At 41.0% G+C, this 71,688-nt stretch overlaps 4 protein-coding genes across 4 annotated transcripts in view; 1 reads left to right on the top strand and 3 right to left on the bottom strand.

Moving 5' to 3' along the window:
- LOC100013439 (keratin, type I cytoskeletal 9) overlaps window positions 1-4,575 on the bottom strand; it is a 6,635-nt gene extending 2,060 nt beyond the window's left edge. The window contains exons 1-5 of the mRNA XM_056814826.1: window positions 3,907-4,575; window positions 2,473-2,555; window positions 1,757-1,913; window positions 1,154-1,315; window positions 143-268 (exon numbers count right to left, since the gene is read on the bottom strand). Coding sequence (XP_056670804.1) covers window positions 143-268; window positions 1,154-1,315; window positions 1,757-1,913; window positions 2,473-2,555; window positions 3,907-4,575 — 1,197 coding nt within the window. The remainder of the gene's footprint in view (window positions 1-142; window positions 269-1,153; window positions 1,316-1,756; window positions 1,914-2,472; window positions 2,556-3,906) is intronic.
- Window positions 4,576-37,910: 33,335 nt separating this feature from the next.
- LOC100619636 (small integral membrane protein 1-like) lies at window positions 37,911-38,268 on the top strand. Its single transcript, XM_016430470.2, has one exon. It carries the CDS (start codon window positions 37,911-37,913, stop codon window positions 38,136-38,138), a length of 228 nt encoding a protein of 75 aa, XP_016285956.2. The 3' UTR covers window positions 38,139-38,268.
- Window positions 38,269-43,182: 4,914 nt separating this feature from the next.
- KRT14 (keratin 14) lies at window positions 43,183-50,404 on the bottom strand. The gene is made up of 8 exons (XM_003340247.3): window positions 49,768-50,404; window positions 48,195-48,277; window positions 46,670-46,826; window positions 45,799-45,960; window positions 45,052-45,177; window positions 44,718-44,938; window positions 44,550-44,593; window positions 43,183-43,464 (listed from the first exon to the last, which is right to left on the bottom strand). Exons 1-8 carry the CDS (start codon window positions 50,302-50,304, stop codon window positions 43,367-43,369), a joined length of 1,428 nt encoding a protein of 475 aa, XP_003340295.1. The 5' UTR covers window positions 50,305-50,404; the 3' UTR covers window positions 43,183-43,366.
- Window positions 50,405-70,815: 20,411 nt separating this feature from the next.
- KRT16 (keratin 16) overlaps window positions 70,816-71,688 on the bottom strand; it is a 4,905-nt gene continuing 4,032 nt past the window's right edge. The window contains exon 8 of the mRNA XM_007482213.3: window positions 70,816-71,133. Within this exon, the coding sequence (XP_007482275.1) occupies window positions 71,048-71,133 (86 nt within the window). The 3' untranslated portion in view covers window positions 70,816-71,047. The remainder of the gene's footprint in view (window positions 71,134-71,688) is intronic.

The raw sequence follows: 71,688 nt of genomic DNA, 5'->3' as shown, positions 1-71,688 counted from the left end.
ACAAAAAACCAAGAGTTGAAGGTGCTATTGATGGACAGTTTGAGGATGAAGGTTCTTAGCCACTTCTCCTGATATCTAGGTATTGGAATGGACATACCTCCTTCCTTAGTTCCCCAAGATTATTGAGCTGAAAACCACCTACCAAGCTGAGTTGGGACTGTAGTTCTATCTCCAGGTTCTGGACATTGTGCCGGGTCTCAGTTAACTCCTTGTTGCTGGTCTCTATCTGTTGGCTGCTGGTTGTCACCTCTTGGCTTATTTGAGTCATCTGTAAAAACCCAAAGCTTAATGGAGATAAGATTGCCAGTCACTGATTTCAGGGCCAGGGCTGTGCCAAGGGCTAAGACCAGCCTGGGAGGCTACTGAAGGGAGAAAAGGAGTGAGGGTCTCACCTGAGCCCTGAGTTGCCTGATTAAAATATTTGAGATGCTATAAGAAGGAAGCATAGCAGAGAGAGGGAAAGTCCAAAAGATCTGGGGATGTCTCTCCTCTAACACATATAATTAGCTAAATGACCCTGAGCAAGCTACTTAGCATTTCAGAGTCCAAGGAAAGTATTTAAGGCAAATTTTAGAATAATAATAGTTTATATAGGGTGTCCTAAAAGTTTTAGTTCGGTTTGAAGCTAGTTGTAAAGCTAGTAAAGGCTTTTGGGAAACCCTATAGAACACTTTTTTTTACAAAGCATTTATATATTAATTGCCTTTGATACTAATAAGAACTTTAATAGCTAAGGACTATAATAATTATTATCCCCATTTTACAAATGGGTATAATACCATTTATGGTTATCTCCATTAGACAAACTGAGGCTGAGAGAGGTTAAATGATTAAGTATCAAGTGTTCAAAGGTAGTAAATTTCAGAGGCAAAATACAAACTTGCTATCTCTTTATAATTTACAGAGGAATTGCCTATCTGGTTGGTGGAGAGAGTTTCCATCCAAAGGAATTCCTACACTATTGAAATAACAGGTTGGGGAAACTCCTCCACTTCAGCAAAAAGTCCCTGGAGTATTGCAAAATGTTTAGGGGAAGAGATAATTGGGGATCAAGAATTCTGTCCCCCTACAGCCTCAGGAATGCCCAAGCCCAATCCTGCCCAGCTTTCTCAGGCTAGACTTCTCATTTTTCCATCATGGACCATTTATTTACCTGAGACTCATATTGATCCTCAAGTTTCTTGCGGTTCTGTTCAACAACACGCTCATACTGTTCCCGCATTTCATTTAGGGTCTGGGTCAGATCCACACCGGGTGCAGCATTCATCTCCACACTGACATCACCACCGTTCTGTCCAGTTAATCCATTCATCTCCTATCGGGAAAGAAACAGGGAAATGATCAGGATGCAGTTTGGAGAGTTTGAAAAGAACAGAGACACAAATCACCTTTCTTGTTACTTTCCCCATTTTTGAGCACTGGAAACAAAAAAAAGTCTTAGATCTGGAGAGCTAGTTGCCAGCCTTGTGCTAGGGCCAATCTGAGGAAGCTACGTTGTGCTACTAGAGTAAAGGCCACATTTGCAGGCCACTGAAGAGAGAGATGGAGTCTTTTCTGAGCCTTGATTTGCCTGATACACCGACCTAGAAATACACCCACTTTTTCCAACAGCTCTACCTGGGAGGAGAAAAATAATGAAGCCTCATGGTCTTAGGTCTGTTGAATCCTTCTTAGGTCACCCTCTATGTACTCTTCTTTCCTCTTCCCAGTAAATCCTATTAGCTCAGCTCACACTGCTGAGAACTGGAGATCCTACCTCTTCATGGTTCTTCTGGAGGGATTGCAGTTCATCCTGTAGAGTCTCAAGTTGCATCTCAAGATCAGACTTTTGCAAGGTGAGATCATCCAGAACAGCTCTCATTCCATTGCTATCTGTTTCCACTCCTTGTCTTAGACCCAGTTCCATCTCATATCTACAGTACAGGTAAGGAAGATGGGTAAAACAAGGTTTGAGTAGGTTAGAGCTGGGAAAGAAGGATAGAGACCTCCACTCCAAAGATCAAGAGAAAAGATTTCAAGACAAGGAGAGTCTGCCTGCTTCCTGATGCCCTTTCCCTTCCCAAATCATCTCTTTTTTTTCTCTTTAAAGAGACATCCCAGAGGAAAATAGATCATGGTGGGAGGAGTATAAAGAAAGGCAAAGGAGAGAGAGGAGGAAGAACAAAGAGGAAGGGGGAGAAGAAAAAGAAGAAGAGGAGGAGGCACAACTAGAACTTACATAGTCCTGTAAGTTTTACAAAACACCTTATATATGTTTTTTCTTTAGTTCCTCTCAAGAACCTTGGGAGGTAGGTACTATTATTATCCCCATTTTACAGATGAGGAAATTGGGGCTAAAACAGGTAAATGATTTGCCCAGGGTCATGCAGTTAGAAACTGAGGTAGGATTTGAACTTGGGTATTCTTCTCATCTCCAAATCCAAAACTCTATCCCATCTGACTCCCTGATTGTAGAAAGGTAAATATTCTCACTTCATCCTGAAGTCCTCAAGTGTCATGCGAGTATTGTCAAGATCCAGCATGGTTTTGTTGTTATCCATTGTTTCATCGAGAATCTGAGAAAGAGAGAGGAGCAAATTTTGAGTCCTCTCTTCCTCCCTTCACCCACTATCTGTGAAATAAATGGAACCCTACCAGATATGTAGACTAGGAGTCAAAAAAGTCCAACAGCCTACACTTTTCCCACTGCTTTCATAGGAAAAGCTCAAAGTAATCAAAACCACCAGCTTCCTGGGTTTTGTCCCAGCATTCTTCTCATCTGCAACTGTTCCACTCTTGTCCCCCATACTAAGAAAGCCATTGAATAATTCTGAAACTGCTCATTCAACAAAGGACAGAAAAAGTCCTTTGGGATCTAGAGATACATGTGGAAGGGAATTGATGCTGGAATTCTCCCTTGCCAGGAGATTATAAACAAAAATGGAATAGGAAGAGAGAAATGTGCATGTTACACTCCTACCCAGCTTCTCTAGGCTGTATATTCCAAGTGTGGTTTCAAGTACAGCTCCTTCTTGGATCACACCTATAAATCCACCAAATTCTTCAGATTGGGCTTCTCTCTTCTTTTACATTGAATGGAAGAGGTGAGGCAATGAGGAGGAAGGACAAACTCTAGTTTTTTTCTGATAAAATTCAAGTTTTCTGACAGATTGGCTTCCATATGATGGTGAATACAGTCATTGTCCAAACCATGGAGTCCAATTTCCCACCCTTCTCCTGTGCTCCAAGTAAAAAGGAGAGTGATAGTCAGTCATGGAGCTTGAGAGCCTAGATCTAGATTTGGAAGGGAATTGGGAGTCTAATTAGTCCAACCCCTTTGTTTTATATGTGAGGAAACTGAAGCTCAGGGAGGGTTAGCTGCAACACTCTCCTTTCCATTTCTGTACTTGACATTTGCTCTTTACCATACCTGGAAGACCCTCACTCCCTCACTTCGGCCTTTTTGTTTCCTTCAAAAACTCTTCTCAAGCATTATCAACATGAAGCTCTCTCTCATATTCTCAGCTGCTATGCTATAGCCTTCAAAATTTCCCTTTTAACTTTGTAATCTACTTGCATGTATTTATGTATAGTCTCCTCTAATAGAATATAAGCTCCTTGAGGAGAGAAACAGCTTCCTTCTTGTCTTTGGATCTCTAATGCCTAATGGAGTGTGACTCATACTAGATGTTGAGTAAATGCTTATTGATTAATTACGAAGCATGCCTGAAAAATCCTACCTTTTCTCTATATTTTCTGGAAATATAATTCTCATAGAATCCTTTGTCCTTCTAGTGACCAACTTTCCACAAAATTACTATGGCAGCTGCCTAATGCAGCCTTCAACTCTATAGCTCTTAGTCTCCTTCTTTCCCCAAAATGGGACATGTGAGTATAAGGAAGGAGAGGAGATATCACCCCACTTACCTGGTCCTTTAGGTCCTTGATGGTCTTGTAGTAATGACCATAATCCTTTCTGAATGCTTGAGGACCATGGGTGTCATACCAATTCCAAATCTTTTCCTCCAGATCTGCATTGCTATCCTCCAGGGAACGCACCTTTTCCATGTAGGAAGCCAGTCTATCATTGAGGTTTTGCATAGTAGCCTTCTCTCCACCTCCATTCCAGAGGCTACTATCACCACCTCCCATGCCACCACCATAGCCCCCCATACCACTGCCTCCCATGCCACCACCATAGCTCCCCATGCCACTGCCTCCCATGCCACCTCCAAAGCCACCACTAGAGCCACTGCTAAAGCCCCCAGAACCACCACCAAAGCCCTTGGACATACCATAGCCACTACTTGAGTGACTTCCAAAGCTGGAGCCTCCTACACCACCACCACCATAGCCTCCCCCAAAACTGGAGCTGCCTCCACTACGCATGACACAAGATCCCCCACTGCTGCCACCACTCCTGCCATAACTGCTGCCTGAAGAAAATCTTCCTCCTCCTCCCATGCCACCAGATCCAAATCGGCTGGTTGAAGAGGACCTCATGCTATAGCTCCCCCCTCCAGAACCTTTCAGGCTTCCTCCTCCCCCACTGCTGCGGGTTTGAGAGAAGTAGGATGAACTTTGTCTACAGCTCATGGTGATGCCTTTGGAATGCAATCAGTGCTGTTTCTAGAGTGGAGATATAGAGCAGCAATCCCCCTGGCTCCTTACTTATACCAACAACAGTGGGTGGCACCAGAGGGTGTTTTCCCTTCCCAAGTCTGCCCTACTGTCCCTGCCAAAAACACTCAATCACAGCAAAAGAAATTTGGGATCAGGGAGCCGGCCAGAGCCCCAGGGGCAGAGCGTCCTATGTCAGCCCAGGCCCCCGGCTCAACCTACTCTATCCCATTGTGTGGGGTAAGCTGACAGATAGGCTGTCAAGGGAACCATAAATCATATATAATGTCAAGGAGAAATGGGGGGGGGTGAAGAAGAAGAGGAGAAGTGGCATAGCTCCTGGGACTCCCCTTCACCCTGCTACTGGAACCTAATGCACTTGAGATTCATGATCTTGGATAAGAATTTTCACAGTCCTAAGAACATCTCCCTGGGTTCATCACTTTGTTGCCATTTCAATTACCCTTTGTACCAGACATTTCACCTCATTGTCCTGTCTTAAATTGTCCTCTGAAGGTTGTGCATTAAATTAGGCAGGATGAGAATTTTCAAGGAAGGAAGGGAAGGGAAGGAGGTTCCTTGACTTCAGGAAGTTCCCACTTTGATGGAGGAAATCATAATCTCTGTGCTTGTGGAATTCTGAATTCTCATGAGGGTGACCCAGTTACAATCTTCTGTGAATTTCCAGGGCAAGAGAAAAAATTCAGGCACTGCTCTTGAGGAGCTCCCAGTCTGATAGGGGAAATATATTCTTTTTCCTTGTCTATTTCCCAGTATGATTATGGAAACACAGTTCCTGTCCTCAGAAAACTACCAAATTCTTGGGAAAGAAACTGTGCCTTTCCAATAAAAAGTCCAATCTTTGCCATCCCCTGTCCTTTCCCTCAGGAAGTTCATGTTTTGACAGGAGAGCCACAGTCTTTGCCCTTGAAGAGATCCTAGTTTGAAGATGAGACAGAGATTAGGTCACTTTCTCTATTACTTTTGAGGGTACTTTCATCATACCAATCACACAACCATATCCAAATAATTTCTAATTCCTGTCATTTCTTTCTTTGTAACCCCACCTCTCCCATGAAACTTTCTTTCCCAGTGCAGGCTCTTAACATATCACACCTGGACTGTTGCAATAGCCTCCTGGTGGGCTGCCCTGCCACAAGTGTCTCCCCACTCCAGTCCATCCTCCTCTCAGTTTCCAAGGTAGTCTTCCTACAGCACACATTTGATAATGTTACCTGGCTATTCAGTGAACTGCAGTGGCTCCCTATTTTCTCCAGAATCAAATATGAAATTGTCTCTTTGATTTTTAAAGCCTTTTATAACCTCACCCCTTCCTACCTCTCAAATCTTCTTACATCCTTCCACATACCCAACAATTCAGTGACACTGGCCTCTTTGTTATTCCTTGAACAGGACTCATCTCCTGAGTCCAGACATTTTCCCTGGTGACCCCCCCAAGCCTGGCATTCTGTCTCCTCCTCATCTCTGCCTTCTGGCTTCCTCAGGTCCCAGCTAAAATCCTACTCCAGCAAGAAGCCTTTCTCCATCCCCCTTCATGTTAGTACCTTCCCTCTATCAGTTATCTCCCATTTATCTTCTCTGTATCCTTTTTGTACATAGTTGTTTGCATGCTGTCTCCCTCCTTAGCCTGAGCTCCTTAAAGGCAGGAACTGTTTTTTGCCTTTCTTTGTACCCTTAATTAGTACTTAACACAGTGCCTGGCACATGGGGTATAAAAGAGAAGAATTAACAAATTCTTGTTCATTGATTCGACTTGAAAATGCTGGTGAATAGTTGGAGAGGAACACACAAAGCTCTACATAGGACCCAGAAGGAATGAAATGAGGTATCCATTTGGACTTCAGCAAAGCTGAATGTTGGAAAGACCAAAAGACCAAAGAATGGAAATATAAAGGGTACACCACTTTTCAGTTATAAAAGAAGCACTCCATAGAAAGGGTATGAAGCTATAACATGACCTCATCAATATTAATTAGCAATTATCACTATCAACCCTATACAACAATGAGCAGAGAAAGGAATTTGCCCTGAAAACACAGCCTGCCTCCATACTTTTTTTTAAACCCTTACCTTCCATCTTAGAATCAGTACTGTGTATTGGTCCTAAGACAGGAGAGAGGTAAGGGCTAAGCAATGGGGATGAAGTGACTTGCCTAGGATCAAACAGCTAGGAAGTATTTGAGATCAGATTTGAATCCAGGACCTCCCATATCTGAGCCTAACTCTCAGTCCACTGAGTCACCCAGCTGTCCCCTTGCCTCCATACTTTTGTTCCAAATTGTTCACCTAGTTGTTATCTGCTGTATTCCAAGAGGACCAAAATCACATCAGTGCTAATATGACTACATAAATTGGATAAAAGTCAGGCTGAGTTGCACAAAGTCATCAGCCTCACACTCTATCCCAGATTTCATTGAAGTCTAGTGGCAAGACAAAAGTCAAGATGATTGGGGATGTCTGGGTATGCAATGAATAACCTTGGTTTCTTCTATGTCTGACCAAGTTCTAAGGCCTGGACAGTACCTGCTTCTCTTGCCTTTATGGTCAGTGGAACAAATTATTCTCATTCAGTCCTTCTGCCAAGAAAAGTCTTCACGTGTTTGGGTAGATAGACCTCCAATCCACTGATGGGTTTGAGGACCATCAGTCACCCTCTACCTGGTTCTGCGCATACTACAGCTTCCTGGTGTCATAAGCAAGAGCTAGGTGGCAGGTATATCTCAAAGGAGGAAACTAGCCCTGGAAAGGACTCAGCAAACCCTCACACCAAAGCTACTCATCTTCCCTGAACATAAGACCCCAGTAAGATTCTGGGAAGCATAACTAAGTGATCGCCATAAGTAAGGATGAGGTTCTCCACTGAGGGAAGTCACCTCTGGACCAGGAAGACTTTTTTTTTTTTACAGGAAAGGCTAGACATCTCAGACCTACTTTCTAGAAGTGGCAAATCTCAGAAATGCCATAGGCAAGTTTAGAGGTGATGGGATCTTGAAGCGGACTGGTTATGGTGTGAATATAGAGTAAAGGATATAATATAGAAGATGCTGAGAAGATCAGGAAGACTTTACAACTGATTGGATATTGGAGTCTGGGGGAGAAAAGAGTCAGGAATGACTCCTTAATTGTGAACCTGAGAAACTGAGAAAATCCCAGTGCCCTCAACACAAATAAGGAGGAGGGGATAATGTAGAGAGAGAGATGAGTCTTGTTTTCCTTTATTTACGTATAATAATCACATGTAATATATAATAATAAAAACTTTGTATAATAATCATAATAGTTATCATGTACATCTTATTTGTATATTAAATATGTGTTTATATAGGAATAGATATTTGTATGTTATAACATATTAATAGCACAGTGCCAAGTACTGTGCTAAATGGTTTACGAGTATTATCTCATTCAATCCTCATAATTATTATCCTCATTTTACAGACAAGGAAGGGACAATTAGATGTCTCAGTGAAGAGAACACAGGACCTAGAGTCAGGAAGACCTGAATTCAAATCTGACTCCAGATATGTATTATCTAGGCAAATCACTTAGCTCTGTTTGCCTCAGTTTTCTCATTTGTAAAATGAACTGGAAAAAAGAAACTTTTGCTTAAGGTAAAAATTACTCCAGTGTCTTTGCCAAGAAAACCCCAAATAGGTTTTCTGAAATGACTGAACATCAACACAGATAAGAAAACCAAGGCAGGTAGAGGTTGCCTTGTCCAACATCACACTGCTCTATACACTGTGCCACCTATCTTCCCTGGAAACAGATAAAAAAAGAGAGCTCAGGAAAGAGATAAAAACTGGATTTGTAAATTCAAGATTCATCTATATAGAGATGATAGTTGAGTACAAGGGAACTGACAGGTTCACTAAGAAAGAAAGTTTTTTAATACATTTTTTTTATTTTATTTTTAATTTTTTTCCATGGTTACATGATTCTTGTTGTCTCCTTCCCCTCTTCCCTGTCCCCTCCCAGAGTTGACAAGCAATTCCCTGGGTTATACATATATTATCACTTAAATCCTATTTCCATATTATTATTCATTTTTGTAAAAGAATAATCCTTTAACACCAAAACCCCAAATCACATACCCATATAAGCAAGTGATGGATCATATGTTTTCTTCTGGATTTTTACTGCCATAGTTCTTTTTACAGATGTGGATAGCATTCTTTTTCATAAGTCTCTCAGGATTGTCCTGGGTCATTGCATTGCTATTAGTAGCAAAGTCTATTACATTTGATCATCCCATAATGTTTCAGGTACCATGTATAATCTCCTACTGCTTCTGCTCATTTCACTCTGCATCAGTTCATGGAGGTCTTTCCAGTTCTTATCAATTCATCATTCCTTAGAGCACAATAATATTCCATCACCATCTTATACCGTAATTTGTTCAGCCATTCCCCAATCAAGGGACACCCCCTCATTTTCCAGTTTTTTTGGCACCACAAAAAGCACAGCTATATTTTTGTACAAATAGAACCTTTCCCATTTTTTTTTATCTCTTTGGGATATTAACCCAGTAGTCATATTGCTAGATCAAAGGACATGCATTCTTTTAAAATCCTTTGGACATGGGGGCAGCTGGGTAGCTCAGTAGATTGAGAGCCAGGTCTAGAGACGGGAGGTTCTAGGTTCAAATCTGACCTCAGACACTTCCTAGCTGGGTGACCCTGGACAAGTCACTTAATCCCCATTGCCTAGCCCTTACCACTCTTCTGCCTTGGAACCAATACAAAGTATTGATTCCAAGATGGAAGATATGGGTTTAAAAACAAAAAACCCTTTGGACGTAATTCCAAATTACCCTTCAGAATGGTCAGATCAATTCACAACTCCACTGTTATTACTGTTCCAATTTTGCCACATCCTCTCCAACATTTATTATTTCCCTTTACTGTCATATTGGCCACTCTTCTAGGTGTAAGGTAGCACATCAGAGTTGTTTTGATTTGCATTTCTCTAATCAGGAGGGATTTAGAACATTTTTTCATGTGCTTATAGTTTTGATTTCTTCATCTGAAAGCTACCTGTGCATATCCCTTGATCATTTGTCAATTGGAGAATGATTTGATTTCTTATAAATCTGACTTAGTTCTTTATATATTTGAGAAATTGGACCTCTGTCAGAGAGTTTTGTTATACATTTTTTTCTGTTTGTTGCTTCCCTTCTAATTGTGGTTGCATTGGTTTTGTTTGTACAAAAACTTTCTAATTTAATATAATCAAAATTATTCATTTTGCATCATGTAATGTTCTCTATCTCTTGCTTGGTCTTAAATTCTTTCCTTCCAGAAAGAAAGTTTAGAGAGAGAAGAGAGTTAGGAAAACCCAAGGAGGAGAGATATCATCTAACCCAGCTTTACATTAGAGATGGTAGGCTGATATTAATAGTAAAAATTACTAAGGCTAATATTCTATATTCATCCTTGCCCTGTCTACTCCATTGTATTGTTGTAATAAGTTCTGTCCCAATATTACGTAACACCTGATTTGGAAACAGAAAATCTGGGTTTGAATCCTGGTTTGGCCACTTACTCCTGTATGACCTTAAACAAGACACTCCCTCTCCCTAAGCATCAATTTTCTTGACTGTAAAATTATATAACAATAATCATATTAATAGCTAGCATTTATGTGTGTAAAGTACATTACAAATATGATCTTCTTTGAACCTCGCAACTACCCTGGGAGGTAGACGCTGTTATAATATCATCATTTTACAAATGAGGCAAACAGAAGATAAATTACATGTCCAGAGTCACACAGCTAGTAAGTGTATAATCCTGGGTTTGAGCTGAATTCTTCCTGATTTCAGGTCCAACATTTTCTCCAATGTGAACCTTTAATGAGAAGTCTAGGCTAGATGATCTTTAGGTCCTTTCCAGTTCTTAATCCTATGGTGCTATGAAATATTATTAGTCTTGCAAACATTTTGTAAGAGATAATAGGGGCAGCACAGTGACTCAGTGGATAAAGAGCCAGGCCTGGAGATGGGAGGCCATGGGTTCAAACCTGACCTTAGATACTTCCTAGCTGTGTGACCCTGGGCTAGTCACCTAATTCTAATTGCCTAGCCTCTTCTGCCTTGGAATGAGTATTTTAACATATTTAGACAGAAGGTAAGAGATAAAAAATAAAATAAGAAATAATGAATATGTGCACATGGATAGAAGGAAATCTGATTTTTTGGACCAGATCTATAACATTGATGTTGGGAATTCCCTCACCAATTCACATTGGCTACTGCCTGGTAATTTATAGTCTTAGAGTTCTCTAGAGGCACTGTCGGATTAAGTGATGTACCCAGAGTCATGTAGCCAATGTCCTGTCAAAGGGGGCAATTGAAGTCTTCTTGACTCCAAAGCTAGCTCTCAATTTACTGCCTCTATCATTGTTATTATATACAAATAATATTATTATAGTTTTTATTACACTATATCCTATCATATTATGCAGTATGTAATATAATATTACATGGTTCGTATGAAGAAGGAAAGGGCAGCTGAGTAGCACAGTGGATAAAGCATGGGATCTGGAATCAGGAAGACCTGAATTAAAATATAGTCTCAGATACTTACCAGCTGAGTGACCCTGAGCAAGTCAGATAACCCAGTTGGCCTCAGTTTTCTCATCTCAAAAGAGCTAGAGAAGGAAATGGCAAGCCACTCCAGTATCTTTTGCCAGGAAAACTCAAATATGGTCATGAAGAGTCAGACAACTGAAACACAACTGAGCAACAGCAAATCCAGGAAGAGTAGGTAGTCAAAAGTGCCAGTTGCTGCGAGAGGTCAAGAAAGACCAAGGGAAATTCCATTGGATCGAGCAATAAAGAGATAAACGATTACTTTATGGAGAGCAGTTTCTGTGAGTGGTGGGACAGAAGTCAATTTGTAAGAGTTGAGAAATGAGTGAAAGGCAAGAAAGTGGAGGCAATGAGTTTGTGAAAAGGAGAAGAGATGTAGATGATAGCTTCAGAGATCAAGTAAAGGTGTTTTTAAGGGTGGAGTAGATCCCTGGCACTTTTATAGTCAGCATGAAAGGAGCCTAGGGATAAGGAGAGAGATATATAGCTACCTAGAGAGGCATAGATCAAAGCTGCAAGCTGTTGAGGAGAAGGGAGGGAATGGGATCCAGAGAAAAGGGAAAGGGAGAAGGGAAGGAGAAGCAGAACAGGTGGGGACAGTTTTGAAAATAAAGTTTGTGTATTTATATATACATATATATATATATGTATATATACATATATATAAAATACATATAAAAATATATGTATTTTTAAATAAGCCATATGAAATGGACATTCCTGATTTCATAGAGAATTTTCTCCCTGTTTTCTGCCATGTGTATGGAAATCTAAGATCTTTGTGTCTCTAATATTCTATGGTTGTATTATCGCTCCCATCTTGTCAAAAATAGCAGCATTGTATATGCATCTTAAAGACCCCCAGTCTTGGATCCAAAAGACTTGATCTGGAACTGAGGTCCCAGTCTTTACTATCATTTGACTATGGGCAAGTGACTTCATCTCCCTGAGACTTTGTTACTTTATCTGTAAAACAGGGAATCATGAGAGTGCTTTATAAACTACAAAATACCAGCCATTATTCTAAATTTTCATAGTAAACATTTTTGTAGCCATTCAGTTGTTTTGGACGCTCTGTGACCCCATTTTGGCATTTTCTTGGCAAAGATACTGGAATGGTTTGCCATTTCCTTCTCCAGCTCAATTTGTAGATCAGGAAATTAAGGCAAATATGATTAAGTAACTTGCCCATGCTCACTCAGCTGAGTGTCTAAAGCCAAATTTAAACTCATGCAGGTTGGCCTTAAAAAAAAAAAAAAACCTTACCTTCCATCTGAGAATCATTCTAAGGCAGAAGAGCAATAAGAGTTAGACAATGAGGATTAAGTGGCTTGAAAGTATCTGAGACCAGTTTTGAATTCAGAACCTCCCATCTCCAGGTCTGGCTCTCAATCTACTGAGCTTCTCTCAGGGTGATTCTTCTTGATTGTTAGCCCAATGCTCTATCCACTGTGCAACCTAGCTGCCCCCAAAACATTTATTATGCCCCTCTATGTGCAACAAAACACATGGTGCAAGGTGACAGGAGGATAAATGAGTTATGGTCTATGGCAGTAATGGCAAACCTTTTAGAGACCAAGTGCCCAAATTACATCCTCATGCTGCATGTGAGCCTCCCCCACCCCCTGCTTACCCCAGACAGAGGTGAGAGGAAGCACTCTCCTCAGACTTCTGGGCAGAGGGGCAGGTGATATGAAAAAATGTCCCCAGGCATGGTGGAGGGGGAAAGGAGCAGCCCCCTTCATCATGTGTGCCATAGGTTCACCAACATGGGTCTAAGGTCTGTGCCCTCATGAATCTGACATTCTAGTGATAAGCTAAGTAATGTCTAAAGATAAAGATAATATTTATTATATAACGAAAAGTACATGAGAGGGCAGCTAGATAGTATAGTAGTTAAAGCACGAGGTATGGAGTCAGGAAGACTTAGCTTCATGAGTTCAAATGTGGCCTCAGACACTTACTAGCTATATGATCCTGGGCAAGTTATTTAATCCAGCTCACCTCAGTTTCCTTATCTGTAAAATGTACTGGAAGAGAAAATGACAAACCACTCCAGTATCTCTGCCAAGAAAAACCCAAATAGGGCCACCAATAGTCATGAAAGACTGAACAAGTACATGAGAAGAGTACAACGTGCCAGGAGAGGTGATAAAGAAGAAATCATTGTCAGTTGGGGAGATCAGGGAAGGTCTTAAGGAGAAGGTTTATTAAAATATAGAGAAGAAGGGAGAAGTGCGCAAAGTGCAGAAGCTTGTTTTTGCAATCTAGGTTGGCTCATACAGCTCATGAATGGAATACAAGGACAATATTCCAAAGAATGGCATGAATTTTTATAAGAAAGACCAGTGTACTGGATGAGGCTCTTTGGTTCCTGTCTTTCTGGAGCTGAGAGAAAGTTCACACCCTGTCAGAAGGGATTAACTGATTTTCTGTAGGGAGCCATTGAACCTTGCTTCTGAGATGCCTCTCAACTCATCATTTGGTCTACAAGAAAAATTCTATTCACCGGATTATATCTGTTGCTGACTCCTGTGTTCCTGATTCCAGTTTCAAATTTATAACTGAATTACTGAAAAGAAGCCAACCTGAGAAGTTACCAACTGTCTGTTATCAAGGGAAACCTTCAGCCTCTGGGATGAGGCCCTGAGGGTGACTTTGCCATTCTGTCACCATCCTATCAAAGCATCTTTAACTATATTTCTCTACCAAACTATTTTGGAGAAGCCTGTGAATCTTAAAATTTCTCAGACTTGTGAATCTTAAAAATTCTCAGACTCTACCTTAGAACATTTGGTTAAGACCATTCCCCATTTTAAACAATGAAGGTACTTGGTCAGGAATGTGGGAACTCTAACATTACTCCACCCATACTTAGGCATACTTTAAGGGAAGATAAAGTTGTAAACTCCTTATTGAACAATGAAAAGGTATCCAGCTCATACTTAAAGTAAAGCTAAAACCCTTAAGCTGGGTCTATTTTTAGATCTAATACAAAAAGGTGCTAAGTACCTATGAAGATCAAATTAATCACTAAAAGGTCAGGCAACTTGCAAACTTGCAAGGGACAAGCTTAACAAAAAGGGTGCGAAGTTTTAGTCTACTCAGGTGTGAATTACTCAAAAGTTTTAGTCTACTCAGGTGTGAATTAAGAATGGTCAGTCCTGTGAAAATGTCTACTGTGACTGGTAGATGTGAAAACTTAGGGGAGGTGACATAGGAGAAAATTTTCTTTAAAAGGAAGAGGTTTAGGCCTCTGAAGCAGTTGAGCTTGCCAAAGCTGAATTGGAGGGCTCAGTGGCTGAACTTAATTCAGCTATGGAGCTGAATTGAAGGCTGGTCTCTGTCTCGGTGGCTGAAAGGGAATTCAGCCTTGGAAGCTGAAGTGGAGCTTCCTGAGCTATACTGGAGGATCTCTCTGAACACTAGAGTTTTGCTTGGAAGGATCTTGTGGTGAGTTGATAAAATACTGACTGATTTCTCTCTTAAGGCTTAAGCCTAGGCTGGCCTGGGCTGGCCTAGCCCTTTTCTCATTATTTCCTCTTACACTCTCTCTCCCTTTCATTAATTCCTTAATTTGTATTAATTAAAACCTCCATAAAAACCCAGCTGACTTGGGTATTTAATATTTGGGAATTTTCCCATGGCGGCCACTTTATATTTGATTTAACTCAAGACACTGTCTTGAAACCATATTTTCGTGGTCACAGTTTATGGCAACCACTCTTTTATCTGTAACAAGCCATAGACAGGAAAGCTAGGTAGGAATATTGGGGTTCGGAGACAGACAAGAGTAGAGATAGGCAGCTTGAAGAACAAAAGGGAGTCCTGTGAGGGATTCATAGTATTTTGGGGAGGAGATCTAGTGAAATACAGTTTAGGGAATTTCCTTTAGCCCTCCTTCCCTTCCTTGTTTCAGTCCTTTCAAAATAAACCCTTTTGTTATATTGAAACCAAGTCAGATTGCGTTTATCTCTTAAGTCAGGTCTGAGGCCTTTCAGTCTGGCCTACCAGCCTGACCCAGACAGACAATTGAGTTAACAACTTAACATCTTTATAAGTGAAACAAATCACTTTTTTTCAGGTTGCATTTGATCTTGACATGGACATTAAGTGCAATGTTTAATGTATAGAAGTATAATGGTAACCCCATCATATTTGGAGTGAAAGAATTACAGTCATATAGATCTGTGGGAAAGGAAGGAATTTAAGACCAAGCAAGAGATAGAGAATATTGAAAAAAAAATTAATGACTTTAATCAAATTAAAGAGGTTTTGTACAAACAAAACCAATGCAACCAAAATTAGAAGGAAAGCAATAAACTGGGAGGACATTTTTACAACAAAACTCCCTGACAAAGGTTTAATTTCCCAAATATATAAAGAACTAAGTCAAATTTACAAAAAAATAAAGCCATTTGCCAATTGACAAATGAGCATGTGCAGTTTGGGCACTCTGTCTCTAAAAGATTTGCCATTGCTCATTTATTCCCCCCAATACCTTGCACTATGTTTTTTGTTGTACATAGAGGGGCATGATAAATATTTTGGGGGCAGCTAGGTGGCACAGTGGATAGAGCATTGGGTTTACAATAAAGAAGAATCACCCTGAGAGAAGCTCAGTGGATTGAGAGCCAGACCTAAAGACATGAATAGGCAGTTTTCACACCATGAAATAAAACTATCAATTAAGCACATGAAAAAGTATTCTGAATCCTTCCTGATTAGAGAAATGCAAATTAAAACAACTCTGAGGTACCACCTTACACCTAGCAACCTGGCCAATATGGCAGCAAAGGAAAGTGATAAATGTTGGCGGGGATGTGGCAAAATTGGGACACTAATGCACTGCTGGTGGGTTTATGGCACAATCGAATATAATAGTCTTTTCTACTAGCAGCAATGTAATGACCCAGGACAATCCAGAGGAACTTTGGAGAAAGAATGCTATCCACATTGTGAATTTTAGATTATTCAACAAAATCAGGAGTCTAACAAAATCAGGAATGTCTTGTGAACTTTAGATTACTCCACCCTACTTAGATTTTACTTTATGGTGAAGATAAAATTGTAATCTCCTGATTGAACAATGAAGGTACTTAGTTCTTACTTTATAGTGAAGCTAGAACTTCAAGCTAAGTCTATTTTTAGATCTTGATACAAAAAGGTATTAAGTAACTAGAAAGGGTAAATTAATCACAAAAATGTTAAGTAACTAACAAAAGGCGAGCTTAAAGAAGTGTTAAGTAACTCAAAAGATATAATCTAAGCAAAGATGAGAACTAAAGAATGGGCAGTCCTGGAGAAAAGCCTCTGCTGTGCTTGGTAGACATGAAAATTTAGAGGAGGGGACACAAGATTAAAAGGTCTATATATTTTGCATCACTTCCTCTCTCCAGTACCTTTGGCAGCAGAGAGGTAGCTGGTGGCAGTGTGCTGAGCCTTTCAGCATCTTGGCATGGCTACAGCTATTGTCCAATTCGGTAGTGAGTTTCTGGCTGAGTTTTTCCTCCTTTACTTCCAAACTTTAACCTCTTAGAAACTTCTAATCTCCTTCAGAGACCTAGCAGAGGAGATCTTGAACTCCCCCTGGCTCAGGCCAGGTGGGAGAAATCCTATACCCTCTTCCCTCTTCACTTTAAATCCTTCCCTCTATATTAATTAAAATTACCATACATTTCCAGACTGACTTGGGATTTTTTTCCTTGGTGACCAGTTAATTTGGATTTTAAGTCACAACCCTAAAATTATCTTTACAACATCCAGAGAAAGAACTGTGGAAATGGAAATGCATTAGAAAAATATGTGATCAATCATATGGTGCGATAGGAATATGATTAGAGTTTTGATGTTAAAGGATCGCTCTACTGTGGTTATGAAATAGGTTTTGAACAATGATATATATATAAAACCCAGTGGAACTACTTGTCAGCTTTGGGAGGGGGAAAGAAAGAGTGGGGGGAAGGGGAAAGATCATGAATCATGTAACCATAGGAAAATATTATAAAGTTTTTTAAAAAGGAAAAAAAAAAGAATTGCAGACATAGGGACCAATATGAACAAAGACACATGGTGTACACCAAGGGACTGGCCAGTGACAAAGTTTGGTTAGGTTGTTGAGAACAGGAGATAAGGCTTGAAAGGTCTATGGGCTCAGGGGCCAAAAGGCTAGAAGTATAAAGGACCTCAGAGTGGACCTTGTCCTATTGCCTTGTTTTATAGTCAGAGAAAATGAAGCTCAATAAGGGTGAGTGGCTTGCTCAAGTCAATCAATTTAAATGCAAATAAGCACCAGAGGCAAAATTTGAACTGAGGCCCTCTGACTTCCCTGTACCATACTTGCACTCCAAGGCAGACAGAAGTAATTTTGTCATTTCTACCTCCACAACATCTCTCTCATCCAAAGGGGTCCTTTTCTGAATTCCCATGGTCACCTCCCTTAGGTCCTAACCATCTCTCATTTGAACCACTGTACGCTGAATTAGTCTTACAGCCTCAAAAATCTCTCCCTCTCCTATTTCTGTTCTCTACAAACTATCCAACTGATTTTCCTAAACTCAAAGTCTGTGTCACTCTCTGGATCAAGCCACAATGTTTCCTGTTTCCCAATGGGATCAAATATAAACTTTTCTATTCCATATTTCAAGCCCTTTGTAACATGTCTCAACCCATTTTTAGATTTATTATGCCCAACTCCCTCCACAAACAATGTGGTCCAAGCAAATCAGCCTTCTTACTGTTCTTCATACATAATACACCATCTCCCATTTCCATGATCCTATTTGCACTGGGTGTCCTCTATCCCTAGATACCCCTTCCTTATCCCTGCCTCTCAGAATCTCTTGTCTTCTTCAAGGCTCAACTCAAGCACCACCTTCCAGATTAGACCTTTCCTAGTTCCCCCAGCAATTGATGACTTTCCCTTAAAGTCTCTCTTTTGTATAAATCGCATGTTGTTCTCTCCCCATTCCCCAACCTTCTCCCCTAGAGCATAAGCTCCCTGAAGTCAAGGGTAATTTTTACTTTTACCTTTGTATCTCCAGAGCCTAACACACTGCCTGACACATTTGGGTACTTAATAAATGCATGTCAAGTATTAATAAAAACTAGTTAATTGATTAGAAGTCTTTGAATGCCATACTAAGTTTGGTCTTTATATGGTAAGTAACAGGGAGCTGTAGATGGCTCATGAACAATGGAGTAACATGATCATAGTGTCCGCCACAAAGACCTATCTAAGCCTATGACTAATTGGCAGTGAGAGAAACCATACTGGAGGTGGGGGGAGATTCCTGCACCACTCCATCAATCCTCCTTCCTCCACTCAGCTCCAAATGTGATTTTCCTGACGATTGATTCAGGACAGAAATAACATAATTCACTTCTGTCTTTTTATCTTCAATACCTCTAACAGTATCTGGCACATAGTAGATGCCTAATAAAAACTTGTTGGTTGACTAATGGATTGGGTCAAAGATAACTACAAAAATTACTCTGATTATGTACGCCACTGAAAACTATCAGAATGTCAGAATACAGAACAAGTTTTGAGAGTGGGAGATGGAACAATTTATATTGAGGTGCCCTGTTGGAGAGACAGACTGGTCCTGCCAGAGATGTACGAGAGCTAGCTGCGGCCTGCTCAGGAAATACTTGTTCAATTTTTAGTGTGAGCACTTATACCTTGCAGATTGGCCTTGGTGCTTGCTAATATGGAATGTTTTGCATGACTTTCCATATATAATAGGGATCATATTGCTTGCCTTCTCAGTGAGTAGGAGAAGCACTGGAAAGAGGGAGAGGCTCTGAAACTCAAAATTTAAAAATAACTGCTAAAAGTTTAAAAAAAAATACAAAAGGAAATTGGCCTTAGTACTCACAGCTCATCAGTCCCCTTAATGCCCTCTGCTACTTTGGTTGAAGTATTGGAGGGTTGAGCAAAGAACTTTCCAACATCTCCATTTAATGATGTATTCCAGGTCAACCATTTCTTCATTTTTGTGGCTGCTGCCCTCCTTTGGATTGTACTCCATCATGTCTCCAGGCTGGATATCTACCTCCCCTACTCTGCCCTGTCCCATCCCCTGCCTGCCTTTTAGCTTTTTTCTGTGTGTTTGCTTTCTCCCATTAGATTGTAAGCTCCTTGAAGCAAGAACTGTCTCTTTTTCAATTTGTATCCATAGCACTTAGCACAATGCCTACGACACAATAGTTGCTTAATAAATGTTTACTGACTCACTTCCACACCCTGTAATGTAACCAAAATGGTCTTCTCTTTGTTCTTCAGCTACAGTATCTCCCATCTCCATGCCTTTGTACTTTCCAACCCCTTTGCCTAGAATGTGCTTCCTTCTTACCTCTGCCTCATAGAATCCCCCTCTTCCTTTAAGATAAAGTTACACAAAGCCATTTCCTGATCCCCACCCACCCCAGTATTGGTGTCCTCCCTCCCCAACTAACTTGTATTTTTTACTTTGAATAAGTAAGTCATTTAACCTCTCTATGCCTGTTTCCTAACGCTATACAATGAGGGGGTTAATTATATTCTAGTCAGGTTTGAGGTTCCAAGGAGCATAGATATTCATGTATTATCCAGGGGAATTGTTTGTCAGCTCTGGGAGTGAGGAGGGAAGAGGGGAAAGAGACAACATGAATCATGGAACCTTGGAAAAAATGTTTTAATATTTAAATAAAAACAAGGAACATAGATATAGCCTCATATTGTCAGTCTAGCCACAGTTTATTGTATCCTTTACAAGCCACATGGATGTACTAACCCATATATGAAGGGTACAGAAAGACATGTGCACCCCTGCCCCATCACCCTCTGAGTCTCCAATCTAACCTCTTAGAAGTGCAAAGAAGTGCAGTTACATACCCACGTGTAGAAGAATCACAGAAAACAAGGTCAGTTCAAGGCAAACAGCTAATTCTAGACAGCACTCAATTGCTAGATCCTGGGGGGGGGGGGGGGGTTGTTATACTGGGATAGACAAAGGGTGCTAGATACCGGTCTACATACAGCAGGGATCTTTTATCTGGGAAAAATGAACTTGATTTTTTTTAAACCAACTTATTCCTTTCTTTATCTTTTCAATTACATGTAGAACCAATTTTTTAACAATTGATTTCTCATCTTTTGCAATCAAATTCTCTCCTCTTTCCTTTCCTTCTCCCCTACCCAGGCAGCAAATGATCTAAAATAGGTTATTCCAGTGTTAACATGCAATACAAATATCCCTATTCCTCATGTTGTGAAAAGATAAATATCGTACATGTAAGAAAAAACTCATGAAGGAAATAAGACCAGAAATAGCACAGTTCAATCTGCATTCCTACTCTGACAGTTCCTTCTATGCTATAACAGATAGCACTTTTCATCATCAGACCATTGGGGTTGTTTTGAGTCCTTGCATTGCTGAGAATAGTTTAGTCCTTCACAGATGATCATTGTAAACTATTTCCATTGCTGTATATACATTGTTCTCCTAGTCCTGCTCACTTCATTTTGCATTAGTTCATGCACATCTTTGCAAGTTTTTTTCTGAAATCATCCCATTCATCATTTCTTATAGTAGAATAGTATTCCATTACATTCCCCCACTGATGTGGACTTCCATTTCAGTTTCAAACTTTTTGCCACCACAAAGAGAGCCGCTATAAATATTTTTGTACATGTTGGTCTTTTGCCCTTTCTTATGATCTCTTTGGGATATTGCTGGATCAAAGAATATGCACGGTTTCATAGCCTTTTGGGCATAGCTCCAACTTATTCTCCAGAATTACTGTATCAGTTCATAACTCCATTAATAGCATACAGCATGCAATTTTCCCACATCCTCTCGAGCATTTATCATTTTCCCTTTTTGGACAGATTTTCATTTTTTTTAGTTTTTTAGTCAATTTAGAACATTATTCCTTGGTTACAAGAATCATATTCTAACCCTCCCTCTCCTACCCCTACCCTTCCCGTAGCCCACGCACAATTACACTGGGTATTATATGTGTCCTTGATCAGAACCCATTTCCATATTGTTGATGTTTGCATTAGGATGTTCCTTTAGAGTCTACATCCCCAATCATATCCCTCTCAACCCATGTAGTTGTTTTTCTTTGTTGTTTCTACTCCCACAGTTCTTCCTCTGAATGTGGATAGTGTTCTTTCTCATATATCCCTCTGGGTTGTTCAAGATCAATGCATTACCACTAATGGAGGAGTCATTACATTCGATTGTACCACAGTGTATCAGTCTCTGTGTACAATGTTCTCCTGGTTCTGCTCCTTTCGCTCTGCATCAGTTCCTGGAGGTTGTTCCAGTCTCCATGGAATTCCTCCACTTTATTATTCCTTTGAGCACAATAGTATTCCATCACCAACAGATACCACAATTTGTTCAGCCATTCCCCAATTGAAGGGCATCCTCTCATTTTCCAATTTTTTGCCACCACAAAGAGCACAGCTATGAATATTCTTGTACATGTATTTTTCCTTATTATCTCTTTGGGGTACAAACCCAGAAGTGCTATGGCTGGATCAAAGGGCAGACAATCTTTTAGTGTCCTTTGGGCATAGTTCCAAATTGCCCTCCAGAATGGTTGGATCAATTCACAACTTAATGTCCCAACTTTGCCACATCCCCTCCAGCATTCATTACTTTCCTTTGCTGTGTCATGTTAGCCAATCTGCTAGGTGTGATACCTCAGAGTTGTTTTGATTTGCATCTCTCTGATTATAAGAGATTTAGAACACTTTTTCATGTGCTTATTAATAGTTTTGATTTCTTTAACTGAAAATTGCCTATTCATGTCCCTTGCCCATTTATCAATTGGAGAATGGCTTGATTTTTTGTTCAATTGATTTAGCTTTTTATAAATTTGAGTAATTAGACCTTTTTCAGAGGTTGTTGTTATCAAGATTATTTCCCAATTTGTTGCTTCCCTTCTAATTTTGGTTGCATTGGTTTTGTTTGTACAAAAACTTTTTAACTTGATGTAATCAAAATTATTTATTTTACATTTTGTGATTTTTTTCTAACTCTTGCTTGGTCTTAAAAATCTTTCCTTTCCCAAAGATCTGACATGTATACTATTCTGTGTTCACCTAATTTGCTTATAATTTCCTTCTTTATATTCAAGTCATTCATCCATTCTGAGTATATCTTGGTATAGGGTGTGAGATGCTGATCCAAACCTACTCTCTCCCATACTGTCTTCCAATTTTCCCAGCAATTTTTATCAAATAGTGGATTTTAGTCCCAAAAGCTGGGATCTTTGGGCTTATCATAAACTGTCTTGCTGAGGTCACTTACCCCAAGTCTATTCCACTGATCCTCCTTTCTGTCTCCTAGCCAGTACTAAATTGTTTTGATGACCACTGCTTTATAGTATAGTTTGAGATCTGGGACTGCAAGGCCACCTTCCTTTGCATTTTTTTTTTCATTATTTCCCTGGATATCCTTGATCTTTTGATTTTTTGTTTTTCCAAATGAACTTTGTTACGGTTTTATTCTAATTCATTAAAAAAAAATTTTGGTAGTTCAATTCGTATGGCACTAAATAAGTAAATTAATTTGGATAGGATTGTCATTTTTATTATGTTAGCTCATCCTACCCATGAGCAAACAATGTTTTTCCAATTGTTTAGATCTAGTTTTAATTGTGTGGAGAGTGTTTTGTAGTTGTGTTCATATAGTTCCTGTGTTTGTCTTTGCAGATAGATTACTAAGTATTTTATATTGTCCAGAGTGATTTTAAATGGAATTTCTCTTTCTAATTCTTGCTGCTGAGATGGGTTGAAGATATATAGAAATGGTGATGAGTGTGGGTTTATTTTGTATCCTGCAACTTTGCTAAATTTTTTTGACATATTTTGACATTTTGGTATCTGAGTAGTTTTAATTCACACTTTTCTAATTAATAGTGATTTGGAAAATTTTTACATATGACTACAGATATTTTTTATTTCTTCATCTGAGAACTACCTGTTCATATCTTTTGACCACTTATTGACTGAGAAATGACTTGCCTTCTTATAAATTTGCTTCATTTCTCTATAGATTTGAGAAAGGCCATTATCAGAAATACTTGCTATAAAAAAAATTTTCCCAGCTATTTCTTTCCCTTCTAATCTTGTCTGCATTGGCTTTGTTTATAGAAAAGCTTTTTAATTTAAGGTAATCAAAATTATCTATTTTACTTCTTGTTATATTCTCTATGTGCTGTTTGGTCATTAATTCTTTCCTTATCCATAGGTCTGACAGGTAAACTATTCTGTGTTCCCCTGATTTATTTATGATTTATTTATTTATGGTATCACTCTTGATTTCAAATCATGTATCCATTCTGATGCATCTCAGTATACGGTACAAAATGTTGTTCTATGCCTAATTTCTGCCGTACCATTTTCTGGTTTTTCCAGCAATTTTTGTCAGACAGTAAGTTCTTTTCCCAAACGCTTGGGTCATTTGGTTTATCTAATACTAGATTAGGATGACCATTTACTACTGTGTGGTGATTACCTAACCTATTCCAGTGGTCTACTACTCTATTTCTTAGACAATACCAGATTGTTTTGGTGATTATTGCTTTATAGTACAGCTTGATATCTGGTACAGCTAGATCTCTGTCCTTCGCATTTTTTTCCATTAAATCCTTCATGTTCTTGATCTTTTATTCTTCTAGATGAATTTTTTAATTATTTTTTTCTTGCTCTATGAAAGGATTTATTTAATTAGTATGACACGGAATAGGTAAATTAATTTAAGCAGAATTGCCATTTTTATTATATTGTCTTGGCCTACCCATGAGCAATTAATATTTTCCAATTGGTTGTCTGACTTTATTTGTGTATAAAAGGTTTTGTAATTGTATTTTTTTATTTAAAAATTTTTACTACAAAAAGTACTACTATTTTCTTTCCTTTTTTTCTTTTTTTTTAATTTTTCCATGGTTACATGATTCATATTTTCTCCCTCCCCTCATCCCTCCCCCCTCCTGGAGTTGACAAGCAATTCCATTGGGAGATAGATAGATAGATAGATAGATAGATAGATGGATGGATAGATAGATAATGTATTATCACTTGAATGCATTTCCATATTATTCATTTTTGTAAAAGAGTAATCCTTTAACACCAAAATCCCAAATCATATACTCTTATGATTAAAATTAGTTTCTCTGCTAAAAGTATTATATTTTTATGAGGTTTATTAAAGATTAAGAAATAAAGAAAATACAAAATAAGAAAGCAAGCATCTAGGAGGGCAAAAAGGCCCATTCTATTTCACTTACTACATCTCGAGAGACGCATGTGCTTGGAAGCGGAAACAGAGAGAGAGAGCCTGAAGTAGGCGGAGTCAGTTTAAATACAAATTGTGTTCTCACACTCAGGTGAAGACTCGGTGAGATTATAGGGCAATCTGGGAACTAGCAAGGACTTCTGGGGATTGAAGTCTGGGGTTCAAATCTCCATTTTTACAATACCCATATAAACAAGTGATAAATCACATGTTTTCTTCTGGATTTTTACTGCCATAGTTCTTTTTACAGATGTGGATAGCATTCTTTTTCATAAGTCTCTCAGGATTGTCCTGGGTCATTGCATTGCTATTAGTAGCAAAGTCTATTACATTTGATCATCCCATAATGTTTCATTTACTGTGTATAATGTTCTACTGCTTCTGCTCATTTCACTCTGTATCAGTTCATAGAGGTCTTTCCAGTTCTTATCAATTCATCATTCCTTAGAGCACAATAGTATTCTATCACCATCTTATACCACAATTTGTTCAGCCATTCCCCAGTCAAGGGACACCCCCTCATTTTCCAGTTTTTTTGCCACCACAAAAAGCACAGCTATATTTTTGTACAAACAGAACCTTTATCATTTCTTTTTATCTCTTTGGGATATGAACCTAGTAGTCATATTGCTGGATCAAAGAACATGCATTCTTTTAAAGCCCTTTGGACGTAATTCCCAACTGTTCTTCAGAATGGTCAAATCAATTTACAACCCCACCAGTAATGAATTAGTGTTCCAACTTTGCCACCTCCTCTCCAACATTTATTATTTTCCTTTACTGTCATACTGGTCACTCTGCTAGGTATAAGGTGGCACCTCAGAGTTGTTTTGATCTGCATTTCTCTAATCAGAAGGGATTTAAAACATTTTTTTCATATGATTATTGATAGTTTTGATTTCTTCATCTGAAAGTTACCTATGCATATCCCTTGGCAATTGGGGAATGATTTTATTTCTTATAAATTTGACTTGGTTCTTTGTATATTTGAGAAATTAGACCTTTGTCAGAGAATTTTGTTATACATTTTTTTCTGTTTGTTGCTTCCCTTTTAATTGTGGTTGCATTAGTTTTGTTTGCACAAAAACCTTCTAATTTAATATAATCTAAATTTTTCATTTTATATCTTGTAATGTTCTCTGTCTCTTACTTGGTGCTAAATTCTTTCCTTTCCCATAGATCTGATAGGTATACTATTCCATGTTCACCTAATTTACTTATAATATTACTCTTTATATTTAAATCACATACCCATTTTGAAGTTAACTTGGTATAGGTTGTGAGATATTGATCTGAACCTAACTTTTGCTATACTGTTTTCCAATTTTCCCAGCAGGTTTTGTCAAATAGCAGGTTCTTAGCTCAAAAGCTGGAATCTTTGGGTTTATCGAACACAAGGTTGCTGAGGTTATTTACCCCTATTCTCTTCCACTGATCCACCCTTCTATCTCTTAACCCATACCAGATTATTTTAATGATCACTGCTTTATAGTACAATTTAAGATCTGGTACTGCTAGGCCCTCATCCTTCACACTTTTTTCATTCGTACCCTTAATATTCTTGATCTTTTGTTCTTCCAGATGAACTTTGTTATTTTTTCTAATTCCATAAAAAAGTTTTTTGGTAGTTTGATTGGTATGGCACTGAATAAGTAAGCTAATTTAGGTAGGATTGTCATTTTTATTATATTAGCTCATCCTACCCATGAGCAATTAACATTTTTCCCATTGTTTAGATCTTGTTTTATCTGGGGGAAAGTGTTTTGTAGTTGTGTTTGTATAATTCCTGTGTTTGTCCTGGCAAAAAGATTTCCAAATATTTTATTTTGCCTAGAGTGATTTTAAATGGAGTTTCTCTTTTTTAACCCTTGCTGCTGATTTTTGTTGGAAATATATAGAAATGCTGATGGTTTATGTGGGTTTATTTTGTATCCTGCAACTTTGCTAACGTTATTAATTATTTCAACTGGCAAAAAGCAAAAATCATCCAAAAAGGATGATTTTCTAGGATTCTCTAGGTATACCATCATATCATCTGCAAAGAGTGATAGTTTAGTTTCCTTCATTTTCTTCTTGTAATGATATTTATATAGTTGCTAAGTCACTTTTGGTAGGTACATTGCCAGGTATTTTGTATTGTCTTCAGTTATTTTAAATGCAATTTCTCTATCTCAAGTTGTTGATTTTTTTGGAGGTCATGAACTTGATGTTTTAAAAATATTTTGAATAACTGTTTTAATATATTTACGGAGTTAATATATTTTAACATAATTGATTTCCTTTGCAATCCTATGTACTTTATGCATTTTAAAACATTATTCTTAGAAGATGTCCATTGATTTCATCAGACTCCTGAGTTAATCAGAGAACTGAAGGAATTAAGATAGAAAGTGAATAATTGTGGAAATTGAGTAAACCTCGCTGATTCCATCTTGTGACTCAATTCTGAAGTCAGTTCAGTTCTCTTTCTTTTCAGTTATGAGTCTAGTCCAACTTCTGTCTTGTGAAAAACTTTATTCTGTTGTGGAATTGAGGTGGGGGAACATTATTGCATTCTTTGAATCTAGACCTGTGTGGCTGAGAAATAGGACCACTTCAACCTGCTATTTAGCAACCCTTAACTAAGGACTTAGGCTATGGTGACCAGAAAAATGATCAGATCCAAATATTAATGCAAGGAGTTTTCTCATAATTGTACATGTCAAGTCCATATGTCTTATCTGAAAACTAGCCCAATTCTGCTCAATCAATTATTGTTTCCATGTTCCTTTGATTGTTGACAAACACTTGGAGGGATCAGGACATCTTTTTTCAAAAATTGAGAGAATTGCACACATTCAACTTCTCTTTCCCAAATTGGAAAGTCCCTAAACTTTCCTTTAATTAGAAATCATATTAGCTAATGTTATATCTTTCTTTTTAATTAATTGACCTTATTTGATTAGTTGTTTCTAATACAGTGGTACCTTGACACAAGTTTAATTTATTTCATGGCCAAGCTTGTAGTTCAATTTGCTTGTGTGTCAAATTGAATTTTCCCATTTAAATTAGTGGAAATGCAATTTATCCATTCTGGCTCCAAAAAACCATACAATTTTTTGTTTTGTATGCTTTTAAATATGAAAGTATACTTTGTAAATGACAAATAAATATATTTATGGCTAATAAGAAAAAATGTAAAGAAATAAACTTGCTTATGAAATGTTATTTATATTCAAGGTCAAGCAAAGATGTGGCAGAGAAGGTTTTCAATTCATGTGCTATCGCTTAATGTAACTTACTCTCTATACTCAACTCTACATTTAAATGCAAAATTCACCTTACACATTACTTATGATATCTAACTTTATTGCTAAACTTAACTGCTATTTTTTTATTTTACTTAATTATCATCATTTTCTTCACTGAATTTTGACTGTTTTGCCACGCTTTCCTTGATTTCACTTAGAGGCCGTTTCAACAAAAACCTTTCCATGGAAGTTTGTTTCTTCCTCCCTTTTCAGAACATTTCGATAATGTGTGAAACAAGTGTCGTTACACAGCTTCAATGCATGACCTGTTGCAACTTTTTCTGGGTGTCTCTTCAATAAACTGTTTAATTTTTTCCCAAATCTTCAACATTTCCTTAATCTTGCTTCTACTGATTACCTCATCCATCTCAGACTCCTCACAGGCCAAAGCTCTGGATTAAAATATTGGCTCATGACTTAAAGCAAAAATTCCCGACTCTGACGGTTCATATCTCAAATTGCTCATGGCTTGAGGTGCTTGTGTATCAAGGTACCACTGTATATAAAAGTCTGTGTCCCCCATGTATTTGAGGCCAGCCCTAAGGATGGAAAGCTAAGGAAGCTGGAATGTTTGTTTCTTCATTTCATCATTCCCCTGCCAATCTACCAAAAGGTCCACAAAAGCAAAAAAAAAAAAAACCTGAATTGCTTTTCCATGCTTGGTTAGGAGACAAAAAAGCAAGAGGAATGGGGGAAAGGGGCACACAATGGCAAAAAGATGCCTTGTAGGTTCTCTTTGCTAACTATCCCATCTTCCCTGTCATCCCCTGCTCCCTAACAGACAATGCTTGCCACAGATAAGTTGTAAGTATTATTTAGGTGATCTGAGTCAGTGGGAGGAGGCCTTTGGGTTATAGTGTGTTGAGTCATCTCTCTGAGGCACTCAGGCCCTTCCCCTCCCATTAGTGGGCAGGGTTGGTGCCCTTCTCCCATGCCCTCCCACCTCTTGGCATGGAGCATGGCAAGTGACTGCACCAAGTCTGTCATCACCCATTCTTTCTCCATTCCTGCTTCAGGGCCACTCGCACAATAGGCTCCTGGTCTCAGACTAGTCAGCTTTTCTCATGGTTCAGAAAGGGTTGGGAAAGAGGTGAGAGGAGAGGTGAAAAGTGTTGAGTAATAAAGGAACTAGGAGATCAGAGGACAGCCTGATGCCCCCATTAAGGAGCCCCTTTCAATTCTATTCTGTTCCACAAGCTATGTGCAAGGCACTGGGGATATAGAGATAAAAAAGAGAACTGTCCCTACTGTTAAGGATGATACATTCTATTGAGGAAACAACACATATACAGCTATGTAGATACAAGATATGCTCAAAGTAATCTGAGCGTGAGGAAGAATCCCACCCATATTTGATGGGATCTGCAAAGTCCTCTTGTAAAGGATAGCCTTAAAGGGAACTAGGGATTCTGGGGGTTCAGCAGAGCACATAGAACATACCAGGCATATGGAGATAGAAATGGAATACCATGGACAGGGAACAGCAAATGGGTCAGTTTGACTGAATGAAGAAGGCATGAGGAGGAGTCATGTGAAATCAATCTAGGAAAAGTCTGGAAACAGATTGTGAAGGTTTCTCCATGCCAAATCTGTGTAATCTCTATTTTCTCTTAGAGGCAATAGGAAGTTACCCACTGAAGCTTTTTGAGCAGGGAAATTCCGTGGTCCAACCCTTTGAAGGACATTGCAGACAAGCGTCAGCCCACAAACTTTAGCCCATTCTGGCATCATACAGCCCAGTATGACTCTTGAGCCTTCCAAAGACAGAATTAGGCTGTTCCTTCCTCCAGAAAGCCAGAGCTCTTCTTTTTCCCATTTTGTTCTCACCCTCCCTTTCCTAAACTGTTCTCTATACTCTCGCCCAGCCATTCTTTCTGGATTTCTGTTCTCTCTTCCTCTTCATCCCTTCCACTGCTTGCCCTTCTTTCTTCCTCTCCTTCTTTTCCCCATACTCTTCTATCTCTCCTCTAATCTTTTCCTTGCCTCTATATTTCATTTGTTTCCTCTGTTTTGATTTTCCCCCTCAGACCCTTTTTTTCCCTCTTTTCTCCCTTTGTCATCTCCCCTTTTATTCCCCTTCTTTCTTCTTTGTCCTAATCTGTTCTCCCTACCTGGGTTTTCTCTTCTCTCTACCTTTCTGTTCACCTCCCTTGATCCCTCTCTTATCTCTAACTCTTCTTTCATCTTTTGTCTTCCTCCTCTTCCTCTGTTCTCTCATCTTTCTCCTGCTTCTTCTTCTCTTCCCTTCTATTATCTCTCCCCCTTCTGTTCTGTCTTTCCCTCTTTCCTCCTGGTTTCTCTCTCCCTCTCTCTCTTCTCTTTTATTCTCTCTCTCTCTCTCTCTCTCTCTCTCTCTCTCTCTCTCTCTCTCTCTCTCTCTCTCTCCTTTCTGTTCTGTCTTCCCCTCTCTCCCTCTTTCATTCTTGCTTGCCTCTCTCTTTCTTCTCTTTTCCAGTTCTGTTCACTTTACCCTCTTACCCCTCTTTTATCTCCTCCCCAACTTCCATTATTATCTCAGAGATAAGATTCCCTATTTTTTGTCCCAACTGTCCTTTTCCTCTGCCCACATCTTTCTTGTTGTTATATGCATGAATGTCATTTTTGAATCATTCACACTAAAGAAACTGCAATGTCAGTTCCTGTCTCCTGCAGCTGGCACTGTGCCACTAAGATAATTCCAGAGTGATTAGGACACAAACATAGGGGAGAGGACAAACAGTCCAGATTCTTCATCTTCCCCTTTTTCTACCAGACATCTGGAGTCAAAGGAACACTGGTTCCAGGACCCCCTGCCTCCTTCAGGCCTTCTTGGCTGGCAAACACAAGGAAGCAAAGGAGGGAAGATCTGAGTTTCTGCCACATCATACGGCTGTTTGTGATGCCAGTTGCTCCCAGCACCAACTAATTAGGAGCAGTCATTGATGCAATCACCAGTCAGGTAATCCTTGGATTTTGAAAATGAAAACTCATTAACCCCACAACAGATGGTGTGGCTGCTCCCTAAGGTATTTCCAGGTTAGACGCTTTTAGCGAGGGTAAGGATTCAAAGGGCAAAAAAAAATCTCTGAGATTTTAGGGTGATCTCTCCCAGATTCAGAACAGACCCCAACTTGGGCTCTGCCCTCAATCCCTTTCTACCTATCACACCAGCCTGGTGGAGGAGAAAACAAGGCAAGTAGAGGCCCAGATGGAAGCCCCAGAATGACAGACCTCAGAGACTTTAAAGGAATACCATCCATTCCCATATCAAGAATCCCCTCTGTAGCAATCCCAACAGGGGAGCAACTAAGTTCTATCAACAGAGATCTCATTACCTCCCCAAGCAACCCATTCCATTTGTAGACAGTTCGAATTGTTAGGAGAAAATCTGCCTCTAATGAGGCATGCATTTTTAGACACAACCCATGCAAAAATTTTATTTTAACTATGAATATTTAATGTAAGTGTTTTCTTTTTCTTTGCTTTTAATTAAGGGGATGAGCGGGAGAGAAAATAAATGTACTAACTGAAAAAATCCATTTAATTTTTTCAAAATGATGAATTCTGCCTCCCTATAATTTAGCCCTTGTGCTGCCCTTGAAGGCCACTTACACACAACAATCTTTAAGTATTTGAAGTGTGGTATCATGGAACTCCATCCTCCAAATCAGGAAACCTATTACTAATTCTCTCATTAATTGGTTAGCTGTGCAACCATATGCTTAGTTTCTTCTTGACTCTAAATTTCCTCACTTATAAAACAAAGAGATTAAAATGTATGAGTTGAATTCAACCAACATTGTATCAAACATTACTGTATGCAGGTCAATGTGTAAGGTGTTGGAGAAAATATAAATGTAATAGAAAAGAAGATGATTGGGGTATTGCTGCAAGACGGCTTGCAGTGACCACCATCTTTGTTTCTTCCCTCTGCTATTTCAAGTAGTTTCATGAAGAACCACAGGCCTCAAGGTCCCACAGGTAACTGAGAAAAGGCATTGTATGAGGAGGCAGCTGGGCATCTCAGTGGATTGAGAGCCAGGCCCAGAGATAGGAGGTCCTGGGTTCAGATCTGGCCTCCTAGCTGTGTGACCCTGGGAAAGTCACTTAACCCCCATTGCCTAGCCCTTACCACTCTTCTGCCTTGGAACCAGTACATAGTATTGATTCTAAGAGCAAAGGTAAGGATTTTTAAAAAGAAGAGGAAGAGGAAGAGGAGGAGATGTTTGGCACATAGTAGGTGCTTAATAAGCACTTGGTTTTTTTCTGTCTTATTTTTTAATGGAAATCAAATATAAAAATGAAGGTGAGTCGACTTCCCCAAAATTAAAAAAAAAATACTATGCAAAAACAAATGAGAAAAGAGAAGCTTTAGAATCACTCCTCTTGGCTATGTAATAGTCAATAACAGCAAAATAAAGATTGCTGCATAGCAATGAGGGCCCAGCTGTAATTAGCTAGTAAGTTTGAAGTAGTCCCAGATGGTACAATTGTGGTACTTTCAATATCATTCAATGGCACATGAGTAGGAGTGGAGCAGTAGATAATGGGGCTAATCCAATGTTGGACTTTAGCAAGATGTGATTGGTAATAGAACAACATGCCATCTCCCACCTCATTGCCTTTGCATAGACTGTCCCTAAAATACACTCTCTCTTCACCTCTGCTCTTCAGCATTCATAACTTCCTTCAAGGATCACTTCAGGTGTTACTTCCTATGGAGGCTCAGTTGTTACTTAGTTTATTTTTCCAAAATTATTTTGTATTTACTTAACTCTGTGCATGTTGCCTCACTCAAGTAGAATAGAAGCTCCCTGAGGGCCGGTACTATTTCTTTTTTGTCTTTGTATATCCAGGACAGTCCCTTGCAGGTAGTAAGAGCTTATGTTTGCTGAATGTTTGCTGAATTTGACTTTGGACCTCTGGGAAACACTATAGGTCTGTAGCTCCCTGAGGAAAGGTGGAACCCACCAAAAGGGAATTTCTTGACTGTCTAAAGGAACCCTCCTAAGAGCCTTTTTCTATATTTTTTGTTTTGTGTAATGAATCTGCCCTGTGTTTCATGCCTTGGTTAGCCTTGGTTGCTTGAAGGAAAACTTGTAATCCCATAAGCTAGTAGATAGAGCACTGGTGACCAGGAATGAAAAAGTCCTGTGTTTAAATCCGTCTCAGATACATTCTAGCAGAATATCCCTGAGTAGAACATTCAATCTCTCTGTATCTCAGTTTCCTGATCTGTACAATGTCAGGATTGAACTCAATGACCTTGAAGGTCTTTTTCCAGCTCTCTATATATGGTCCTCTTTCTGTAACAGGAGAGGAGGTAAAAATGAGCCAAATTTAAATGTTCCAAGACCTAAACCCAGGATGGGACAAAATATGAGCCATACAGAATATTATTAGAGGGAAGCTGCCATGTTGAATTCAGGTTCATATAAACCCATAAATCGCTATGGTGACAAGTTACAAGATGTTGAAATAGTGCCAGTTTTTACTAGCTAGGTGTCTTGGTGGATAGAGAACCAACCAAACCTGGAGATGGGAGGTCCTGGGTTCAAATGTGGTCTCAGACACTTCCCAGCTGAATGACCCTAAGCAAGTCACTTAGCCCCCATTGCCTAGCCATTACTACTCTTCTGCCTTAGGACAAATACATAGCATTGATTCTAAGATGAAAGGTAAGGGTTTAAAAAAGAAAAAAAGAAGGAAAGAAATAATACCAGTTCTCACAGACTTCATTTATTTGCTTTATGAGACATTAACATATAATGTTTTCAAGATAAATACTTAGAAGAAATATAAACAAAAAGTATGTAGATTAGAGAGGAGAAAGATAATTGCTAACTAGAGGAAGGCAAATTTGAAAGGTCTTCATGGAATGAGTGGCAATTAAATTGGAGTTAAGAGGATAGGTGAAAATTCAACAGAGCAGAAGTAGGGTACAGGGAGGAGAAAAAGGAGGAATTTTAGCTCCCTCCTAATTCTGACATTTTATGGTTCTGGGAAAGTGGGAGAGAGAAGAATGATCCTTCTTGAGTCACAAAGGACAATAGACACCCAGAAAATTTGCAAGCCTGGCCTAACGCCATCATTCTTGACTCATAACCTTGTAACCCAATGTTCTGGCCACTAGACTGCACTGTTGAGTTGCATGCTTAAAGCTGGTTCCTAATTTTTTTTTTTTAGGTTGGATTTCTTTGTCTTTTTAGTGTGAGGAATCAGAGACAAACAGAATGGAAGATTTGATCCTATTGAGATTTAAACTGTCCAAGTCTGTTCCTCACCTGGGTCTTTTCCATATTCCCACTTCTATAAGCACTAGATTTTGATTCAGAGGACCTGGGCTCAAATCCTATCTGTAATGATTATTGACTGTATGACCATGGGCAAATCATTTAATATATCTAGATTCTCAGTGTCCTAACCTAAGGATCATTCAGCTGAATACCTATGATCCTCTGTCATCATAGATCACAGACTGGGATCTAGGAGCCATTGAATGTATGTGAGTAAGCAGATGACATAATCAGACTTGTGCATTAGGAAGAATCTTTGAATTGACATAAAAAGGGTAGGTAGGTGGTATAAACCAGCTAAGCAGCTGACTGGATACAGCAGTGGGCTTGAAATTAGGAAGACTCTTATTGCTGAGCTCAAATGTGACCTCAGATATTTATTAGCTGTGTAACCCTGGACAAGTCATTTAAACCTGTTTGCCTCAGTTTCTTCATCTGTCAGATGAACTAGAGAAGGAAATGGCCAACCACTCCATTTATCTTTGCCAAGAAAACCCCAAATAAGGTCATGAAGAGTCAGATATGACTGAAATGACTCAACAGCAATGAACATCAGGATGATTAAGTGTTGGGGTGAAGGAATTGGGAGACGGAAGAGAGTCAAGACAGGGAGATTAGCTTCACCTCTCTTGGCCTCAGTTTCCTCATCTGTAATGGAATGGGGAAAATAAATACTACCTATTTCACAGTCTAAGTGTACTAACTTAGGCAAAGTGTTTTTGCAAACTTTAAAATACCATATAAATGTGAACTATTATTATGAGGACCTGAACTAAACTGATAGTAATGGGAAAGAAAAGAAGTAAGTATAGACACAAAAGATATAGTAGTGGTAAAAATCTTGGACACCCCCCCCCCAACAATTCTTTCTCACTCTTGTAAAAAGTCAATGCAGAACTAAGGAAAGGAGCTAAACTGCTTTAAGTAGCAACAATGAGGTAGTCTTCATTTTCACTCACTATTCTCCATAATTCAGTCATGGTGAACCTTTTGGAAATAGAGTGTAGGGCCCCGTCCCCACCCACCCCCAGCCTGAGTGCCATGCCCACCCCCAGAGACCCCATGCCATGTCCCTGCCCTCCCTTACCCCACACAAGGGACAGAGAAAGCTCTCCCATTGGGCCAATGAGTGGAAGGATGGGTCAAGTGAGGAATGGGTGAAGCGTATTCCTCAGTGAGTGTAGAAAGGGAGAGGGGAGTGGCCTGAGTGTTCTGCTCCCCCCCAGCTCTGCTGCCTGTGAGCCACTCACCTTACCCCCTGTACCCTCCCTTTGGGCTGCTGGGCAGAGGGACAGGGGATGGAGGAAAATGTCATCAGGTGTGGTGGAAAGGAGATAGGGAGCAGCTCTACCTGAGTCCCTCTGCCATTCTAATAACAAACTTGGGGGTGGGGGTAAGAAAGAGAGGGTGGCTAAGTGCTCTGCATGCCATCTTTGGCACCCATGCCATTGGTTCACCATCACTGCCATAGTTACTAATGATCTCTTGACTGCCAGATTTCATGGCCTCTGCTCACAACTCATCCTTGTTGACCTTTCTGGAATCTTCTCATTGAGACTCTCTTTTCTCTAGTTTTCATAACATTGTTTTCCTTTGCTTCTCCCCCTATCAGTCCAATTCCTCTTTCTCCTTGGCTGGATTTTTATCCAGGTCATGCTTCATGGGTATCCCTCAAGACTCTGTCTTGGGCCCTCTTCATCTTGCCCTTAATCTCTCTCTTGAGCTCTAGTCTCACATCACCTCCTAGAATTGGACATATCCAAACAGAATCCATTATCTTTTGCCACCACCCCCCCCAAACCCTCCTACAAAACCTTCACAAAGGTAGCTAGGAGAACAATAGGCAAAACTCTGAACCTAGAATCATGAAAACCTGAGTTTAAATTCAACCTCAGACCCTTACTAGCTATGTGACCCTAACCAAATCACTTAACCTTTTTTTTATTATATTTCCTCATCTATAAAATGGAGATAAAGACACCTCCTATTTCACAGGGCTGCAATGAGTTCCAAATGAGGTATGGGTAAAAAGTGCTTAGCAAAATCCCTGGCATATAGTAGGTACTATTTGTTGGTTAATTGCTTTTCAGTCATGTCCAGCATCCTTTGGGGGTTTTCTTGGCAAAGGTACTGGATTCATTTGTTATTTTCTTCTCCAGCTCATTTTACAAATGAGGAAACTGAGGCAAACAGGGTTCAGTGACTTGTCCAGGATTCACACAGCTAGGAAGTATCTGAGGCTAGATTTGAACTCAGAAAGATTAGTTTTCCTGACTCCAGGCCCAGTGTTCTTTCCATTGCACCATACAACTGACATGAAGTACTATATAAGTACTTATCCTCACCCCCACACACACTTTTGAAGGTCCCTTTTACTATCAAAGGCTCTACCGTCCTTCCAATTATCCAGGCTTACAACCTTGGCATCCTCCTAGATTCCTGTTATTCGTTTGACATATCCTATCTGTTGCCAAGTCCTCTTGTTTCTACCTTTGTTACATCTACTCTCTACGCCCCCTTCTCTCCACTGACACTGCCAAAACCCTAGCACAGGCCCTTGTCACCTCATGCCTAAATATTGAAATACTTTCTGACTGGGCTCCCTGCTTCAAGTTTCTCCCTACTCCAGTCCATCCTCCAATCACATGTCAAACTGATCTTGCTAAATCATAAACTACATCATCCCCCTATCCAATAGACTCCAGCAGTCCTTATTGCCCTCAGGATCACATAGAAAGTCCTCTTTTTAAGGCTTTTCAAGTAACCTGGCCCTTCCTATATTCCCAGGATTCTTACAATTTACTCCCCCCAACTTGACACATAGTTTATGATCTAATACCACCACCTCCTTGCCATTCCCGCACAAAACATTCAATCTCCTCCCTCTGGACATTTCTTTACTTTTCTTTTTTTTAACTTTTATTTCCTAACTTAGAATCAATCCTGTGTATTGGTTCCAAGGCAGAAGAGTGGTAAGGGCTAGGCAATGAGGGTTAAGTGACTTGCCCAGGGTCACACAGCTAGGAAGTGTCCAAGGACAGATTTGAACCCAAGACTTGCCATCTCTAGGCCTGGTTCTTGATCTGCTGAGCCACCCAGCTACTCCATTTAGTACCAACTTTAGGACAGAAGAGCAAGAAGGGCTAGGCAATGGGGGTTAAGTAACCTGACCAGAGTCACACAGCTAGTCTGAAGTCAAATTTGAATCCAAGACCTACTATCTCTAAGCCTGGACCTCAATCCACTGAGTCACCTAGTTGCCCCACCCTTCCACCCTGGGCATGTATTTTCACAAACTATTCCCGGAGGCTGGAATTTTCTCCCTTCTCCTCCTCTCTACTTCCTGGTTTCTTTCAAATCTCATCCAAAATTCTGTCTTCTTCAAGAGACTTTCCCAGGCCCCCTTAAAACCCATTTCTGCAGCCAGGAGCCAGAGGGACAGCCCCCGTCTCCTCCTCCCCCTCCTCCTTTTTCTCAGCCTCCTTTAATCCTAGGCTGCCACCCCACGCAGAGCAGCGAGCAGAGTGGAGCTGAACTGGTGGTCTCCCAAGAAACTCCCAAGCCACTTCTGCCCAAGGCCAGAGATGCCCCAGAGGAATCTTCCACCGACCCATCTCTTGGGCCGCAGGGGGCGGAGGGGGGGGGGGGAGGGGAGGGGGAGAGTCTCTGGTGAGAGAGACTGAGGCAGACAGAGAGCGAGCAGCCCTTCCGCACCCAACACCGTCTCCTAAGACCGAGAAGACTCTTGGCGTCTTCATCTAGCCGAAGAACCACAGCCAGAATCTGGGCTCCGCTCTAAGGCCGGCCCTTTCTCACTCACTCCCACCTTGGAAAGATGGAACCCCAGGAGAGCGCCGTCCAGTACAGCGGAGGGAACAACAGCCAGGATGAGGTCAGCAAGAATGTGTCGACCCCAGAGAGCTCGGGTTGTGAGCAGTTCTACAATAAACTATGCACCGGGAAGCTGGGCATCGCTATGAAGGTGGTAGGCGGAATCGTTCTGTTCTGGGTCATCTTCATCGTCGGCTATGTCACTGGGTACTACATCCACAAGTGCAAGTAGCACTTGTCTGAGCCTGCTGGACACCTTTTCCGAGGAGCCCTCCACCCACCCAGAGACCTCTTACTACCTGGCCAAGACCATCAGGCCAAGGCTGGCCCTTGGGGACACATACACCTATAGAGATAGACACACACACATATATACACACAACTGACAGAAAAACAGATACTAACAACAGAAACAAATCTCTCCTGCCCCAGGATAGAATTCCAGACCAAGCCATCCATAACCCAGCCCTCCCCTGCCACATTCCAGCCCCAGCACACTAGGTTATTGAAGCCCAGGATGGCAACCCTCCCTCCTTGGTCACTCCTGGTTCTCCTCACCAACTAGATAACCTCTCCTTTGGACCTGTGGCTGCTCCCAGACAGTCAGAAGTCCAAGAAAGATGAGAGAAGCCAGGAAACAGTTTTATCCTTCAGAAACCTTCCCAGGGATGACTTATGTTCACAGCTACAGTCCGACCCAGAGTCCCTATGCAGTGTCTACCCACCCCTACACCATCCTTGGTGAAAGCAGGACCTAGAGGGAGAGAACCATTTGGTTGGTGAATGCCACAGTGGGAACTCATTACCAAACTGGAATTCAGAATGGGAATTAAGGCCACTTCTAGGATTCAATTTCTGCCCATCCCTGCTCTAATCACAGAGTGGAGAAGTTAAATATGTCTCTTGCTATGAGTATTCCTCCTCCTCCCTCCCTCATTCCTCCACTACTTCTACTACTTGAGAAATTTGACACATTTTGAGCCCAATTTCTATAGAAATTTGTTGAGGAAGAGGAAGGTAATGCCCACTCATCTCCAGCAAGATTTTTTAAAAGGAAGGCAGCATTGTGTGTAGCAAAGAGGGACTTTCACCATCTATAAAATGGGATTGACTAGATGACTTTGAAGATCCCTTCCATCTATGGGAGTGATTCAACATGGAATTCTAGCAAAGTCAAAAATTTCCCATGGTTTCCAAAAGTCAAAAGGGAAATTCCTAGCTTTACCTCTTAACTCCTTGTTCCAGCTCCATGGTCCTCCCCGAGGCTAAGAGGCACCGGCAGCTGTGTCACTGGTCTCTGTGTGTATGTGTGTGTAGGGGGAAGGTCTCAGCCTTTCAGCCCTGGGACCATTGTAAGTTATCCCCTCTGGTTATTCCTCTGCCCTTACCTGGATTTGCCCTCAATTGCTACACATAAGTCTCAGGGAATTCTATTCCCCTGGCCTGCCCTAAAGGTAGAAAACCCCAGTAAATCTGAATCGGAGGGCTCTGGTATTTCTGATGGACCCTGGTCACCAGTTCCACAAAGACTTGGAACCAGGAGAAAGCGGTTTCTATCCTGAGGAGCCTTCCCTCCTGATCCCTGACCTAACCTCAGAGACAGGGGCTGAGCCATGGAAGATTGGGGTGTCCTGGGTGTTGAGCCCCAGCTTCCACATTGCCCAACCCCCTTCCATATGCCTGCTATTCTTTTCAGAGAAGCAGAATAATAGAATGAGAAAGAAGAAATAAACACTAGATGGGAAAGATTTTAATAAACAGACACTAACTTGAAAGAAAAAAAAAAAAACCTTAGCCTTCCCTCAGAAATTGCTTCCTAGGATTTGTCTATATATTTTGTCTCTACAAAGTTGTTTATGAGCCACTAGCAGGCAGGAATTTTTCTTTGGGTCCCCATGCTTAGCAAAATGCCTTGCATATAGTGAGTGCCTAATAAAATGCTTGTCAACTTAATTGGAGTATTAGGTCATACATTAAATACCATAACTACAACATCATAGAGGAATTGTCCCATCTTCCATCACATGTGCACACATCGATAAGCCATGTTGGACTGGGAATCAGAACACCTGGAGTCTAACCCAAAATCTGCCTTGTGCAACCACAGCAAAGTCATTTAAACTCTCTGAGGTTCAATATCTTACTGACATCAGGGAAGTTGAGTAATTCAGTGGATTGAGAGGCAGGTCTAGAGATGAGAGGTCCCAGGTTCAAAAGTGACCTCAGACTCTTCCTAGCTGTGTGACCCTGGGCAAGTCACTTAACCCCATTGCCTTAGCCCTTACCACTCTTCTGCCTTGGAATCAATACATAGTATTAATTCTAAAACTGAAAGTAAAGGTTTAAAAATAAAAATCTTACAGAGGTTATTGGAGACTCAAATGAGGAAATGAGGGTTAAATGTTACATTAATTTTATTGCTTGTTATTATAAACTGTTCTACGAAAGTTTCCAATCTTCCATTCAATGTTTATAAGTGTTCTGTGAGAAAATATTTATGCTACTGGCTCAGGTTTGTAACCTTGGAGTTAGATATCTTCTATATAAAATAGTAATATTCTTTGATTCTTAAAAGTATGTATTTCTTGTCCACTAAATGTTAGGTATCGTGCTAGGAGTTGGAGACACAAAAACAAAAATCAAACAGTCCTTGCCCTCAGAAAACTTACATACTAGTGGGAGTAGGGGAAGACAACAGAAGAGAGACAGAAACATGATAAGAGACAGAAAATGAGATGAAAGAGAAAGATAAACAAATGGATGGATGGATGGATGGATGGAAGGGTGGGTGGGTGGATAAATGAGAGAAAGCTGAGAGAGACATACACATACATACATACATGAGAGTGCTGAGAGAGATAGATACATTGATGGATGATTAGATAGATGAAAGGGAGAGGTTAGAGATAGGGGGCAGATAAATAAGAGAGAAAAAGAAGAAGAGTTGTGGGAAATAGAGAGATGGAGAGATAAATTAAAGAGCTGAGGAAGATGGAGAGATAGCTCTATGAGAGTTGAGGTATGAAAAAGTGAGATGGATGGATAGATGAAAGAAAAAAGAAAAAGGAAGGAAGGAAAGATCTAGAGCTTTGGGGAATACCCTTGAGCAGAAAGATATGAATAACACAGCAAAAGAGACTAAAGGATGGCCAGACAGGAGGAGAACTGAGAGATAAGTCTCAGGAAAATCAGTGCAGAAAAAAAAAATCAGCATAAATTTCCTAGAGAGAAATCAAGACAGATGAGAACTGAAAAAAGGTCACCAGATTTAGTAATTAAGAGATCACTGGTAATTCTAGAAAGAACAGTCAGTTCCATGATGAATTCAGAAGCCAGATGAGAATGGATGAAGAAGCAAGGGTGCAGAGGGGAATTTGAGTTAATCAATAGAGATGGCTTTTTGAAAGACATTTATATTCATGAAATTATGTCTATGTCAACAATATATATATAAATGCATTTTTTCAGTATAAAAAAGACAATTCCTGTGACTTTTTCTCTAAAACACTCCATCCCCTTCACACCCTAAAAATGTCACACACTTCCAGATACCCTGGGCCACCATTTATAGGATTCATCAAAATATTTAAGCCCCAAAGTTATTCATGGCTCAGATTAGTTTGGGAGATACTAGTAGAGATGGTATCTAGTGCCCTATGTGCCCTCTCTTATTAATGAATTTCTTAATTAATCATAGATCAAATGATCATAGATATAGAGATGAGAGGGATATCTCACCCAATCCCATCATTTTATAGATTGGAAAACTAAAACCCAGAAAAGTTAAGTAACTTGCCTAAAGTTACACAGCAAGGATGTACCTAAAACAGGACTCAGACTCTGGGCTTCATAAAGCTTCACCTTCTCTCCATTTCACAACAGCTGCCTTCAAACATTTCATAAGTATTAAAATAAAATTAAAATTTTTATTTAAAGTTAATATTTAATGTTTTAATTCTTTAATTTAATAATACAACTTATTTTTCTTTAACCTTTATCTTCTGTCTTAGAATCAATACTGTGTATCAGTTCCAAAACAGAAGAGAGTTAAGGGCTGGGCAATGGTGGTTAAGTGACTTGCCCAGGGTCACCCAGCTGGGAAACATCTGAGGCTATATATGAACCCAAGACCTAGACTTGGCTCTCAATCTACTAAGCTACCTCACTGCCTCATATAATACAGTTTCTTTAATATTCTTTTCCTCTCCTGAAGTCTGGTGCACATTGTCCATTGGAAACTACTTTTTGAGAAATTACTACCATGAACAGAGTAGAATATCAGAGGGCTCAAGTCATTTCCTTCTACATCTCTTTTGACAGATGAGGAAACTGAGGCAAACTGACTTAAGTGACTTCCCATGGTCACAGGGCTAATAAGAGGCCAAATCTGAACTCAGTCTCCCTGACTCCAGGCTCCAACTACATCATCCAGATACCCAATTATAATAACAACTAACATTTATATAAAACTTTAAGATTACAAAGTGCTTTACATTTCTTATCTCAGTGAATCAATTATTATCTCCATTTTACAGATAAGAAAACTGAGACTGAGAGAGATTAAGTGACTTGCCTAGAATTACACAATTAGGAAAATGCAGTTAGAAATGGGGAAGAGCAAGCTGGAGATTAATTAAACCTGTTAGCCATTTTCTAGCACCAGCCTTGAAGGTGGAACAGGTCTGAGAGCAAGCTATGGATCTTTCTGGCATGGGCAGCATAGAGAATTCTGGATCTGAATTAGTGGAATTCCCAAAGGTCTCATAATGGAAAATGCTATTTACATTTAGGGAGAGAACTGAGGAACTCTGCATGCAGATCAAAATAGCCTTTTATAGTTTTCCTCACCTTTTCGGAGGGGCAGGTAGGTGGGTCTGTGACACGGCTAATCTGGAAGTGTTTGGCAGGACTTCACATGTATGATTGGTATCAAATTGCCTTCTTAAGGGAAAGGGAGGGGCAAGTGGGAAGGAGAGAATTTAGAACTCAATATTTTGAAAAATAAATGTTAATTTTTTAATTAATTAAGAAATATTTAATGAAATTAATTTAAATACTTTTTTAAGAAGATGGGGAATTCTACAAGTCAGATTTTCCTGATTCCAAATTCCTCTGTTCTTTGTACCATTTAGGCAGGGAGAATCCTCTATCTCCCCACCATCACCATCACCTGTCTCCTGGAATGCTTCTTCCATACCCTAAAGGCCACTTCAGCCCATCACCAGCTCCCTCTCCACTTTGTTACCAATGATGAGGAGAAGGCAAGAGTTTGCATCAAGAAAAGGAAACTTTATTGGTTGCCCAAAGTCACAGGGCAGCACAATGCTTAGGAAACAAAGGAGAATAAGCTAGAGGTAAATTAAACTTGGAGGTCATCATCCACTGCCCCCCAGCTGGCAGAGGATAGAGCAGGTCTGAATGCAAACTGTGGGCTTCTCTGGTCTGATTAGTGGAGAGAATTCAGTTCTTGGTGCGAAGGACCTGCTCATGACTGGATACCACCTTGCCATCCTGGACATCCAACACTTTGGTGTATACTTGACGGCTGGTAGAGGACACTGCAGGGGTGGAAAGACAGAAAGGAAAAATGCTCATCAGTGAAGTGACCAGTCATCACTACAGAAGACTGATGATGAAACTTGCCTCCCTCTTTCTAAGGAGGTTGGACAACAGATATGGAATGTGGCATATATTATCAGAGATGGACAATGTGCCGATTTGTTTTACTTAAGTGAACTTTTTGGTTACAAAGGAGTGTCCTTTGGGTGAGAGTACTATTAGATAATGATTGGGTAATGATAGCAACATGAAATAAAAGCATCAATAAAATACCTTTTTAATTTTTTAAACCCCTACCTTCTGTCTTAGACTCAATACTAAGTATTGATTCCAAGGTAGAAGAGTGGTAAGGATTAGGCAATGGGGGTTAAGTGACTTGCTCAGGGTCACACAGCTAGGAAGTGTCCACTTAGCTGCCCCAAAACTTTTTTTTAAAGGAGCGAGAAAGCCATTGCTAGGGGAATGGCCAGTGGATGTCTTGGAAATCAGAAGATGGGAAGTCAAGTCTAATGTCCCTGGTTAAGCTCCCTTCTTCCTGTTTCATTTCCATCCTTTTTTTTCTCCTTCAACTCACTTCTACCTCTCCCACTACTGACAAAATCAATTCTGTCATCCTTTTAAAGGAACTATATACTAAGGCTATCCTAATTGTTTATTCTGTCTCTCTGACCAGGAGATTTTAGGGTTTTGTTTTAGGAGGAAAAGAAGAGGAAGAAAATCATACTCTACCCATGGTGCTGATTATCTTATCTTTTCAAGGAACACAGGATGGCCCCCTCCTCCCTAACAATCAGAGGACCATTTGGAAATAGTATCTTCTTCTAGATGAGATCTAAAATGCTTATCAACCCTCAGAAAATGTAAGGGTATTCTTCCTACAGAAGGAAGGAACATCAAACTGTGGGGGATCTTATGGCATCCAAGAAGAGATCCATGAAAGCTGAGCCCTAAGATTCTCCAAAGCTATGTCCCAACCCAATTGGTGGTCTCATGGTCGTTCTTTCTAGGAAAGAAAAGTACAAATCCCCTAGAGAAGGGTAAATTTACCCTTGCAAAAAAGATTAGCGCTAAAACTACATCTTACCATCTTTGGGGGATTGAGAGCTCGATGAAAACTGGGATGCAAGGCTGTGAGAAGAAAAAACAGAACCATTTAATACATAGTATCACAAGTAAATAAGAAAGAAAGAAAAGCAAATGTGTATCATTGGAACAGTAGCCTAGAGATGAGAGGACCACATGGATCACTTACTGAGCATCCTCTCCCTCCAGCAGACGGCGGTAGGTGGCGATCTCCTGCTCCAACCGGGTCTTCACGTCCAAGAGAATCTTGTATTCTTGGTTCTGCTGTTCCATCTCACAGCGGAGCTGAGCCAGCTGTTCCTCAACATTGCTGATGAGCCCCTGGATCTGGGACAGCTGAAGGCAGTAGCGGCCTTTGGTCTCCTCCAAGCTGTTCTCCAAGGAGGCTTTCTGTGGATGGAAAAAGAAATGCAGTCAGTGGGGGTGACCACTCATCCCACTCTTGGATGCTGGACTCACCTTCCAGGCTATAGCCCTCAAATCCAGGTCCCTGAGTCACCTACCATACTGAGTTGTGACTGTAGTTCAATTTCAAGGTTCTGCACACTGCGTCGGAGTTCAGAGATCTCACTCTTCCCACTTTGCACCAGCTCACTGTTGGAGGTCACCTCTCGGTTCAACTCTTCAGTCTGAAATGAAGGAAAATAAGACTCCCTCTAGGATATGCCTGATAGTGGCTTCTCCTGATGTCATTTTAGGGAAGGATCTTTGGTCCTGCCCAGCCAAGCTGAGTATCGCAGACATTCAGTGGACAAAGAGATGGAAGGAAGCAGAGATCCTTGGGCAAGACCAACTAAGGTGGTCTTAGAGCCCCACCTCTAAGAACTACGCCAGGGTTCAGGCAAAGTTTCAAAAACTGCCAGATGCTCCATGTGGTGTCTGGCCCTGGTCTCGGGTTTGGAGTCAAGGGAAAGATATTGAAGCCTGAGTCTCTGTGTAAACTTAGCCCTATTGAGTTAGCAACAAAGATTCTTCCTTCTTTGATACAGGAACAAGGGACCTAGGAAGGGGTAGGGCCTTAGAGTCACTAGCAAAATAAGTAAATAAGTGTAGCAGGGCTCTGCTGGAACATCCCTGTTGTACTGGGGCCTTGGTCCTAAGAAATGATGATGAAGATGACACCAGGACCAGAGGCAGACATTGGAGAACTGCCTGGTTCAGCAGGCACTCAGTCTGGTGCTCAGTCAAGCTGGGGAAGTAGACAGAATGAAGTCCTCCTCAAACCCTGAAACCCTGAATTCTGAACCCACCTTACTAAAGAACCAGGCCTCAGCATCCTTACGATTCTTCTCAACCAATGCCTCATATTCTTCTCGCATCTCAGTCAATTCTCGCGTCAGGTCCACTCCAGGTGCTGCATCCATCTCCACATTGACATCTCCACCCACTTGGCCTTTCAGAGAATTCATTTCCTATGGGTAATGAAAGACTAAATCACAAGCCTTCAAATAGACAACTATCAGCATAACTTCCTTTATGGTCTCTAGACGCCATATTGCTTCCTTCCCATCAGTTCAAATTCTTATGATCCCTCCAAATCTTTCTAATACAGAAGCAGAATGACACAGTAGAGAGAGCACTGTCTCTGTAGAAGTCCTGGGTTTAAATCCCGACTCTCACATTTGCTACCCAAGTGTGACCTTGGACAAGTATCTCATCCTTTACAGACCATGGTTTCTGCAAATGTAGAATGAGGCAGCACAGCTAGGTGACTCAATGGACTGAGAGCCAGGCCTAGAGATGAGAGGTATTGGGTTCAAATCTTGTCCCAGACACTTCCTAGCTGTGCCTCTTCAGGCAAGTCACTTAACCGCCATTGCCTAGCCCTTAATACTCTTCTTGGAACCAATACAAAGTATTGATTCTAAGATAGAAGGTAAGGGGTTTGGTTTGGTTTGTTTTTAATGTAGAATGAGGGGGTTGGATGAAATGGCCTCCTGAGATTCTTTAAGCTCTGGATACAGGATCATCGGCCACTCAGAGAGTCTTAATGAATAATTGCCCTTTTTAAAAAATTTTACATATGAGAGGAGAGGAAGAAAAATGCAGACTGGTTATACTGAAGCTATAGAACACTGATTTGAGGTTTCTCTGCAGCCTTCTTTCTCCCTTCACTCTCACCTCTTCATGGTTCTTCCTTAGGTAAGCCAGCTCCTCTTTCAAGTTCTCTATCTGCATCTCTAGGTCAGCCTTGGATAAGGTCAATTCATCCATCACCTTTCTCAGGCCATTGATGTCAGCCTCCACACTCATACGCAGATTTGCCTCAGTCTCATACCTGTGATGGTCCAAGACAAAAAAGAATGGGATTCCTTGCCTAGCCTCAATGTGTGGGTGTGTATATATATATATATCCCCTCTCCCTGCTAGTCCTCCAGTATTTCCATCCTAGGCTCCTTCTGGTTAGGGGGATGAATCAGCATCCTAGAAATGAGAGTGGTTCATTTAAGTGGATAAAGATGCCTGTTGATAGTTCAGACAAGTCTGGATGTCATTCGTTAATAACTAGGTGATAATTATATACTTGAGTTGGGAGGTTCTGCGGTATCTGCAACTTTAACCAAATTCTTGATCTTTCTCTCTTGTATTTAAAAGGGATTAGGATAAGAACTGTATCTATGATCTCAGTGATATAGGGTCTCCCAGATGAGAGACCTCTCTCTACCAGTACAGGCAGGCACCTTCTCTGTAACTTATGATCTTGGAGAGTTACTTGGAGCACTGGGGTGTTACATGATTTCCCCCAGGTCACACAGCCAGTATGTACCAGAAGTGAAATAAACCCAGGTCCCTGAAAAGGATTATCCTGCTTCATGGCTTAATTCCTCTAAGTCAAGTTTGGGAGGTATACAAAGATAACATGATGCAATCTCTGCCTCATGGAGTTTACAGTCTTCTGCCTCTACAGACTTTTGAACTTCTATTGCCTGCCCTTTGATCTAGCCATACCACTGTCAGGCTTGTACCCCAAAGAGAGAATAGGGAAAGATATGTGTACACAAATACTCATAGCTGCGCTCTTTGTGGTGGTAAAAATTTGGAAAATGATGGGGTGTCCATCGATTAGGGAATAGCTGAACAAATTGTGGTATCTGATGGTAATGGAATATTATTGTGCTAAAAAGAATTCCATGTGAACTGGAACGACCTCCAGGAACTGATGCAGAGTGAGAGGAGCAGAACCAGGAGAACATTGTACACAGAGACATACACTGTGGCACAATCAAATGTAATGGACTTCTCTATTAGCAGCAATGCAATGACCCAGGACAATCCAGAGGGACTTATGAGAAAGAACTGTGGAAGCAGAAACACAGAAGAAAAACATATGATTGATCACATAGTTTGATGGGGATATGATTGGGGATGTAGACTGTAAATGATCACTCTATTGCAAATAGTAATAATATGGAAATAGGTTCTGAACAATGATACATGTAAAACCCAGTGGAATTGCTCATCAGCTCTGAAAGGGGGAAGGCAGGAGAGGAAGGAAAAAACATGAATCATGAAACCATGGAAAAAATATTCTAAATTAATAATAATAAACTTAAATTAAAAATTAAGATGGAAAAGAACAAAAAAGAATTTTTAGCTTCTACTATGATGAAGCTAGATTTTCCATGTTCCTTACTGATGGACTTACTTGGTCCTGAAGTCATCAGCAGCCAAGCGGGCATTGTCAATCTGCAGGAGAATGTTGGCATTCTCCACAGTGGCTGTAAGAATCTAGAACAGAGACCAAATGTCATTAATCACACATAGAGGTCAACACAATGGCCTACATACATCTCCTCATGTATCTTGCAAGAGCCTTCCCTTCTCCAACCCCTGGTTCTCTGAGGTCAACAGCCTGAGGGAGTCAAAGGTCTCTTGATAGCTAGCCAATTCTGCCTATTGTTCTAAGCTTGGCAGATTTCATCTCCCTGATTTCTAAGTGACTTGGTCCTGGTTGTGAATATGAGATTTCACTGCTGAAACCAACCATTCCCAACAGAATGTAAGCACCTTGAGGGCAGGGACTGTTTCTGGTTTTTTGTTTTTGTGTCTTCACAGTCTAGCATAAGGTCTGGCTCACTGTAGATAAGTACTTAATAAGTGGTTGCTGCACTCTATTTAATTGTGTTGAATCTAAGGTTGGGTAATGCATGACCAGCTTAGAGAGGAGATTCCCTTTGGGGAAGAAATTCAAGGAAAGCAGCAAGGAGAGAAGAAAACTGAGCAAAATTTGAGTATGGGCACAGCAAGGTGACTCAGGAGATAGAGCCAGGCCTGGAGATGGGATGTCTTTGGTTCAAATCTGGCCTCAGACACTTTCTAGCTGTGTGACCCTAGGCAAGTCACTAACCCCAATTGCCTGGCGCTTACCAGTCTTCTACCTTAGAATTGATACTTAGGCATACTTAGTATCAATTCTAAGACAGAAGCTAAAAGTTTAAAAAAAAATCTATATGGCAACTGTTGCCCATACGCTGTAGCAGAGGTAACAAGAAACCTGGGGGGGTGGGGGGGGGAAGAGAGAGAGAGAGAGAGAGAGAGAGAGAGAGAGAGAGAGAGAGAGAGAGAGAGAGAGAGAGAGAGAGAGAGAGAGAGAGAGAGAGAGAGAGAGAGAGAGCTCTAAGTTTCAGAGGACTAGAGTCAAGACAGACTGGAGAGGATGTGGAGTAGGCAGCTCTCTTTTTCCTGTTATCTGAGGTTCACCTCTCTCTTCCCCAGATCTTATCTTAGAGATGGTATTATGCCTGCTCATTGGTGGAAAAGAGACAATGCCAAGACTTTGGGTAATGTCTGCCAGATTAAGTGAATGAACTAATGAACATTTAGGCATCTCTCTTTATCCCGTTACTATCCTGTGTCTTTGATATAGCCAAGAATAGAACAGAGGAGCTATACAGCCTCTTCCCTATTCTTAATGTAGTTCCAATCCCCTTCCTTATCCACAGGATGCCCTAGCAGGGAGGACATAAAGTTTATGTTGATAGGTTAGGGCTGAAAGGGACCACAGAGGTCATCAAGCCCAACTCCTTCAATTTCCACTGTAATGGAAGCCCTCCTAATGCATCGAGGATTGATCTGCAAATATTGGGTGGCTTGGTTCCTAAGCTCAAAAAGAGCCACCTCATCTGAAACTCTGGAGTTGAATATGACCTAAGACTTTAACTTCTAAGGGGACCCAGTATAGAATATCCCATTCTGATTACCCTCTGTTTAAGCCCTACCTTGTTCTTGAGCTCCTCAATGGTCCTGTAGTAAGGGCTATAGTCCTTCCTCTCAGTTGGCCTCTGCTTCTGGTACCAGTCCCGAATCTTCACTTCCAGTTCAGTGTTGGCCTCTTCCAGGGACCGCACCTTGTCCAGGTAGGCAGCCAAGCGGTCATTGAGGTTCTGCATGGTCACTTTCTCCCCACCAGCCAAGAGGCCATCCATGCTACCAAAGCCACCACCATAACCACCACCAAAGCCACCACCATAACCACCACCAAAGCCACTGCCATAACCAGCTCCACTACCATAGCCTCCCCCAAAACTGCTGCTGCTGCTGAAGGCCCCACCATAGCCTCCTCCCAGGCCACAGGCCCCCCCAGAGGAGAAGCGGGAGGTTGTCACTGACATGCCCCCGAAGCCTGAGCCCCCATAGGCACTAGGGGCTCTGCAGGAGCCCCCACCAATCATGGAGATACGGCTGGAGCCACCTCCAATGCCACAAGATCCCTTCATGGAACTGGAAGAGGTGAATTGTCTGCTGCAGGTGGTCATGGTATCAAGAGAGAGAGAGAGAGGGGTGTTCAGAAAAATCAGAGATAGCTCAGAAAAGCTATTCAGAGAAGCTCAGAGAGAATGAGAGCTGCTGCCTCAGGGACCTGGGTCTCTTATTTATAGGTTCTCAAGAGGGTGGAGCTGGGCACTTTCCATTCCCTTTGGCTGCCAACCCCACCTCCCCACCCCAGCCCCAGGTCTGCACCAACAGGCTCCCTTAACTGCCCCGCCTCATCATGTCTCTGTCATATTTTACTGGAAACTCACCGCTAGTTTGGAATGGTTTGGGGGGTGTTTTTTCTGTGGGGTTTTTTTTTTGCTTTCCCACCCCACCAGGCATGATTCACATTGGGAGGTATGGGGCTACAGGCTATACTTTCCCATCATTCCTGGAAATTCATTAGAATTCTTGAACCTAAGGCCAGTTCCATATCCCAGGAAAAGTGGAGATAGCGGCTTGTCCTACTTATAAAGATAATGACCTCTCATTTTCCAATTAATTGTGTGGGCCTCTAAAGACTACTTGGGTCTGCAGACATCTTCCTGAATAGTGAAAGCATCCTTCCTGAAGTTAGGCAAATGTTACCCAGCTATGGCAGGATGATAGGACTCAGTGCCCCACTAAAGGGCAAACAAACAAGTCAACCACCACCACCCTAGCCTCAAGGATGCAAATACTACACTGCCTGCTTGGAGGGGGGTGCATTGTTTTATATCTTGTAGAAGGGTCCAAAGAATATCCTTGGCTCCTTTAAGGACCAGCCTCCTTTTGCCCCTTCAGGTGTGGAGAGTCAGGGAGAATGGTTGGTTCATTTATCATTTACCAGTGACTCCCTGTGACCAATGGGTTTTATGTTCAAAGGCTTTGGGGCTGACCTAATGGTCCTTTTCCCCAAGGGGACAGAGTAACAAGGGCATGAGACCTTGGTATCTCTACCTCTAGTATGACATTGTGATGGGAAATAAAAGAAATGCCTCTGCCCCAACCCTACTCCAATTCTGGTTCCTTAGAGATTTTTTCCCTGGTCTTATTGTGCCTGAAGGCACATGGCTTCTCCCATGGTAGCCATTCAGTCTAGGTAACATCTCCAGATTCACCACCACCTTGATTTCATGTGACCTCTATATTTTAGGAAGAAACTGGGAAAGGATGTAAGACTGTTAGCCCCAAATAGGGAAACTGAGGCCCAGAAGCACTCGAATGAAAAGAGAATGGCCTATCAGTGCCAGTGGTAGGCAGACTCTTATCTCTCACCCTGGAATCTTCTTCAATCTCCCACAGAAACCCTTTTGCCTTTAGCCCTAAGGTGGGAATGGGTAGACCCAGAAATGCTATCAGATTAATTTACTATATCCTGATCCAATTTCCATGGACCTCAGTCTGACTATAGATAGAAAGTGCAGGATTCTATGGTTGAAGCCAAGGAGATTATGGGAGAAGTTCAGGGTGCCTGCAGAAAGGAGCAGGACTGTGTTGAGGAAGTAGGCAGTGAGGAAAGGCTGGGTCCAGTAGGGAGTCCTGAGAGCTTAGAAAAAGCTAAATAGGCACTAGGACAGGTGGCTCCCAGTCCTCCGCAGGGCTGAGTTACCATAAGCTCAGTGTGCTTGTGCTACAGAAATCAGGGCAGTGTCCAAGCAATTGGTGATAGAGGGCTTCTTTCTTGGACTCTTCTAAATCCAGAGCCTCTTAGTCACAAGAATGAAAGTAACTGGGTACAACCCCCCCAGCTGGCCCCCTCCTTTGCTCTCCCCCAGGGCCTTCATCATTGTCTCTTTCTTCCCTCCTCCAATTCCTCCATTCTTGAGTCTCAGGGTCCCTAGCAGGCATGTTGGGAGGAATGTGGTCGTGTCTGGGGCTGTCAGCAACTTCCTATTTCCCCAGACAGGCCCTGACAGCACATTCCTTGCTCAAAGGCTGAACCAATTCTTCCTGGGATCAACTGTTTGCAAAGGTAAGGATGGAACTCCCTTCTCCATATCACCACCAGCAACCACCTCCCCCATTCCATCTGGGAAGCAACCGTGAAGGGGCCAGATGCCACAATCCCAGGAAACCCCTCCTTCTCTTTAGGATTAAGTGTTCAGAAAGGAGATGCTGAGCCCCAGCCCAACTCCCCCAAATCTGCAGGCACTTGGGGTTTGGGAAGATGTGAGTAACATGGGTGTCCCACCCCACTCCACCCCACCCTTCACTGACAAAGGCATTTGACTCCCGCCAAAAAACAGATCCCCCACTCCCAGACCCAGCTCAGCAACTTCCCCTGCTGAAAAGGACCTGGGCTTTTGGCTTAGAAACAACCCCTTTTGTTGGGAGATGTTGCTTCTCTGGGTTCAAGATCCCTGGGCTGACTGTGGGGAAATGCTCTGTACAGAAAAAACTAAGGAGATCTCTCTGGATCTATGGATGCAGAACCCCAGAATAGTCCTTAGGCACTGAGGCCAGTGACAGACTCCAGGCAATGAGTCCAAGAACGGACTCCTGGGACAAGGAGGTAGCAAGGTGGATAGAGCCAGGTCTGGATTTGGAAGGACCTGGGTTCAAATTCGATCTCAGGCACTTCTTAGCTGAATGATCCTGGGCAAATCACTTAAGCCTTATTGCCTAGCCCTTGCCATTCTTCTGTTTGAGAATTAATATTAAGACAGAAAGTTAAAAAAAAAAACAGATACTTCCCCCTCCCAAGCACTAGATTTAAGGCACTGGACCCCAAAACACACTCCAGACACCAAACTCCAAAACAGGACCCAACATGGAAATCAAAATTAGACTCCAAGCATCAATAAAATTCAATTATTAATTCAAGTTGCTAAAAAGTCAAGAAATGTAGGTGATGCTTTAAATACTAACATTCATTCTTAATTTTTTAATTTTTAAAACTTTTTATTATTTTTTTCACATCTCAATATCTTCCTTCACCAAAAGATTCCCCTTATGTAACATTAAAATATGACCAATCAAATTAAAAAACAGACTCTAAGTACTAGACCAAGACGGCCCCTAGAACTGACCGCAGTGATCACACCCAAACAAAACTTGGTCCTCAAACCCAAGTGATCCATAGCCCCAAAACAGCCCCATCTGGCTGAAAGAATTCCAATTTTTAGAGCACCCTCCTCCAGATTCTAGGTTCCTCTAGCATTCCGGGTCTTCCTCCGATCTGAAGCAGCTGAATACAGAATTGCATAGGAATAGCTCAGACTTTCCCCCCACTTTCTCCTGGAAAGTACTACATACAATCATCTTCAGTCTGGAATAATAATGACGTGATTCTTTCTCCTGGACTTGCCTCCGTGAGGGGGCAGGAGACAAGGGGGCTGTGGGAGGTACTGGTAAGCTTGGTGTGTTCTCAGTTGCCAGCCAGAACCAGACAGAGCCAAATGAGAAAGAGGGCAGAGTTTGGCAATCAGCACTGGGTAGTGAGTAGGGAATGAACGTTGGGCCTGGAACATATGGGGGGGCATATCCAGAGGAAAGAGGAAGCATGGTCCCTGCCCTCTAGGAGCTCCCAGGTGGATAGGACAGACACAGTCCCTCCCCTTTGGAAGCCTCTAGTCCCAGGGGGAAATAGGGGCTCTGAGATTTAGAACCGGAAAGGTGCTCAGAAGTCATAAAGTCTAATCCCTTTATTTCAGAGGCAAAAACGGAGTCTCCCAGAGGCTGTGATTCGCCCAAGGTCACGCAGGGATCCTCCTTTCGGCCACATAGGCGGGGGAAGGACCCAACCAAAGGTCATGGGGCAAGGCTAAGGTGGAGGAGCCGGACCTCTGACCTCTTGAGGGCTGCTTACTAGTCTCCCTTACAGCCTGGGAGATAGTCGCCTCTGCTATTCCTTCTGCAATCTCCTTTTTGCTCTCTGAGCTCCTGGTCGACTCTGCCCCGCATCTTGCCAAACTGTACCCTCTCCCATAACCTCTGGGCAGAGTGAGCCTCCCACTCGCTTCAGTCAGTTCCCTGTGTTCTCCTGGGACAGCGGCCCAGGAAGGAGTCCGGAGTTTCTGTCGGCTTCTCCTAGGGCAGCAAGGGGAGGTGGCCAACCGAGGGCGTAGGGGAAGAACCACGAGTGCATTCCCAGACAATAAAGAACAGGGAACCATCTATCCAAACCCTGAGGACTCTTGGTTACTTAGCCTCCCCTCCCTAGCAAATAAAGTGCCCTCTGTGGGCAGAGCCTTTACTGGGTACTCAGGAAGGGATCCAATGAAAAGAAAAAACACCTGTCTAGGGCTGGCTCCCTGGCAGTTATTCAGGCATTTTCAGACCCATTTTGGAGTTTTCTTGGTGGAGGCACTGAAGTGGTTTGCCATCACCTTCTCTAGCCCATTTTACAGATGAGGAAACTGAGGCCAAAAGGGTTAAGGGACTTGCCCAGGGTCATACAGCTAGTCAGTAAGATCTGAAGTCAGGAAGATGAGTGTTCCATTTACAATCCCACCTCATGTCCTTCCCTTGCTTAACAGCCTTTAGGGCTCCCCTTATGTACAAAGTCTAGAATTCGGGTCCCTCCACTCTTTCACCTCACCTGACCTCTCACTCATCCTCACCAGAATAGAGGCAAAATGTGGTATAGCAAGAGACCCAGGACCTTCGTTCGATTCCCATCTCGGATGCTCCCTCCCTGTTTGACCTCCAGCAAGTGAGTCGTTCAGCTTCTTAGCTCTCAGTTTCCTCATTTGAAAAATGAGGACTAAACTAGTGATCTCTAAGGACCCTTGAAACGCTCAACCCTGTCATCCCACAGGCATTCCGTGGCACTCAACATGAGTTACCTAATTGTTTCACTGTGTCCCTATCAGCTCCTCATCTGGACTCTAAAGTACATCTGTGTACCCTCTCAGCACCTGGCACAGGACTTTGTGAATAGCTGGCATTCACTGGTATACTTATTCAGGTGATTCTTTTTCCTCTTCTGTATGGGCTTGGATTAACTAGTCATTAGAATTTGATTTATGGTAGCTAAGTGGCACAGAGGATAGAACATTGGGTCTGGAGTCAGCAAACTTTAGTTCAAATCTGGCCTCAGTCACTTACTCTGTGTGTGTGTGTGTGTGTGTGTGTGCACGTATGTGTGTGAGACCCTGGACAAGTCACTTTGCCGTGTTGCCTCAGTTTTCCCATCTGTAAAATGAGCAGGAGGAGGAAATAGCAAAACACTCCAGTATCTTTGCCAAGATAATCTCAATTTTGGGGGTAGGTCTGTCTGATTGTGGTCAGGTAGGCAGCACAGTGGATAGAGGGCTGAAACTGGAGTCAGGAAGACCTGAGTTCAAATCCAGTTTCAGCCACTGTCTGGATGTATGGCCCTAGTCAAATCACTTCACCCTGTTTGCCTCTGTTTCCTCATGAGAAATGGCAAAACCATTCCATTATCTTTGCCCAAAAAAAAGAACAAATGGGGTCATGAAGAGTCAGATACAACTGAAACAAATGAACAACAATAAGAATTTTATTTAATCTGATTTTTTTCCTCCTAAGCAAATAGAAAGTACTAAAATATTTTCTTTAAACCCTTACCTTCTGTCTTAGTGTCAATTCTAAATTGATTCTAAACTGTCCTTAAGCTGGGAGGACCTGGGTTCAAATTTAGCCTCAGATACCTCCTAGCTATGTGACCCTAGGCAAGTCACTTAATTTTATTTGCCTAGTCCTTGCCATCCCTCTGCCTTAGAAATGATACTAAGGCAGAAGGTAAAGGTGAAAGAAAAAAACCAGCACTAGTTACCTGTCTCTAACAAATGGAACACCCTCTTCTCTTGCCTCTGGCTTTTAGAATTATTGGTCTCCTGCAAATTCCAGACCAAGCTCTACCTTCTGCATAAAGTCCTTCCTCATCCTTACAACTGTTAGCAAGCAGTTGGTGGCATGGTGGATAGACTGCTGGATCTGAAAGCAGGAAGACTTGAGTTCAAATCCAGCCTCAGATATTTAATAGTTGTTTAACCCTTTACATGTGTCTCCTAGATGGTTCAGTGGATAGAGTACAGTACCTGGAATCAAATCTTCCTGAGTTCAAATTGGGCACCAAACAGTCACCTAGTCAAGTCACTTTATCCTGTTGGCCTTAGTTTTCTCATCTGCTAATTAGCTAGAAAAATAAATAAATGCTCAAATGAACTAGAGAAGGAAATGGCAAACCACTCAAATAACTCTACTAAGAAAACCCCAAATGGAGTCACAGAGAGTCAAATCTGACTGAACTAAGCAAAAACCCTACACATAAATCATTTAACCACTAACTGCCTCAGTTTCCTCCCATATTAAAATGGGGATAATCAAAGCATCTATATTCCCCAGGATTGTTTTAAGGAAAGAACAAAATAATGTTTGTAAAGCACTTAGCATTATGCCTGGCACATAGTAGACACTAAAATATTTCCATCCTTCCTTCCTCACCCTTTATCCTCACTGATAGAATGTCAGCTCCTTAAGGTCAGGGACTATTTTACAATTTTCTTTGTATCCACAATACTCAAAGAATTCCTGGAATATAGTTGTTCTTGTTATTGTTCAGTCATGTCCAACTTTTCATGACTCCATTTGGTGTTTTCTTGGCAAAGATCCTGGAATGGACTGTCATTTCCTTCTCCAGATCATTTTACAGATAGGGAAATCGAGGCAAAGAGGGTGAATTGACTTGCAGGGGTGGGGGAGGTAAGTAAGTGTCTGAAACTGGACTTGAACTCAGATCTTCCTGACTCTAGCCTCAGCACTCTATCCACTAAGCTACCTAGCTGGCATATATAAGGACTTAATAAGTGCCTTTTGGTTGATTGATCATTATCCTCACCCTGGACAGGAGACTATCTTAGTAACTTTGGGAAATAGTTTAATCCAGTGAGTGGGAAGACCCTTGATGGAAAGGTGTCTGAGGAACACTCACCGATTGATTAATTAGTTGATAAATTGTAGATAAGTTGCTCATCTGTACTGATGGAGACAATTTTCACATTGAGAATTAGTTTCCCATCTCCAGTGAAATCATAGATCTTAATTTTTTAAAAGTACCTAACTTAGAGCTGTTATTAAATTCAAATAAGATATTGTGTGTAAATGGATCAGAAAGCTTTAAAGAATCATATAAATGTCAGGTATTATTTGTACTTAATAAAACTAGACTAAGTGAATGAAAGCTGTAAGAGAGATAGCCCCCATAGATAGAACACTGGATCTGGAGTCAGGAAAACCTGAGTTCAAATCCAGCCTTCAATACTTAGTAGCTCTGTGACCCTGAGAAAATCTCTTAACCTCTATATGCCTCAGTTTCCTCAACTGCAAAATAAAGATTATGAAAGAACCTACCTCTCAGGGCTATTGTGAGAATCAAATGAGATAATAATTATAAGATGCTTAGCACATAATAGACTCTTTATAAATATTGGTTCTCTCTCCTTCCTCTACTCATGGACACCCCAGTTTAATGGGGGAAACAATTTATGTCCTCCTGTAACCTCTCAGTCTCATGTGGGAAACACAGTCCCTGCCCTCAAGAAGATCCCAGTCTAGTGGAGCCATAAAAGAAACAGACAGAAAAATAATGTGAAGAAACCCAATGAAAATTGATGGCAAATGCAGAGTCCTCAAAGTGGGGTGGGGTGCTTCAGTGAATGCTTCTGGGAGAAGGTACATCAGCTTTTGAAATTGAAGGGGGTCATAGGTAGGTGGAGATGAAGGGAGAGGACATATCCAGTTCCCAGCCAAGGACATGTTGTAAGTGAATTCACCAAGGTGGCGAAGTGTGCAGGACACAGTCAACAGATGAGATTGGCCAAACTGCAGAAACTCTATCAGAAGTTAAAAGGGATGAGCTTGGAGAGACCCAGAGTATGTGGCCAGGAGGAAGTGGGAGTGGGGTCCAGGAAGAATGGAAGGTATTAAATACAAGGTGCAAATGCATACAGGGGAAATGCATATACCTCCTCCTGGTTTCCTTGATCTGCCCCCATCAGCCTTGGAGACTCTGGAAAGAAAGGAGAAAAGAATAAATAAGGGGAAAGGGGAGAGAGAGAAGGAAAGAAGAAAAAAAGGAAGGAGGAAAAGGGGACAAATGAAAAGGGAGATGAAGGAAAAGAAAGTTGAAGGAAAAGGTTAAAGGAAGAAGAAGGAATGGAGGGAAAATACTGAAGAAAATGGAAAGGAAGAAAAAATGGTATGAGGAAGAAGAAAAAGAAATGAGAAGAATAAAGGAAAGGAGGAAAGGAGATGAAGGAGAAATAGTAAGGGAAGAGATACATAGTAGGAGGGGAAGAAGAAAAGGATCATAAGGTCGTGTATTCGAAATGAGAGGGACTTTAGAAGCAATCAAGTCCAATCTCCTTTTTTTTTTTTTTACAAAATAAAGAAAATGAGATATATAAAGGTGAAGTGACTTGTCAGGGAATACACAATAATAGATTTGAACTTAGGTCTTCCTGAATCCTAGTCCAGGGCTTTCTTCACTAGAAAGGAAAGAAGAGGGGGGAGAGACAAAAGAGGAATAAAGCCTCTGACTACTCTAATTCCACCACCATTCTATGGAATCTGGCCAGAAGGACATTTCCTATGATTCTTTCAGTAATCTGAGTGACCCTGGGAAGGCCCCAATTCATTGCATCTTTGTCCTTTTCTGTGTCACTGCTAAGCATTGGTCCCTCTTCTTCCTTTCAGAGCCAAGCACCATTGAAAGTTTTAAGCAAGTATTCTATAATAACTAAAGGAAGGGTAAAGTTTACATCATCTTCATGGCAACATGATACAACACGTATCCATCAGCCTGGTGTAGTAGAAAGATTGCTAGATGTTGAATCCCTCCTGATATGGTGAGTGGTCATGAGATCATGGGGAAATCACCTGATTTCTCTGTCTCTGTGATCCCCATCTGAAAAATGGGAATTATATCCCTTAGCCTGCCTCCCTCAGGATTCTCAGGAAAGCACTTGGTGAACCTCAAAAACAACATGAGTTAATATTGCAGAATGATAAAGTAAATCTATAGTCCTCAAAATCAACTGAATGATATACCTGGCTAGTACTAGGCTTCCCAAAAGGTTAGACCACCATCTTTGGCTAAGAAACATGTACCAGGCATATACAGAACTGTATAGATGTTCCGAGAGGACCAGCACCTCTGGCGTGAGGGTTTGCCAAGCCCCTTTCAGGGCTGCTCATTCACCTTTGCTGTCCACCTGGTATTTAACTCTCAACTGTAGCTCCAAAAAGCTGTAGTATGCCCAATGGCCACACCCCGGTAAACCATCTCAACAGATGGAATAAACCAGTTTGAGGGTAACTGATGGGCCACAAAACCATCAGCAAGTTAGGGAATGTTTACCCGAGCACATGAAGACTTCTGGTGGAATGGGCGGATGAGAACGATTCATTCCAGTGGCCATGAAGGGGGCTGAAGCAGGCACTGTGGAGTACTTAGAGCTTGGTCAGACATGGAAGAGGTCAAGACCATCCACTGAATCCTGGGTCATCTCCAGCCATTCTGCCTTTTGCCTTGCCACTGGACTTCAAAGCCTCTGGAAGAGAGAGCTTGATGATTTGATGCCACTCTGCCTCGATTAAAACAAATTAATGCACACATCAAGACATCACCCCGTGATATAATTGGATCCCTCCAAAAATAATGGACAAACAACAAAAACAACTGCATTCTCTACTAAGTACTTTATGAATGTTATCTCTTTGATCCTCACAACCCTGGGAGGCAGATGCTATTAGTATCCTCATTTTACATCTAAGGAAACGAAGGCAAATAGATGTTAAAGTGCCTAGCTCACTCACAGAGCTAGTAAGTAAGTGTCTGAGGATAGATTTGAACTCAGTTCTATACTGACTCCAGACTCCAGGGCTCTGTGCAGGATGGAACCACCTCATAGGCTCTATGGGTCTTCATCTCCAGCACCTATTGCCATGTAAGGACTGATTGAAAGAAAAGAAACTGCTTAGGGTTAGGGGGAACTTGATGATTAAGAAAAGAGATGTCTACAGGGGCATGAGAGCTGTCTTCAAGTATTTTAGGGGCTGTCTTATGTACAAGGGGATAGACTTGTTCTGCTTGATCAGAGAAATCAGAACTAGGGGCAGTGAGTAAAAGTTGTAGAGACAAATTGAGGCTTGATATCATAAGGAAAAAACTACCCCAAGGGGAAATGAATTGCTTTACAATAATATCTAGCATTTATATAGCATTCTAACACTTGCAAACTCTGTGAAGCAGGTACTATTACTTATACCCATTTTACAGATGAGGAACTTTCAACTCTGAGATTCCATGAGTTTATATTTTTTTGACTTTACACATTCCTAGATGAACCTTCGTTTCTGTGAGCCCTTACTCCTTTCATTCCTACACACCTTCTAGATGGCCTGACCTGACTCATTCATAAGGTCACAATTCCTGCCCCACTCCCCATTCATCTATAATCATCATCATCATCATTGTTAAGGTTTATAAGAACTTCCGGGGAGGGGGGGGGGCAGCTGGGTGGTTCAGTAGATTGAGAGCCAGCCCTAGAGATGGGAGGTCCTGGGTCCAAATCTGGCCTCAGACACTTCCTAGCTGTGTGACCCTGGGCAAGTCACTTAACCCCCATTGCCTAGCCCTTATCACTCTTCTGTCTTGGAACCAATACACAGCGTTGATTCTAAGGCAGAGGGTGAGGGTTTAAAAAAAAAAAACTTCAAGGTTTGCAAAGCTCTTGGAACTGAGCTACATGCTATTATGTGATCACTCTACTGGTACTTCCTTTCTCACTCTCCCTACCCTCACACTCTGCCCCCATCAAGGAGACACCACAGAAACCTGTGAACAACATATCAGTTATTAAAGGAAGCTCATTGTTGTCCAGGAGTTGCAATCATGTCCAATTCTTCATGGCTCCATTTGGGGTTTTCTTGGCAAAGATTCTGGAATGGCTCATCATTTCCTTCTCCAGCTCATGAGAGGCAGATGAGGAAACTCAGGCAAACAGGGTTAAATGACTTGCCCAGGATCTCACAGCTAAGTGTCTAAGGTTGGATTTGAACTCAAGTCTTCCTGACTCTGGACCAAGTACTCTTTTTACTCTGCCACTCTGATTTTTTCCCCTATATATAGAGTAGGAAATTGGGGAGGCTCAGAGATTCTCTGTGATTCACACGATGCACATTAGTGAGAGGACCAGAAACAGAACTGGAGTCAGAAAGACCTAAATTCAAATGTGGCCTCAGACACTCACTAGCCATAGGAGGCTGGGCAAGTCACTTGACCGTTTATGCTTCAGTTTCCTCATCTATAAAATGAGATGCATAAGCAATCACTAAAGTATTTTTACCAAGAACACCCCAAAAGGGATCACAAAGAGTCTCTCCTGTCATAGGATCTATCATAAAAAAATCTATTGATTACAAACATGGAAATAGGTTTTGAACAATGATACATGTATAACCCAGTGGAACTGCTTGTCAGCTCTGGGAGAGGGAATCATGTAACCATGGAAAAATATTCTAAATATAGAAAAAAAGAAAAAAATCTATTGATTCTCCAGATTGACTTTCTCAGAGAGTTAAAACAAAAGACAGGCAAATATTGAAATAACTATGTATTGGGTTTGCCTTTTTCCCAAGTACTAAATTAAAGAAAAACAATAAACTCCTAAGTACATCTCAGTCACCCAAGATTGTGACTGTGGCTAGTGTGTCTTTCCCAGGCTTTAGTAAACTCAGGCAACCAGATTATTTTTCTTTCCCTTTTCCTAGAATCTATATAAGCACCCCATTTTCTCCATTTTGGTAGGAAGTCTCAGATCTTTGGATCTGTGTTTCTCCCCAGGAATATATTCCTCCCAGAGCAGTGGCTCTGTGTGGTGTTTCTTGACTATATTCTCCTTGCCCTGATTAAAGCTCTGTTATAACTGTTCTGGTAATTCTGATTTTTTCCAGTTAACAAAGCAACCAAAGAGAATATCTAGCCAAAACTCTATTTTTATAAAAGTATAAATTATAGTCAATCATTCCATGAATGAGAACATAGAGGCAGCTAGGTAGAACAGTGGATAGAGCACCTGGCTTGGAGTCAGGAGGACCTGGGTTCCAATGTGGTCTCCCATACTTCCTAGCTATGTGGCCTTGGGTGCAAGTCACTTAACTCCAGTTGCCTAGCTCTTATCATCTTCTGCCTTGGAGTCAATACTTAAAACAGAAGATAAGGGTTTATTTAAAAATTAAAAGTATAAGACTACTTTTTTTTAAAGTGAAGACTGAGTAGGTACTCTGAGCAGGGCACTGTGCTAGGCACTGAAAGTAAAAAGAGAAATAAAATGACTCCTGCCTTCAAGGAACTCATATTCTAGCCAAGAAGAACACCTGTACATGTGTAAATATATACAGTTATTCCCATTTCCCCAGGTGTCCTGAACTCCTACCATAGTCACCTTAGCACAGTGGCTGGCACCTCGTAGATGCTTTTGTTGTTGTTCATTAGTTTCAGGTCTTTCTAACTCTTTGTGACCCTATTTGGGGTTTTCTTGGCAAAGATCCCAGAGTAATTTGTCATTTTCTTCTCCAGCTGATTTCACAGATGAGGAAACTGAGGCAAACAGCTAAGTGACTTGCTCAGCCATGCAGAGCTACAAAGTGTCTGAGAAAAAAATGCAAGGGCATTTTTGAGGGAGGAAAAGCATTAGCAGCTGGAAGAAGAGCAAAACAGGTAGAAAAAATAGAGCATGCCCAGCTCTGTGTCTCCAAAGATAGCAAAGACGTTGTCCTCATTGCTTCTTTCCCATAGATAGCCTTGCTTTGGCATAGGTTCTTGTAAGCCTGAGGATGCTATGAACTTGTTCTTAAGATATTTTAGAAACTGTATTTAAATATAATTTGTTTCCTTTTTAATTGCATGTATTTTATGCATTTAGAAATATCATTTTGAATAGGAGTCCATAGGCTTTGGCATTTTGGCAGTCTTCCCAAGAGGCCCAGGACACAAAAAAAGGTTAAGGACTCCTGCTCTTGGTTTTTTATGAAAGCTGTAAAAAAAATCATTAAAATATAATATTTCCAACATCTATTCTAAATTCTGTTCAGTATGTCCCCACCCAAGAGCTACAGAGAAATAACCCAGCTTGAGTGTCCTCTCCATTTAAGCCACTTACCTACTCCAATCCATGTGAAAGAAAGGAAAAATGCATTCACGTTACAGTTTTCACTTGCTGCAAGAAATAGAAGGATAAACAAGGTACTGAAATTCCAAACCTGCCCCTTTAGGGGACTACCTGCATTTCTCTCCTCCAGGCTGGTTTCTATATCTTTAACACCCTAATGACACTGGGTTTTGCAATCTTCTCTCCCCTTCCTCCTCACCCCCCCCTGACACACACCCATCAGGGAGGCACCACAGAAAATTGGGAACAATATACTAATGATGACAGATAGGAGATACTAAAGGTTGGGAAGGATAAAAGACAAAAACGTTGAAGTAAAGGGGAAAACTTCAAATCTAAAAGAAATATTCATGCCTTAAAAAGAGTTTCAGGTTTAAATGGCTTCATTGCATAGGAAGAGGCCAATTTCCTAATTCGTTTCCCCATATTTAGTCTCTCTGCTTTATAATCCAACCTCTAAGCACTCAAGTTGGGGATCCCAAAACATAATTCTAACCTAGTCATTCCTCTGTCAAGAATCTTCAGTGGTTCTCTTTTGCCTTTATTTTTTCACTTTTGCACATCACTTTTAAAAATCATTTTTGTTTTAAACTTTAAAAATACCCCCAAACTGGACATTTTCATTTATAAAGAAAAATTAAAAATTGGACTGTATATGAAACCAGAATCTCTATTCCATACTACTTGAGTTTTTGTTGTTTATCTTTTGCTTTTTCTTTCTTTCTTTCTTTTTTCTTCCTTCTTCTCTTTCTTTCTTTCTAAGAACCCTTACCTTCTGTCTTACAATAAATGCTATATCTGTTCCAAAGCAGAAGAGCAGTAAGGGCTAGGCAATTGGGAATAAGTGATTTGTCCAGGGTCACACAGCTAGGAAGTATCTGAGTTCAAATTTGAACTCAGGACCTACTGTCTCTAGGCCAGGATCTTTAACCACTAGGCTGCCTCACCACCCTGTCCTTTGTTTTCAAAAAGGACATCACATGTAATGCCATGATTTGTGCATGCTGAAGCAGAATTGCACAAAGTTGTTGGCCTCAGTCTCTTCCAGTCATTAAAGTCCAGTGACAAGACAAAAATGAAGAGGACTTGAGGTTTTTTTAATTTGTTATAATTATTGTTATAATTAATTGTTATAATTTATTAATTTTAATTAATTTAGAATATTTTCCCATGCTTTCATGATTCATGATCTCCCCCTCTTTCCTCCCCCATCCCAGAGCTGACAAGCAGCGACACTGGGTTATACACAAATCATTGCTCAGAAACTATTTCCTTGTTATTCATATTTGTAGAAGAGCGATCCTTTAACATCAAAACCCTAAGCATGTCACCCTTGAACCATGTGATCAATCATATGTTTTTCTTCTGTGTTTCTGCTCCCACAGTTCTTTCTCTGGGCATGGATAGCATTCTTTCTCCTAAGTTAGAGGACTTGAGTTTTTAAGTTTATAATAAAGTCAAACCATTACTTTCAAAATGTCCTGTTTGACTGAGCTTCTTTCTAAACTTTATTCCCTATTTCTTAGCAAAAAATATATATATATATATATATATTTCAATAGGTTTTTTTGAGGGAACTACAGCTAACTCCATCTCTTAAATGCACACACATTCTATTCACAATTTAAAACAGAGAGAGAAAACACTATAACAAATAATCAAGGGGAAGCTGGGTTGCTCAGTGGATGGTGAGCCAGGGCTAGAGATGGGAGGTCCTGGCCTCAGACACTTCCCAGTTGTGTGACCCTAGGCAAGTCATTTAACCCCAGTTGGAACCTATGCACAGTATCGATTCTAAGACAGAAAGTAAGGTTTTAAAATGTTAAAAACAAAAACAAAAAACTGACTTCAGACACTTCCTAGCTGGATGACCCTGGGGAAGTCTCTTAACCCCCATGACCTATTCCTTAGCACTCTTCTGCCTTAGAACCAATATATAGTATTTGATTCTAAGCTGGAAGGTTTAAAAAAAATAAAAATAAATCACCTGATGTCTTTAAAATAAAATACAAACTTTTCTGTTTGACATTTAAAGTCCTTCAGAATCTGTTTCAAAGGCCAGCATTCCAAGTTGATTATCCATGACTACACTCTGGCTAAATTGGCCAAACACTGTTCCCCAGATGTGCCCTGCCTTCTGACCACCATGCTTGTGTATGTCCTCTATGCCTGTATCCTTCCTGTGAGGAGGATGTTCCACTAGGGGGCCTGACTCTGGAATGATCTGGACTGGGTCCTGTCCTGAAAGGGAGAGAGAGGGGGGCAGCCTGACTCCCAAAGAGAAGAAGCAGACTTTTCATCCTGTTCCTTTCCTCCATATTGTCCTAGCCTCAAGGCCCAGAGAGAATCTCTGAAACAGCATGCTAGTGTCAGTGCTGTTGTTGTATGGTGTGCCCATGGTCCCTTTTGGAGTTTTCTTAGCCAAATACTAGAAACGTTGGCCATTTCCTTTTCCAGGTGATTAAGGCAGACAGAGCTGTGTGACTTGCCCAGATTTACTCACACAGCTAGTAAATGTCTGAGGTCACATTTGAACTCAGGTCTTCCTGACTTCAGGCTCAGCACCCTATTCATTGAGCCATCTAATTACCCCTTAAATAGAGCTTAGTTATAACTAATATTTAGGTGCCTCCAAAAACAGTAAACAAAAGCCCTTTCTAGAAAAGTTACTAAATATACATAGTGATAAATATCAGGCAGAGGGTAGCGATTCCTTTCCTTTACCACAAAAGAAATACTTAAAACTCCAAAGATTCAGGAGGGCATACTGATGAACCCTTAAAATGTAAAGAATAACCTGTCACTCCAATAGGAATGACTTCAGTAGACTTATAGGACTAAGGAGCAGCTATTTCACATTCACCTCAGATATGGGTGGTCTAAGCAGCAAAAAAAAAAAAGGTTCATATGTTCTGGCTATCTAGGCACATTTAAATAATTTTCCTAGAACTGACCATCTTCATCAAGAAGGATTGTAGCTTGGGAGCAGCTAGGTAGCTCACTGGATTTAGAACCAGGCCCAGAGATGGGAGGTCCTGGCTTCAAATGTGACCTCAGACTCTTCCTAGCTATGTGGCCCTGGGCAAGTCACTTAACCTTCATTGTCTAGCCCTTACTGCTCTTCTGTGCCTTGGAACCAATACCTAGTATTGATTCTAAGATGGAAGGTAAGGAAGGAAGGAAGGAAGGAAGGAAGGAAGAAAGAAAGAAAGAAAGAAAGAAAAGAAAGAAAGAAAGAAAGAAAGAAAGAAGAAAGAAAGAAAGAAAGAAAGAAAGAAAGAAAGAAAGAAAGAAAGAAAGAAAGAAAGAAAGAAAGAAAGAAAGAAAAAGAAAGAAAGAAAGAAAGAAAGAAAGAAAGAAAGAAAGAAAGAGAGAGAGAGAGAGAGAGAGAGAGAGAGAGAGAGAGAGAAAGAAAGAAAGAAAGAAAGAAAGAAAGAAAGAAAGAAAGAAAGAAAGAAAGAAAGAAAGAAAGAAAGAAAGAAAGAAAGAAAGAAAGAAAGAAAGAAAAGAAAGAAAGAAAGAAAGAAAGAAAGAAAGAAAGAAAGAAAGAAAGAAAGAAAGAAGAAGGAAGGAAGGAAGGAAGGAAGGAAGGAAGGAAGGAAGGAAGGAAGGAAGGAAGGAAGGAAGGAAGGAAGGAAGGAAGGAAGGAAGGAAGGAAGGAAGGAAGGAAGGAAGGAAGAAAGGAAGGAAGGAAGGAAGGAAGGAAGGAAGGAAGGAAGGAAGGAAGGAAGGAAGGAAGGAAGGAAGGAAGGAAGGAAGGAAGGAAGATGTAGCCCCAAGAAAGCACCTTCCCTGGTCAAGCACTACATGGACCTCTCTCAATGACTTTGGATCTCTTGAGCTGAGGAAATAGCCACCAAAGCTAGAAATGTACATATCAAGATCGATGTTTTGTCACCTATGTTTAGAGAAAGAAATACAAAATAAATGAGGCAGCAAGAGATTTGAAATGCACTCTCAGGCCCCTTTAGATAAGTGCATGATCTCATTGGCATGGTCTTGTAGACACCATAGCTAGTGCCAGGGAGGAGAAAGAGGAAGAGAAATCCCTTCTCTTCCACTAAAAGTCCAAAGGTAAACTATATATATATATATATATATATATATATATATATATATATATATATATATATATATATATATATATATAGAGAGAGAGAGAGAGAGAGAGAGAGAGAGAGAGAGAGAGAGAGAGAGAGAGAGAGAGAGAGAGAGAGAGAAATAGGGGGAAAGAGGGAGAGGAGGAGAGAGAGGGAAAGAGAAAGAGAAAAGAAGAGAGTTAGATAGATAAATGGGATGGATACATGAAACACTAGTCTCAGACTGGATGACAAAACTAAATTTAAAATATTCTATATAATTTTAGAACTTTAGGTTTAATTTAATTCACAGTCATCTTTGCCTGGAGTGTCTGGCTCTCTCTCTGGCCCCAAAAATAAAAGGGCATTTTCTGGAATATCAAGGTACCACAGTGAATAGAGTAGCAGGCCTGGAGCCAGAGGGACCTGGCTTCAAATCTGGCCTCAGATACTTCCTAGCCCTGTGACTGGGTAAGTCTCTTAACCCCAATTACCTAGCCCTTACCACTCTTCTGCCTTAGGGATTCTAAGACAGAAGGGAAGGGTTTTAAAGGGGAGGAGAGTGGATTTTCCATACCAAAAATTCCCCAAACCAATTTAGAATTGACCTACCAGGGTGGTTTGTATTCATTCATGAATTCTACAAGTCTTATAAGGTTACCTCTCAGCCAATCAGAAAGCCTCCTGATCCCACAGGCTTCTATATCCCATCCACATTCCAGGTAACCTTTTAGAGAACATGTTCTAAAATCATAGCATCCTTGAGTTGGGAGAGATTAACAGTTTTCTATTCCAAGCAATATCTGAACAAAAAAAAAAATTCTTCATTTAGATGCAAATAATAACAAGAAGCTCACTAAAATACCCAAGATAGTTCAACCTAATTCTATTGACCTCAAGTTAATAGGAAATTTTTCCTTATCCTGAGTCAAAAATCTTACTTCACCAAATCACCTGTTTCTCCTTTCCTTGGTTCACACCCAAAACATGTCTTTCTCTTCAAATATAATTACTCTGCCACTCTTTTAGAGGGTCTTTTACCTTTTGACCACTTGCAGGTTAAAATCTGATTACTGACCTGATATATGCAAATTCTAAACAATATTTTGGATAACCAGCTTTCAGCACTTTTCTTATTAAGGTGCTTTTCATTTTAACAAAAGCATTTTATTTTTATATATGTAAGATGTTGAATCAGATCATATGTACCCATGTATCCCTCTCCCTGGAGCCAAAGGTACAAGTGCTCAGTTCTTTGGGAAGAACTCCACGTCATTACATATTTGTAACTCTCCACCCAGGATTCCCATGCTTGAGATTTTATTGGACCAATTTAAACATATCTTATTTCTAATCAGATCCCCATTTCTTCAGAAATTCTACATTTATCATCTTTCCATAATTCTTAGTGTATTCTAGCTATTCCTGTGTGTTTGGGCAGCTCTATGATGAGCCTTGTTTAATTCCCTCTGTTTTCCTGGTGACAATAGAAACAGCAGTAACATTTTCTTCCTCTGCCCAAACAAAAGATACTAGATGAAGAACTATCCAATACATTTACCATTTTAGAAGAACAGGTTCTGATCAAAGACACATGTAATACCTTGTGGAATTGCGGGAAGGGTGGGGGTAGGGGAAGAAGGGATAGAATATGATTCTTGTTGCCAAGAAATAATGTTCTAAATTGACTAAATAAATTTTTTAAAAAGAAGAACAGGAAGAGGAAGAAGAGGAAGAAGGAGGAGGAAAAGAAGGAAGAAAAAAGAAGAAGAAGAAGAAGAAGAAGAAGAAGAAGAAGAAGAAGAAGAAGAAGAAGAAGAAGAAGAAGAAGAAGAAGAAGAAGAAGAAGAAGAAGAAGAAGAAGAAGAAGAAGAAGAAGAAGAAAGAAGAAGAAAGAAGAAGAAGAGAGGAGGAGGAGGAGAGGGAGAGGGGGAATGGAAAGGGGAAGGGGAAGGGGAAGGAGAAAAAGAAAAAGAAAAAGGAGGAGGAGAAGGAGAAATTTAGTCCCCAAAGGATTCTTGCTAGTACTAGATTGATCTTGGTCCACCCACCTCTAGCTCCCTTCTTTTTAACATACTCCAGCCAGAAATGGACTTTAAATAATAATTTGTTGTGATGCTTACTTTAAAACAATAAAAATTAAACTTATATTGAATATTTTTGTTTTAATAACTTTAGCATGCAGATAACTGTAGTAACTTATCAGTTGCTCTCTCCTGCTAAGTGGCCTTCTCTACGTTCACAATGTATTTGTGTGTGCTTGTCAATGTGAATACTGATCTATTTCATCTCTATGATATATTCTATATACTAATCTCCCTGCCTTTATTGCTTTCTTTTGTATTATAGTTATCTATGCATGACTCTTATCCTCTGACTAGATTATAAGCTCCTTGAGGGCAGGCATAGGGTCTTAGCTAAACTTTGCATCTCTCCTAGCATGTAAGATAGTTGTTGACATGTGTGGGCATTGATGATGCATTTATTGCCTAAATGAGCAAATAAATGAATGAATGTCTTTCTTATTAGACTAGGTTTTCCCTAGGAGTAAACAATGTGTCTTTCTTACTAGACTGGGAGCTCTCAGAGGGTGGGGGCAGTTTCTTCTTTCCTTTGTATTTTGCAAATGCTGAACACAGCATTCTGTACACAGGAGCTACTCAGTAAACTATGAGGTGTGAGTACAGACTGACTCACTGACTGATTTGTCTTGCTGTGATCTGAGTATGGCATCTGAGAAAAATCCTCTTCCTGGCTTGGACCTGGCCCTTAGAATGTGGAAGCCTGAGTCAGTCCCAGAAAACCTCACCCTCATTTCTATTTCATTATGAGACCTTTTGTCACCTCCTTTCTCTGTTTCTCTTCCCAGCTCTAACACTCACTGAGTCGGCTGTTTTACCATTGATCCCAAAGATATGATCACTAGGGTAGGATTTATCTCTCTGAGATCCCTGCTTTAGGGGACTCTGAAGTTTGTTTCAAGTAGGCAGTTTGATAGAATAAAAGAGGCTCCCATCTATTATAAACAGCACACACAGACCCATCATCAGAGCAGAGAGCTTGTCCCTTTCTGCTCTCCTCCCACTAAGGTCACTCTCCCACTCCACTGTGAGTTCCCTTCCCAGGTAGTTTTTTGCCCCAGATGTAAATGACCATTCCCTATCAGAAACAGCCCTGCCCAAAGTTGATGCCCAGTTGGGTCAGCCATACAAATTCTTCCCATCAACAAGCACCTCAGGGACCAGATAGATATGAGCTGAACTTTACCCACCATCCCTCCTTCCCATTTTCAATAATGAGAACCAAATTGAAGTTTGCAATAACCAGAAAGCCAGCTTTATTGGACACCTATAGGAGAAAGGGACAGAGTTGTACTCTGGGGGAAAGGGAAATAGAGTGGGAATGTAAAAAAACAGCAAAGGGCCTGTGCTCCAAGAGCCCTGGAGACCAGCCCTTCTCTACCATCAGGTGTTGAGAGTGGCTGGCTGGGCCAGGAGGAAGAGCAGGGGACTAGGTCTGAAGTCCAGCTGTGGCAGGGACACAGATCACTGCTTGGAGCGCTGGCTTTGGCTGTGAGTAGTGGTCACAGTCTGTTCCTTGATGATAGGGCGGGGCTGGCGGCCAGAGTGTCCTGCAATAGAGAAGATAAAATGTGAAGGGAGCTCATTGAGCCAAGGATTGAGATGAGAGGTGGGGGGGGAAGAAAACGTCTTGCAGGGACCCCTTCTCTCTGGCCAAATAAACTAGAGGAGAAAGCCAGGTAAGCCTCCCTCAGAAGTTCAGAAAAATAGATTTAAACAAGCCCTGTCCACCACCCATGCCCACCTGGGTCTTGGTTTTATCCTCTATTAAAAAAATCCTCTATAAAATGAGGGGGGAAATCTAGAAAAGGACATAGCATTGAGCCAGTAATCAAGAGAACTCAATTTGAGGCCCAACTCTGTCCCTTGGTCTCTATGTTACCAAAGACAAGTCACTTCACCTCTACAAGACTCAGTTTCCTCTTCTGTAAAATGAAGAAATCATACCAGAAGAGAATTCTTAATCTGAGGTCCATAAACCCTTTTTTTCTTAAATACTTAGAACTATATTTTGATATATTTGGTTTCCTTTGTATTTGTATTCCTCTGTATTTTTTGCATTTAATAACATTATTCTGAAACCACTCTCTATGGTATAATAAGAA

Source organism: Monodelphis domestica, chromosome 2 (genome assembly GCF_027887165.1).
Source record: "Monodelphis domestica isolate mMonDom1 chromosome 2, mMonDom1.pri, whole genome shotgun sequence".
NCBI classification, from domain to species: domain Eukaryota; kingdom Metazoa; phylum Chordata; class Mammalia; order Didelphimorphia; family Didelphidae; genus Monodelphis; species Monodelphis domestica.
Note: the sequence above shows the minus strand (reverse complement) of the source record. Positions and strands in the feature narration are given on the sequence as shown.

Bases quoted from the DNA above. Each gene is read 5' to 3' on its own strand.
- LOC100619636 (XM_016430470.2), top strand. From the start codon at position 37,911: ATGGAACCCCAGGAGAGCGCCGTCCAGTACAGCGGAGGGAACAACAGC.
- KRT14 (XM_003340247.3), bottom strand. From the start codon at position 50,304: ATGACCACCTGCAGCAGACAATTCACCTCTTCCAGTTCCATGAAGGGA. The intron at 44,594-44,717 runs GTAAGTGATCCA...TTCTTCTCACAG, and splicing joins CTGGAGGGAGAGGATGCTCA to CCTTGCATCCCAGTTTTCAT. The intron at 43,465-44,549 runs GTAAGATGTAGT...CCACCCCTGCAG, and splicing joins CTCTCAATCCCCCAAAGATG to TGTCCTCTACCAGCCGTCAA.